This window comes from Hordeum vulgare, chromosome 1H, assembly GCF_904849725.1.
Source record: "Hordeum vulgare subsp. vulgare chromosome 1H, MorexV3_pseudomolecules_assembly, whole genome shotgun sequence".
NCBI classification, from domain to species: domain Eukaryota; kingdom Viridiplantae; phylum Streptophyta; class Magnoliopsida; order Poales; family Poaceae; genus Hordeum; species Hordeum vulgare.
In genome coordinates this window covers 285,978,420-286,050,508 of record NC_058518.1, presented here as the reverse complement: position 1 = coordinate 286,050,508, position 72,089 = coordinate 285,978,420, and positions in this window count along the sequence as shown.

Below are 72,089 nucleotides of genomic sequence, written 5' to 3'. Positions count from 1 at the left end.
TACGCAAGTTCCGTCAACTAGCCGGCCGAAGCAAGAATCGCGTAGACACGCCTCTATAGCTGCATACGCACGTTCAAAAGCCAACAATTGGTATCAGAGCCTCGACGATCTACGATCTACGATGACGGACAGCGACGTTGAGTCGGTCAAGTCCGGCAAGGGCGGTGCCAAGGCGAACTAGAACGGCGACAAGGTGAAGAAGGGCGTCAAGTCAGCAACCAGTGGTGGAGGAACGAGCAGTGCCAACGTCCAGGCGCATCGCAACATCCCCATCCAGTACCCGATGCTCACCGACGCCAACTACGGCATGAGGGCAGTGAAGATGAATATTATTCTCCGAACCCTCCGAGTGTGGCAGGCAATCACGGACGACGACATCGATGACGAGTCCGATGAAGGTGCCATGGCCGCCATAGCCCAGTCCATGCCGGATTCCGTGCTAATGACATTGGCGGAGTTCGAGGCAGCAAGAGAGGCATGGAACGCACTCAAGGAGATGAGGATCGGAGAAGATCGCGTCACCAAGGCTCGGGCACAAGTGCTGAAGCGCCAATTTCACAAGTTGCAGATGGAGGAAACTGAATCGGTGAACGACTATGCCATGCGTCTTACTACTTTGGTGGGAGAGATCCGCGCACTTGGTACAAAGCTCGATGAGACCGAGATTGTGGAGAAATTTTTCAGTTCGGTGACTGATAAATTCACTACATCATCGGCACGCTCGAGCAGCTTTACGACATCGATGACATGACCATAACGGAGGCAATCGGACGTTTGCGGACATGGGAAGAGAATGCTCGTGGTTGTCGGAAAGGCAAAGGAGGAGGTAGCGACCAACTCATGTACTCGCGCGTAGATTGGGATGCCCCAAGTAGCAAAGGAAGGCGTGATGGTGGTGAAGGCTCAAGCAACGTGAAGCGCGACGGACAAACCGGAAAAGGCAAGCCACAAGGTCGTGGTAAGGCGGACCAATCTAAAGGGCGGAAGCCACGGAACTTGGATTTATCCGAGGTTAACTGCTATAACTGCAACGAAATGGGTCACTTTGCAAAGGATTGTCCGAAGCCTAACAAGCGGGAGATCAAGGCAAATTTGGCAAAGCAGGAAGACGAAGGTCCAGGTCTTCTGATGGCCGAAGTTTGTGATCTCGCTGAAACGGTGGTTGTGAAACCAACCCGGAAGGTGCTACTTCATGAGAAGAATGTGACACCTAAGTTATCCGGGGATCACAATGTGTCGTGATATTTCGACACGGGTGCCAGTAACCACATGACGGGATGCAAGGAGAAATTTCTCGAGCTGGAATATGATGTTCAAGGCTCGGTCAAGTTCGGTGATGGTTCAGCTGTGGAGATTTGCGGGCAAGGATCTGTCCTCTTCGAGGGTCTCACAGGCGAACATCGCATACTCACCGGAGTGTACTACATCCCACGGCTTCGCAACAACATTATCTCTATTGGGAAGCTTGACGAGAATCGATGCAAGGTGAATATCGAGAACGGAGTGATGACGATCTTCGAAAACCTCCGAAACGTGCTAGCTCGTGTTAATTGCACACGGAATAGGCTCTATATCCTCAACCTTGATCTATCTCAACCGGAGTGTTGGCTCGCCAAGAGTGATGATGATTCGTGGTTATGGCATGCTAGATTTGGATACGTTAACTTCTACGCCTTGAAGAAGATGTCAAAGATGGAGATGGTATCCGGGATGCCATTTATCGACCATGTCGATCCAGTATGTGATGGGTGCTTGGTTGGAAAACAGCACCGCAGGCCATTCCCTGCTCAGTCTACCTATCGTGCAAGTGATTCACTCGAGCTGCTCCATGGTGATCTATGTGGCCCTATCACCCCGACAACTCACGCTGGAAAGAAGTATTTCTTCCTTGTGTAGACGACTACTCGAGATATATGTGGGTCGTTCTCCTACGTTCTAAAGATGAGGCGTTTGAAGCGTTCAAGAAGCTGAAGGCTGCAACGGAGATGGAACACAAGCTGAAGGTTCGCGCTCTATGGACAGATCACGGCGGAGAGTTTACGTTGAATGAGTTCAACGACTACTGCGAGAAGATTGGCATAAAGAGGTTCCTCACGACACCTTACACGCCGCAGCAGAATGGGGTTGTTGAAAGGCGAAATCGAACCGTCGTTGACATGGCAAGGAGTTTACTCAAGAGCAAGAACCTACCGGGGATTTTGTGGGGAGAAGCTGTCTCGATGGAGGTCTATCTACTCAACTGGGCTCCAACGAAGGCGGTGATCGGCAAAACTCTGTATGAAGCAATTTACGGACATAAGCCGAACGTGTCTCATCCACGGACGTTTGGGTGCGTGGCACATGTGAAGACGGCGGATCCGCACCTCTCAAAGCTTGCCGATCGTAGCACCAAGATGGTGTTCATCGGATACGAGAGGAGTTCCGGCACCAAGGCATACCGCTTCTACGATCCACAAACCAAGCGTCTACGGATTTCACGCGACGTCGTGTTTGAAGAAAACCAAGCATGGAATTGGAGCGCCGCAGCCGACGATGTTCCAAACAGTAACATATTCACGGTTGAATTTCCAACTGATGATAATGTAGGGGAGGATGTCCAAATGGTTGATAAGACGCCCAACCAAGGTGACCACAATGGTAGTGATCATCATGGTGCCGACACCGACGATGACGTGAATAGGTCGCAAGGAGATAGCGACAACGAAGCACACGACACGGGTGGAGATCTCGACGACAACATCGACAACAAGGCGCATAGTGACGATGACAATCAAGATGATGATCATGATCACGATGACTACACCGACGACGCGGATGTCGATGACACGCCCAAGACTCAGCCATCTTCCTCAAGTGCATCAACATCGACACAATTTGTGTCACCTCCTTCGCAAGCCACAATGGATTCCTCAGGGCCTCGTCGCTACAAGACCCTTAAGAAAGTATACAAGTACACAAAGCCAGTTACGCTCGAATACTCCAGACTATGTCTTTTTGGAGTTGACGAGCCGGCGAACTTCGTATAGGCGAGCAATAGTCCTAGCTGGACGCATGCCATGGATGAGGAGATGAAGGCGATAGATAGCAATGGCACGTGGACTTTGGTAACCCGTCCTCTAAACCAAAAGGCGATAGGTTTGAAGTGGGTTTACAAGTTAAAGAAGGACACACAAGGTGCCATTGTGAAGTACAAGGCAAGACTCATTGCAAAGGGCTACGTACAACGTCAAGGAGTTGACTATGATGAGGTGTTTGCACCAGTTGCTCGAATCGAGACGGTGAGAGTGCTCCTAGCTTTGGCAGCACAAGAGGATTGGAAGGTTCATCATATGGATGTTAAATCCACTTTCCTCAATGGCGATCTCACAGAAGAAGTGTACGTGGAACAACCCCTCGGCTACGAGAAGAAAGGTGAAGAAGGGAAAGTTTACAAGCTCAAGAAGGCACTTTACGGGTTGAAGCAAGCGCCAAGAGCTTGGAACTCAAAGTTAGACCGGAGTTTGGTCTCGCTCGGGTTCAAGAGATGTCCCCTCGAGCACGCAGTCTATACAAAGAACTCCAAAGGCTCAAACCTGCTAGTTGGAGTTTATGTTGACGATCTGATTATCACCGGAGATAGCGTACAAATGTTTCAAGGCACAAATGAAGAACAAGTTTAGCATGAGCGATCTGGGATTACTCAGCTATTACTTGTGCATCGGAGTGAAGCAAAGCTCCGGAGGGATTTCCCTATGTCAATCGGCTTATGCGGTCAAGTTATTGGAAAAGTGTGGCATGTCAGATTGCTACGAGACACAAGTTCCAATGGACCAACGTCACAAGTTGAGCAAGCGTAGCTCAAATCCGCCGGTGGACACCACAATGTATCGAAGCGTTGTGGGCAGCCTAAGATATTTGGTGCATACTCGACCTGACTTGGCTTATTCAGTCGGGATCGTGAGTCGTTTCATGGAGAATCCGACAACCGAGCAGATGAGCGCGGTCAATCAAATCTTGCTCTATGTGAAAGGCACCATTAATCTTGGTTGCACGTACAGAAAGGGAAAGGAAGGATTGATCCTTCGTGGATATTCAGATAGGGACATGGCAGGTGATGTTGATGACCGAAAGAGCACAACGGGCATGGTTTTCTACCTTGGCCCGAATCCGATTAGCCGGAATTCTCAGAAGCAAAAGGTGGTGGCACTGTCTTCATGCGAGGCAGAATACATAGCGGCAAGCACGGCGGCTTGTCAAGCAGTGTGGCTGAGAAGACTCCTAGCTATTCTTGCAAAGCGGGAGGTGCAGAAGGTGTCATTGAAGATTGACAACCAAGCTGCAATCTCCTTGTGCAAAAATCCGGTTCATCACGAAAGGAGCAAGCACATAGATACCCGGTTCCACCATATTCGGGAGTGCATTGAAGAAGGGTTGATCGAGGTTCAACATGTGAACACGAAAAACCAACTTGCCGATATTTTCACCAAGTCCCTCGGTCGACAGAAGTTCATCGAGATGAGGAGGAAAGTCGGAGTGCAAGAAGTGAAGTCAAGCAACAAGATTAAGGAGGTGAATGTAGAAGTTAATCATGTTGTTTCTTTAGGATTAGGAAAGAAAGCCAAACCGAGTCCTAGTAGTATTAGGATTCCTAGTCCTAGTCTATTTCCATAGTCCCTTGTGGACATGTATAAAAGACACCCTAGGGGTGTTGATTGTAACACCAGAAAAACGAAAAGCAATACAAAGCAAAGGCTCGACACGGGCCTTTAGCCATCAAATCCATCGATCAGTTTTATTCGTGTCGCTAGTTACGCAAGTTCCGTCAAGTAGCCGGCAGAAGCAAGAATCGCGTAGGCACACCTGTATAGTTGCATACGCACGTTCAAAAGCCAACACGCGTCACCATGGAGAACTTCGTCCCGAGCTCGTCGCCTCCGTAGGGCCGCGACTCCATATTCCCCGACTTTGCCAGGAGCAAGAGGACGCGGCGGGCGTTCCATTTTCACGAAGATCGGCGCCAGGAGCTTCATCCCCAACGTCCACGATAGCGATCTTCTTCCTCAAGCTCCAGTGATCTTCTTCCGCACCAGCGCGTCACGTTCCGACCTCTCCTACGCCACATCTCTTGCGGTGAGCCCTCGGTGAGCCGCAGCACCGTTCTCATCCGCTCCCCTCTTTGTTAGCACGTCGCAGCCAGCGAGCCCGAGGCCTGTCGGAGTTGCACCGGCAGGTGAGCCTCGCGTTGTTGCTGCTTATGCATGCGTACTGTGCATGGGCTGCAGTCTCTGCATCGTGGCGTGGTTCTCCTGCGCGCGTAGTATAGCATAGCGTAGTTCTCAGCATAGCACCGACGTGTGTGTGTGTTTCTCCGGTGTGCGTCGTCGTCGGCGTTCTCTGCTAAGCAGAGTAAAGCCCCCTTTTCCTTTATACCTAGGCTAGCTCCCGTATTAGAGGAGAACCACCCACCCAGCCCAGTTGGCTTGCACCCTGCGCAGTGATCGAGAGGTCGAGGGATCGAATCCCGTGCACGCCCCTTTTAATTCGTGGTTTTTCTTCGGTGATACCAGCTATGAAGTCTGCATATATTGATTTTTGTCCATGTTCTAGCAAGTGCACGATGCTACCGCAGTGTCAATCGAGTTGAGCAGCGCCTGTGGGTCGAGGGTTCGAGTCCCTCGCGTGGACCCCTTTTTATTTGGGGATTTTCCCCTTCTTTTGCGCTTGTAAGTAGTGGTAGTAAATGGGGTTTAGCTCCCATGTTAGTTCAGCTGCCCGAGCATAGCCAAGTGGTTGTAGAACGTGTGAGTTAGTAGGAGCTGGAGGGTTCGAGTCACCCTCTCACCTCTTTTATTTCTCTCTACAACCGTGTGGTGTGTGTGCCACTGACAAGTGGGCCCACGGCCTACCTATGACCAGTGGACCCCTGTCTGATTAGGTTTAGTTGATTTTTTTATTATTCTGTTTGATGTGATGATTCCATTTGTGGAATAGTCTAGAAATAGAATTTGCCTATTCTAGCATATGCCAAATTTGGCAGGCTCACGAACAGCTCATGTTCTTGACATTAGTATAGTTTGATTCTGAGTAGTTTTTCTTTTGCTATTTGTGGTATTTTTCTGCATGCAAATATGGTAGTGTGATATATGGATTTGGGGTAGAAAATCCAAAGGAATCCAATGGTGGTACTGGAATTCAGTTTTGAACAGTTTTGTAAAACAATTCACTTTGTGATGAGGTGGCACTTGTTTATGTGTGTAGGATTGTTTATGTGCATGTTAGAGGTCGTGCATGCATGCATCATTTTGTCTGTTGCATCATCATTTCTGGTGTTTATTAGTTGTTTGTTTCTTTTGGGTAACTACTGGAGCCGGAAACGAGTTCGAGGAGTCCCGTGAGTTCGTGCAGGAAGATCAGGAACAGTTCCACTGAAGAAATCACAGGCAAGATGATAGTGACCTTGACACCGTTTCTAGCTTTGTTATGCTTAGTGATCCGTTTCTATTGTTACATCTCCGCTGCCTACCACATGATATATAGGCCATCAAACATTGCCATGAAACCTCAAAAACCTCCCCTCCTAAGAAATATTGTTTGGCTAAGTTAGGCTTGCTCAACCGCTAATTTATTAGCGTTGCTAGTTGCAGGTATCAGTTGGTCCATGTGATAGCATGGGCATTTGATATCATCCTATTTTAATTTCTATCTAATTAATGCACCTATATACCTGGTAAATAGTGGAAGGCCTAGCCTTTTGCCGGGTGATTTGTTCCGTTATTGCCTCCTTAATTTCGGCAACCGGTATTTTATTCCATAACTGAGCGCTCCTAACACGTGCGGGGTTGTTATGCGGACCCCCTTGATAAATTGTTTAGTGTTAAGGCTTGTCTGGCAGGACCCAACTTTGATGTTAATTTGCTAGCAACTTAATAAAAAAATCATAGGGAATAGCTACCCCAAGGAATTAATCAACAACCCGGGCCAGTGCTTCTCATGAGTGTTGGTCCAAAACAAGCAGATAGTGGGGCCATCGCGGGGAACTCGAGGTTTGGTTTAACTCGTAATGTGACTCATCCGGCGTGTCCTGAGACTGAGATACGCGGCTCTTATCAGGTTCGTCGTCACGTCGGGAGGTCTTGCTGGACTTGTCTTACCTTAGCGATAGATCTTGTGCATTGGGATTCCGGTGAGACTTTGGGTCTTCTCAAAGTTGAGGTTTTCCTCTAAGGAATCCTGCGAGACCGCGAGTTCTGTGGTTGAGGACTACTATGCGGCATGTGGTAATTTGTGATGGACTAGTTGGAGCACCCCTACAGGATTAAATCTTTCAAAAGTCATGCGCGTGGTTTCGTGGAAAACATGGATATTTTGTTAACATTCGGTTCTAGTTAACTTAAAGTAACTTAAATAAAACCTGCCAACTGTGTGCGTAACCATGATGTTTCTTTCAAAGCTCCTCCTCTGATCGAGAACACAGTGGGGTTATGAATAACGTAAGTAGTTGTTCAGGATCACTTAGTGATCATTCTTAGATCTTGACCGTCTTATGTAGACCACCATAACTTAATTTTGTTCTTTGTAAGTTAGTTACCATATATGCTTAGGATGGTGCAAACTCTAACACTTAACCCTACCTCACCTATTAACTTAGTTAGACTCGTTACCAAGGTCATGAGATTGTTGAGTCCTCGTAGCTCACACCTTACTACAACCACCCACAGGTACATGTACTCCAGATGCAGACGTCCCCGAGGTTACGCAGCTGACGTGGGAGTTCGACCAAGACAGTGGTAGACTGTATGTGGCGTATCCTGAGGATTAGAGGCGCTTGGTCGTGATCGTGGGCCTAGCAAGGCGGGATAGCATTATTTTGCCGTTTATCTTGTCCGTATTCGGACCCTGTCTTATTTATGAATGATGAATGCTTGTGTGGATTGTAATCTAGCATGTGGCAAGTGTGAGCCGAATCTTATACTCATCTCTCTAGTTATGTAATGCAATGTTATCCTGCTTGCGATACGCTTAGATGCGACTCTTTCCCATTTTGAGGCCTCGCCCCCAAATAAGGAAAGTGTCGCAACTTAGTCGTTACAAGTTGGTAGTCAGAGCCTTACGACCATAGGAGCCTTTGATTGATCGAACTTGGCCGAGTCGAGTCTAGCAAAAACTATTTTGAGTCTTAGTTATATCGGAGAGTAGGTTTCTTTTTTCTCCTCTTCTATGCTCTGGTGAGGTTCATGACTTAGGAAATTTTAATTCTACTCCTCTTCTCGCTCAAAAAAATTTAGGATCACGCAGATATTCTTGAATCTATATGATACCAATGTGACGAAGTTCTGTCTTGGTGCCTCTTGTTGTGTTGATTTTATTCCGGGAGTTGAGCTCCAGGGGATTCTTGAGCACATCGTTATCATTCAGATTTCTTAGTATCTTACGATGGAGGATGTTCGAAATTGCTTCAATACTAGTAGTGGCGAGAGAAGTGTGGCTTCCCCACTACTGGTGCAGATAGGTCCGTATGTATCGCCATATTTAGTATCGTTGTGATTACGAGGATGTGAGATAGATGAAGTTCCGAGATTATGGTTATGTGTTGATGGATGTGATACACTGGACGCGTTAGTATAGGAGTTGAGTGATATATTACTCCTTGTATCCGTGGACCAGATTGCATGACTAGAAATTTCGGGAGTTCTTAGGTGGGAATTCAAGTAGTTACTTATAGGACAATCTTCCAACAGATGCATGATATGAGGTTTGGGTTCGACATTTAATGGATTCGTTTGTTCATGGTCATCTTATAGCGGTTCTCGTGTGTCTTAAAGAGTCCTTGTAGCTTGCTACGACTCGGGGACGCTTCGTATGTCATGTGCACTGCCTTGTATATGATGGCTACTGTAGGATAGAGCCCGTGTGATCCTATCCACAAAAATATCGGATGGAAACTTTGTCATACATTTGTTGCGAGCAATCCTAGCTCATACTTGATTTACAAGTGGTTTTGAATTAGATGTTGTCGGCACTTATTTTAAGGAAGCATTCTTACTAATTATAGTTCGAGAGCAATTGCTAAGTATTCTTGTTCAGATATTTTTGTCTATTGAATTAGCTTAATCTTTGAATTTTCATCTCTGGTCTAACGTTGTTGTCCGTCTCCAGGATGGCTCCACCAACTCGCCAGAATTCGAGTCGTGAGAGTGCTGACCCTCCACCGCCCCTCCGCCACCACCTCCTCCTCCAGAGGCATGGCAAGTTGCGATGGCGACAACCAATGCAAACACTTAGATGTTGCTTCAGTTGTTGCAAGAGAGGAACCAGTAGCATCAGGGCAATTTCAACAATGGTGGACAACAGTTTGCAACTCTAAATAAATTCCTCGCAAACCAGCCAAAGTCCTTCACTTCTTGTGACCATCCATTCGATGCAGATGACTGGATTCGTGACATGAACAAGCACTTCGAGTGCAGTAATGTGCGACCAGAGGACTCTGTCAAGTTTGCAACTTTTCAACTCAAAGGGTAGGCAGCAGAATGGTGGCAACAATTGAAAGATTCCAGAGGCAACAGAATGATTAGCTATGATGATTTCTGCAGGGATTTCAAGGCTCACTATATTCCAGCAAGTTTCATGGAAGAGATGCGTGAGAAATTCACGCGCTTGAAACAAGGAGGTTCGTCTGTGTACAAGTACAATGTGGAGTTCCACGAGCTGGCCCGTTATGCTAAACAGGACATCCCAGATCACAAGATAAAGATTTATTAGTTCAGAGGTGGTCTGAAGGAAGACTTGTAGCTGGCCCTTACCTTGCATGAGCCTCTCGAGTTCGATCAGTTTTACAATTTGGCTCTCAGGGCTGCAACGGCTTTTCTCAAAGTGGAGAACTCAAGAAAACGTTTCAAACATTCCAGTTCCTTGTCCTCTACTCAGGTGGTTGAGAAGCAATAGAAATATTGGGTGTCTCCTCCTCCTCAGCAGTTTCAGCAGTTCAAGCAGTCTGGTGGTCGTGGTTTTTCCCACCCACCCAACCCAGCTTTCCAGCAGAGATTTCAGCAGCAGAATCAAGGGAATCCTCAAGTGCAATTTCGTCCGCTGTCATAGGTGACTTGTCACAAGTGTGTGCGGAAGGGTCATTACTCCAACAAGTGCACCAACCAGAAGCGTCTTCTGCCTCCTCCTCCAGTCAAGCCTCCAAGCAATGCTATGGTGAAGTTCAACCCCAAGTCTGGAGGGGTAAACATGTTGAATGTAGCTGAAGCAGAGAACTCCTCAGACGTGATCATGGGTAATCTCCCAGTTTATGATATTCTTGCAAAGGTCTTGTTTGATTCTGGTGCATCACATTCTTTCATATTATATCCTTTTGCGGTAAAGCATGATTTTCATCATGGATATATGCCAAATGCTTTAGATGTTCTTTCTCCGGGGAAGCTCATGAGTTCTCATTGGTTTGTTCCTGATGTCCCTGTCAAGATGGGAAGCTATTCTTTTCTGGCTTCTCCAATTGTCCTTGGCAAGTCTGACATGGATCTGATCCTTGGGATGGATTGGCTGGCGATGAACAAGGCGTATATTGATTGTGAAGCAAAAGAGGTCAAGTTGACTCATCCTTTGGAGGACGTGATTATCTTCGCTGCTCGCGATGACACGATCCGTCGGTTTTCCCTCACTGAGAAGGGTGGGATCTCTCCCATTTCTCAAGTTCCAGTGGTCTGTGAGTACGAAGATGTATTTCTAGAAGAACTGCCAGGAATGCCTCCGCACCGGCCAGTTGAGTTCGTAATTGAGCTTGAACCTGGAACTGACTCAGTCTGCAAGCGACCGTATAAAATTGGCGTCGAGGAGCTGAAAGAGTTGAAGAAGTAGCTTGATGAGCAAGAGTGTCTGGGTCTGAATAGACCAAGTTCATCTCCTTGGGGTTGTGGTGTTCTCTTTGTCAAGAAGAAGGATGACACAGACCAACTCTGTGTCGATTACCGTCCATTGAATAAGAAGACAATCAGAAACAAGTATCCACTTCCCAACATCAATGAATTGTTCGAGGAATTGAAAGGGGCCAAGATTTTCTCTAAGCTTGATCTCCGGATGGGCTATCATCAGATCCGCATTCGCGAAGAAGACATTCCTAAGACTGCTTCAAGACATGCTTTGGCTCTTATGAGTACACAGTTATGTCTTTTGGTCTCGCCAATGCTCCTCCGACCTTTTCTCGGATGATGAATTATATCTTCTCCCCATTCAAGAATGAATTTGTCTTGCTGTATCTTGATGGCATTCTGGTCTTTTCTGAAACTGAGGAAGAGCGAGAACATCTCCGGCTTGTGCTTGATAAGCTAAGAGAGCATAAGTTATATGCTAACTTTTCCAAATGTGAATTCTGATTGAAGCAAGTTGTGTACCTTGGGCACATCGTCTCTGCCGAGGGCATCAAAGTTAATCCTACAAAGGTGCACGGCATTGTTGAGTGGGAACCTCCTCAGAATGTGAAGTAGCTTCAAAGCTTTCTCGGGCTTGCAAGCTATTGCAGAAGGTTCGTTGAGAACTTCTCCAAGATTGCTAAGCCTCTGTCCAACCTTCTCCAGAAGAGTGTGAAGTTTGTATGGTCTCCAGAGTGTCACTTGGCCTTCGACACACTCAAAGAGAAGATCACTTCAACTCCAGTCTTGACTCCTCCTGATGACTCCAAGCCTTATCAAGTGTTCTGTGATGCCTCTCTTCAAGGACTTGGTGCAGTTCTGATGCAAGAGAAGAAAGTGGTAGCTTATACCTCGAGGTAGTTGAAGCCAAGTGAGAAGAACTATCCCACTCATGATCTTGAGTTGGCAGCACTGGTCCATGCTTTGATGACTTGGAGACACCTCTTGTTGGGCGGACAGGGTTGAAGTCTACACCAATCACAAGAGTCTCAAATACATCTTCACCCAACCTAGTCTCAATCTTCGACAAACTCGTTGGGTGGAAATGATCCAAGACTATAATCTGAGCATTGACTTCACTCTAGGAAAAGCAAATGTCATTGCAGATGCTTTGAGCAGAAAGGCTTACTGTAACAGTCTCATTCTAAAGCCTCTCCAGCCTGATCTTTGTGAATATTTCAGGAAGCTCAACCTTCAGATAGCACCTTAGTGATTTCTTGCCAATCTCTAGATTTATCCTACCTTGGAAGACCAAGTCCGACAAGCTCAACTTCTTCATGCGATGGTGAAGAAAGTTAAGGTTGGCTTGGCAATGAGCATTCTAAAATACAAGTGCTTCCGTGTTGATGACAGAGATACCTTGTTCTTTGAGAGTCACCTTGTCGTTTCAAAAGGAGAGCTCGGGAAAGTTATCATGGATGACGCCCATAATTCCCTCCTCTTGATACATCCAGGAAGCTCCAAAATGTATCAGGATTTGAAGCAGACCTTCTGGTGGACTCGCATGAAACGTGATATTTCTCAGTTTGTGAACGAGTCTGATGTGTGTCCTAGAGTGAAGGTGGAGGATAAACGTCCAACAGGCCTCCTTCATCCCTTGCCTATACCCAAGTGGAAATTCGATCATGTGGAAATGGATTTTTTCACTGGGTTTCCAAAGTCCAAGAGAGGCAACGATGCCATCTTCATCGTCATCGACAAGTTGACAAAAGTTGCTCATTTCCTACCGGTCAAAGAGTTTATCTCGGCAGCTCAGCTTGCAGAGTTGTATACGTCAAGGATAGTCTCGTTGCACGGTGTTCATATGCTCATTTCTTCAGATCGTGGAAACATCTTTACTTCCAAGTTATGGGATTCCTTTCAGACTGCGATGGGTACTAAGATCCGTTTTAGTACAACTTTCCATCCTCACACAAGTGGTCAAGTTGAGAGAGTCAATCAGATCCTTGAAGATATGCTCAGAGCTTGTGTGATTTCTTTTGGCATGAAGTGGGAAGATTGCCTACAGGCCGAGTTCTCATACAAGAACAACTTTCAAGCAAGCTCAGGCAAGGCTCCATTCGAGATTCTATATGGCAGGAAGTGTCATACCCTCCTCAATTGGTCAAAGACTGGTGAGCGTCAGATTCTTGGGAATGACATGATTGCTGAAGCAGAAGAAATGTGTCGTGTCATTCAGGATAATCTCAAAGCAGCTTAGTCCCGTTAGAAGAGCTACTACGATAGCAAGCATCGTGACATGACTTCTTCAGCTCGATGATCTTGTATATCTCAAAGTGTCTCCCGTGAAGGGCACTCAGCGCTTCGGCATCAAAGGAAAGCTCGCTCATCTCTTTGTTGGTCCTTTCAAAATTGTTGGCAAGAGAGGCGATCTTGCATATCAGTTAGAGCTTCCATCCAACTTTTCCAATGTGCATGATGTGTTCCACGTCTCTCAGCTCCGGAGATGCTTCAAGACTCCCGAGTGCACAGTTGATTTCCAGGATATCGATATCCAGCCATGAGCATCCAGTAGCAATACTTGAAGAGACTGAGTGCAAGAACCGCAATAAGTCAATCAAGTTCCTCAAAGTGCAATGGTTACATCATTCCGACAAACAAGCCACTTGGGAGCGCGAGGACCACATCCGTTCCGAGTACCCGGAGTTCTTCCAGTCATAGATCTTGGGTCGAGATCCTCTTGTAGTGTGGGAGAGTTGTGACAGCCCCAATGCAATTCTTCCCTCCTCTTGTAATCTTTCCCTGCATGGCAACCTTGGCATGTTAATTATGTGGTGTGATCCCATCTTTGTGTCATCATTTTATGTGCATCATGTCATCATGCATAATATCTCCTATCTTTTGTCATGTTGTTTTGTGTTGCACCTTTGGTGATTGATGTGTGAGTGCATGTGTGGATGTGGTTAGGCTTGTGCAATATGAGTGGGTGCAACAAGAGTTCCTTCGAACCCTCTTGTTGCACCATGGTTTAAAAAAAATCTCCCTTCCAATTATTTGTGGTGGTTTTAAAAGTTCTAGTTTTGCCTCTATAAAAATGTTCATCTTTTCCTAAAACTATTATTATTAAATATGGGGGAACCCCTCTGGTTTTCTTTTTATTTTCCTTTTGATTTTATTTTTTAAAAATAGAGCCTATTTTAAATAAAAGGGTTTTATTTGAACTCCTTCAAAATTGCGCAATTTATTTTTATAAATTGGAGCATGATTTTAGAAGCCGAATATATTTTTATTTTTGTTTTTCTCCTTTTCTTTTAGCCGCTGGGTTATTCCAAAACTTTAGATTACTTTTATTTTCAAAGAGTGCCACACAAAGAGACAATGGCCCAGTTGTTGTTACCTTCGGCCCAAGGCCTGGCTCGTGACTCTTCTTCCTCCTCGTTGTCGCCATCCGTGTACGACCAGCGCTCCACCACCAGATCGTCTCCCTCCTCCATCACACGGCCACCAGTGCTGCTTCGAGCCATATAACCGCACCAGCAGCTCCTCCTTCCCATATCCTAACCCTAACGCTCGCCTTCTCCCTCATGTCTCCCTCCTCGCGTCGTTAGGGCACCGCGTCGCCATGGAGAGCTTCGGCCCGAGCTCGTCGCCGTCGTAGGGCCGCGACTCCCTCCTCCCCGACCCTGCCAGGAGCAAGAGGACGCAGCGGGCATTCCATTTTCGCGAAGATCGGCGCTAGGAGCTTCCTCCCCGATGCCACAACGGTGATCTTCTTCCGCACGAGCGCGTCATGTTTCGACCTCTCCTACGCCAGATCTCCTGCGGTGAGCCCTCGATGAGCTGCAGCCCTGATCTCGTCTTCTCCCCCTCTCTGTTACCATGTCGCAGCCAGCGAGCCCGAGGCCTGCCGGAGTTCCACCGGTAGGTGAGTCTCGCGATGTTGATGCTTATGCATGCGTACTGTGCATGGGCTACAACCTCTATATCCTGGTGTGGTTCTCCTACGCGCGTAGTATAGCATAGCGTAGTTCAGTTGCCCGAGCATATCCCAGTGGTTGTTGAACGTGCCAGTTAGTAAAAGGTGGTGGGTTCGAGTCCCCGCTCCCCCTTTTAATTCTCTCTACAATTGTGTGGTATGTGTGCCACTGACAAGTGGGCCCACGACCCACATGTCGTGCACTAGGGACCCTCGTACCTATGACTAGTGGGCCCGTGTCTGATTAAGTTTAGTTAATTTTATTTCTTTTATTTATTCTATTTGATGTGATGATCCCATTTTGGGAATAGTCCATAAATGGAATTTCCCTATTCTGGCATATGCCAAATTTGGCATGCTCAAGAAGAGCTCCTATTCTTGACATTAGTATAGTTTGATTCTGAGTAGTTTTCATTTTGCTGTTTGTGGTGTTTTGTCTGCATAAAAATATGGCAGTATGATATATGGATTTGCGCTAGAAAATCCCAAGGAATCCAATGGTGGTACTGGACTTCAGTTTTGAGCATTTTCGTAAAAAAAGTGACTTTGTGGTGATGTGGCACTTGTTTATTTCTGTAGGATTGTTTATGTGCATGTTAAAGGTTGTGCGTGCGTGCATGCATCATTTTGTTTGTTTCATCCTCACTTGCTGGTGTTTATTTGTTCTTTGTTTCTTTTGGGTAGCTACTGGAGCCGGAAACGAGTTCGAGGAGTTTAGTGAGTCCGTGCAGGAAGATCAGGAACAATTCCACTCTGAAGAAATCACACGCAAGATGATCGTGACCTTGACACCGTTTCTAGCTTTGTTATGCTTAGTGATGTGTTTCTATCGTTACATCTCTGCTGCCTACCACATGATATATAGGCCATTAAACATTGCCATGAAACCTCAAACACCTCCCCTCCTAGCAAATATTGTTTGGCTAACTTAGGCTTGCTCAACCACTAATTTATTAGCGTTGCTAGTTGTAGGTGCCAGTTGGTCCATGTGATAGCATGGGCATTTGATATCATCCTATTTTAATTGCTATCTAATTAATGCACCTATATACTTGGTAAATAGCGGAAGGCCTAGCATTTTGCCGGGTGATTTGTTCCGCTCTTGCCGCCTTAGTTTCGGCTATCGGTGTTTTATTCCATAACTAAGCGCTCCTAACACGTTCGGGGTTGTTATGGGGACCCCCTTGATAAATCATTTAGTATTAAGGCTTGTTTGGCAGGACCCAACTTTGGTTTTAATTTGCTAACAACTTAAGAGAAAAAGCGTAGGGAATAGCTACCCCGAGGAATTAATCAACAACCCGGGCCAGTGCTCCTCATGAGTATTGCTCCAAAACAAGCAGACTGTGGGGCCACCACGGGGCAACCCGAGGTTTGGTTTAACTCGTAGTATGACTCATCTTTCGTGTCCTGAGACCGAGATACGCGGGTCTTATTGGGTTCATCGACACGTGGGAGGTCTTCCTAGACTTGTCTTACCTTAGCGATATATCTTGTGCATTGAGATTTTGATGAGACTTTGGGTCTTCTTAGAGTTGAGGTTTTCCTCTAAGGAATCCTGCGAGACTATGAGTTTCGTGGTTGAGGACTACTATGCGGCATGTGGTAATTTGTGATGGACTAGTTGGAGCACCCCTGCAGGGTTAAATCTTTCGGAAAGCCATGCGCGCAGTTATGTGGCAAACTTGGATATTTTGTTAACATCTGGTTCTAGATAACTTAAAGTAACTTAAATAAAACCTATCCAACTGTGTACGTAACCGTGGTTGTTTCTTTCAGAACTCCTCCTCTGATCGAGAACTCGGTGGGGTTATGAATGACGTAAGTAGGTGTTCAGGATCACTTAGTGATCATTCTTAGATCTCGACCGTCTTACGTACACCACCATAACTTAATTATGTTCTTCGTAAGTTAGTCATCATATATGCGTAGGATGCTGCAAACTCTAACACTTAACCCTACCTCACCTGTTAACTTAGTTAGGCTTGTTAGCAAGGTCATGAGATTGCTGAGTCCTCGTGGCTCACAGTTTACTACAACCACCCACAGGTACAGGTACTCCATATGCAGATGTCACCGAGGATACCAAGCTGAGGTGGGAGTTCGACGAAGACAGTGGCGGACTGTATGTGACGTATCCGGGGATTAGAGGCGCTTGTTCGGGATCGTGGGCCTAGCAAGGCGGGGTAGCATTATTTTGTGTTTATCTTGTTAGTAGTCGGACCCTGTCTTATGTATGAATGATGAATGCTTGTGTGGATTGTAATATAGCATGTGGTGACTGTAAGCCGAATCTTATACTCATCTCACTATTTATGTAATGTCAATGTTATCCTGCTTGTGATATGCTTAGATGCGACCCCTTCCCCTTTTGAGCCCTCGCCCCTAAATAAGGAAAGTGCCGCATCTTAGTCGTTACAACATCGTTGTGATGGTGCTCGCACCCTCTTGCCTGGATGAATGAAAAAACAACGTGTCAGCAGAGCAAATCATGTAGAGGCTTCTGTTTCTCTGCGAATACACAGACTGTATTTTAAATGCTTGACATGACAATAACCAGAAGATGAAAGCAATGGTAGTGCTACTCCGTTTTGCATATTTGCAGCAGTTAATTGGCACATTAGAGAATTTAAGTACTCCCAGCCGGTGAGATCATGTACACATTAGAGAATTGAAGTACTCATAACCCGGTGGGCACATTAGAGAATTTAAGTACACCCCATGACATGTTATAGCAAGTACATTTCTAGTAAGATGCAAGCTATAATCGGAAGCATGTTTCAGATGGAGAAATGTGAAAAGTAGCCATTGAATCTACTAATTATGATATAGTTGCAGTGATACCTAATGTCTTGGTCTTGCGTTAACCTAGCTTAGCTAGCTAGTTTGCCACAACAGCAGCATTGCAGATTCATCATCTATGGGCAGAAACAGCAGCAGCAAATTCAATGCCAAGAATAAGGTTCTACCAAACGAACAGATCTCAGCTGAAACAGTCGAGTTTTTCGCCAACGTGTTGAGTGGAACGGAGCAAGGCTCCCACGCCGGAAACCAAGACCAACTCGTGCGTGGAAAGCACGAGGCTAGAGCTAGCCTAGCGCTAGCTGAACTGCGTCGGTCAAACCGCAGCGGAAAGCTCTAATCTTGGACGAGCGAGGAGAGGATAAGAAGAGTCCACGACAGATCGAAACCGAATAGCTCCCCCATTTCGGCGGCTCACAAGCTCGGGCAGAGAGAGGCCAAATCTCATTGGCGCACGGCGGCGCGACGAATTATCCATCCATCTATGAAGGGAGCGGAGCGGAGCCGAGGGAATGGGCAAACTAAAGAATGGACTGGACAGGTGGGAGGGAGTACCCACTTGCAAGTCAACGGGGCGGCGAGGTAGTGTTGAATAATTAGGCACAATTTCCATGATTAATTCCAAAATATAAAGCATGACGATACCAGCTACTAACATGTGAAACTCTAACATACTAGATGCAGCAGACAACATGAATAGCAGCAAGACCGCATAGCAAAACATGTATGCATCTAACATGTTCATCAGGCTAACGGGAACACGACGCATATACCGAACGTTAGTAGAGGAAGCAGATGTGTTCGGTGCAGCTACGTTGTTGACGATGACGTTGGCGATGACAGGACGAAGTAGACGACGCTTGAGGCGGCGGTACGCAGCACCGCCCGACTTGCTTGGTAGATGACCCGTTGTGGAAGCAGCGAGCAGTCGCGCAAAGCGCTTCCCAAAAACCTAATTCGCCTTCTGCCTTTACAGGATCGCAAAGGCGACTGGTTCCGGAGACCTGCTCTCCCGTTCGCCGTTGGACCTCGACGCTCGGGATGAGGTAGACTACAATGGCGGTGCAAGTTGTGAGACGAGGCAAAACCCTAGATGGTTTTCGGTGTGTCTTTGGCCGACCCCGATAAACTGTATATATAGGAGGACCAAGGTCGGTTCCGTATCGCGACCACGTCTCAAACCGACTTGGTTTCCAAGTCGTATACTTACCGGAAAAAGGTAGCCGCGCCCCCGCAAGGCATCAGATCGGAATTTGGCGGACCATTCACGCGCATGTTGCACGTACGCCCCGCCCCGCCTGGCCAGGCCAGGCAAGCGAGCGCGCGCGTGTGGTTCTCTCCTTTCCGTTCTCAACACACACTCAGAGTAGTGGGGAGAACTCACTATATAAAGAGGTCCAACACTTCCTCCACTAGCGGTATGGGACTAAACTTTAGCACCACCACTTGCCATTTTATTCATGGGCTCAATCTGAGATTTCAGAATTTTGTAGATGGGCCAAGCCCATTTAATTCTAACAATCCCACACCAGATCTCAAATACCCATTTAGAGATTTGCCTTGTCTCTCCACTTGTTTAATATACGAGTGTTTCAGCAGAGACTGTTAAGTTGAACTTCTGCCTAGAACTTTAAACTACAACCATCCACAACTTGACGATGGACTATGTCTTGAATTCCTAGTTTTGTGTGAACAGGTTTCACTCAAAGTCTTGACCAGCACCTGGCTGCCAGTAGGCTACCCCGCGGTTTGGAGCATATACGTCATACTCCCTGGTCTCTTCGTGAGCTTACTAGAGATTACCAAAATCTCCTAGATTGCCACGTTTTACAATCGGAGCTCATATAGGTGTGTTCTTTCAAGATTGTTCTGTAGGATAACATCTTTGCTATAATAGCCAATAGATTCACATTAAGGCATGTTGCCAACCTGCCTAATAGTACTTAAGCCTTACAGCTCTGAGAGTTTTGCATCTTCACTTAGAGACGGTCACTTATTACTCTCCTCTGTTAACCAATAGCTTGTTCTTGCCAGGTCCTAATTCACGGGATCTCCGATCACAAAGGTTGGGTTACTACTATGGTGTAACGTCTGTGGGTCTCATACCCATCTCCCTAGATGCACTATCTATCACATTGCGTGATAGTCCCTTTGTAAAAGGATCTGCCAGGTTTTTGTGTGTTTGAATATACGTAACCGTTATTACTCCGGAGTTTCTCAACTTCCTGACAGATTTTAAATGTCTCTTCACGTGTCTTGATGACTTCTCGTTATCCTTAGAATTATTCACTTTAGCGATAACTGTTTGGTTGTCACAATTCATAAGAATAGCCGGTACAGATTTTTCAACCACACGCAAGTCCATCAAGATTTCACACAGTCATTGTGCCTCTACAGTGGCTGTGTCTAACGCAGTTAGTTCTGCTTCCATAGTTGACCTTGTCAATATGGTTTGCTTGCAAGACCTCCATGACACTGCACCACCTCCATGAGTAAATACATACCCACTTGTAGCATAGAGTACAACATCATCAGAAATCCAATTTGAATCACTATATCCTTCTAGCACAGCGGGGTGCCCTGAATAGTGAATTCCATAACTCATAGTACCTCTCAGATAGTGCAAGACCCTTTCTAGTGCATGCCAATGACCATTACCCGGGTTGGACATGAACCTACTCAGTTTGCTCACAGTAAAAGAGATGTCTGGTCTTGTAGCGCTAGCTAGGTACATGAGTGAACCAACAATTTGAGAGTATCTTAATTGCTCTCTCGTTTCTTTCTTGTTCTTTCTAAGTATCACGCTGGGATCATAAGGTGTTGGAGAAGGCTTGCTATCCATAAAGCCAAAACGGCTCAAGACCTTCTCAACATAGTGAGATTGCGTTAGAGTAATCCCACTCTCATCCTTAATAAGTTTGATGTTTAGGATCACATCGGCTTCTCCCAATTCTTTCATGTCAAAACTCTTTGATAGGAAAGTCTTGACCTCATTGATCACAACAATGTTTGTACCAAAGATCAATATGTCATCCACATACAAACATAATATGACACTATTGCCTCCACCATGGCGATAGTAGACACACCTATCAGCCACATTAATGACAAATCCCGCATGAGTCAAAGTTCTTTCAAACTTCTCATGCCATTGCTTAGGTGCTTGTTTCAGACCATACAAAGATTTTAGCAACTTGCACACCTTTTTCTCTTCTCCTTTTACCACAAACCCATCAGGCTGATCCATATAAATTTCCTCTTCCAACACTCCATTTAGGAAAGTTGTCTTTACATCCATTTGATGAATGATCAGACCATAAGAGGCAGCCAGGGAAAGTAGCACCCGAATGGTGGTTATTCTAGCAACATGTGCATAGGTGTCAAAGTAATCTTTGCCTTCTTTCTGAGTGTAGCCCTTGGCCACAAGTCGCGCCTTGTACTTATCAATAGTACCATCAGGCCTTAACTTCTTTTTGAACACCCATTTACAACCCACAGGTTTACAACCATAAGGTTGTTGAGTTAACTCCCAAGTTCCATTAGAAAGAATTGACTCCATCTCATTATGAACAGCTTCTTTCCAATCATCTACATATGGAGATGCACATGCCTCTTCAATAGTCTTGGGAGTATCGTCCACAAGGTATACAATGAAATCATCACCAACGGATTTTGCAACCCTTTATCTCTTGCTCCTTACAGGAGCTTCATTGTTATCATTCTCATGGACTTCCTCGGGTGTTTGTTCAATATAATCATCAAGTGTAGTACATTTAGAATTTAACTCAGAAGAAAATCTAGCAATGCTATGCATATCTTTCATAGGAAACATATTCTCAAAAAATGTTGCATCACGAGATTCCATTACAGTATCTACATGCATATCAGGAACCTCAGATTTAACTACTAAAAATCTATAAGCAATGCTCCGCTGAGCATAACCCAGAAAAACACAATCCACTGTCTTTGGTCCAAGTTTGCGTTTCTTGGGGATTGGAATATTGACCTTTGCCAAACATCCCCAAGTGCGCAAATAAGAAAGTGATGGTTTTCTCCCAACCCACTCTTCATAAGAGGTTTTCTCTTTATTTTTGTTAGGAACTCTATTCAGGACATGACATACAGTCAACAAAGCCTCCCCCACCATGCCTTAGATAAACCAGCAGTATCTATCATGGCGTTCACCAAGTGAGTCAACATGCGGTTTTTCCTCTTGGCAATCCCGTTTGATTGGGGAGAATAGGGAGACGTCCTCTCATGAATAATACCATGTTCCTCACAAAATTCATCAAAAACTTTGGAAAAATATTCTCCACCACGATCCGACCTAAGACGCTTGATCTTTCTCTCTAGTTGATTTTCAACTTCAGCTTCATAGATCTTAAAGTAATTGAGAGCTTCATCTTTAGTTTGCAACAAACAAACACAGCAAAATCTAGTCGCATCATCAATCAAAGTCATGAAATATTTCTTTCCACCTTTTGTCAACACACCATTCATCTCACATAGATCAGAATGTATGAGTTCTAGAGGTGCCACATTTCTCTCTTCGGCAGCCGTGTGAGGCTTTCGAGGTTGCTTCGATTGCACACAACTATGGCACTTAGAACCTTTGGCAAGTGTGAAATTAGGAATTAAACTCATACTGGATAGTCGAGACATTAAACCAAAATTAATATGACACAAACGAGAATGCCAAACACTTGTATCATCATCAATACTAGCACAATTTTGGTTTACTGACTTATTGCAAAAATCTGACAGGGAAAAGCAGAACAAGCCTCCATACTCATAGCCTTTACCTATAAATTGTCCAAATCTCATCACGATTACTTTATTTGACTCTAAAACTACCTTCAACCCATCTCGACATACAAGGGAGCCGCTAACTAGATTCTTGTTCATAGTAGGGACATGTTGCACGTTCCTTAGTTGCACAATCTTTCCCAAAGTAAACTTCAGATCCACCGTGCCAATGCCATGAACAGAAGCATGCGACCCATTCCCCATTAGGATAGAAGAATCCCTTGCGACCTGATAAGAAGTAAACAAAGAGACGTCAGCAAACACATGAACATTAGCTCCTGAATCAATCCACCATGAAGATGATTGAAATACTGAAAGCACAATAGGTAAATTACCATACCCATCAGTATTGCTAGCGGTCACCATGTTGACTGTCTTGGAGCTGGTTTTCCCTCTGCGGTCTACGCGTTCTGGGCATTCCTTGGAAAAGTGTCCGAGCTTCCCGCAGGCGTAGCACTCTAGCTCAGCCTTGTCGAACTTCTTCTTCTTGAAGGTAGTAGTCTTTATAGGCTTGTTGAAAACAGGTTGTTCTTTCCTTTGTTCTTGTTCTGTGGGAACCTTTGTACCATGTTGGCAGTAGGTTGAACTTCACCTCCTTTATCAGTAGTGTCTTTATCCCGAGCTTTCTCTTCAACATCAAGATATGCAATCAGATTTTCAACTGATATCTCATGTCTCTTATGTTTCAGAGAAGTGGCAAAGTTCCTCCATGAAGAAGGCAACTTTGCAATAATGCACCCAGCCACAAATTTATCGGGTAGATCACACTTAAGGAGTTCCTGTTCCTTCACAATACACTGTATCTCATGAGCTTGTTCAACCACAGATCGCTTAATCACCATCTTGTAGTCGTGGAAATTCTCCATGGTGTACAATTCACTGCCTGCATCTGTAGCACCGAATTTAGCCTTCAGGGAATCCCACAGTGTCTTTCCATCTTGTATGTGCGTGTACACATCACACAGACGGTCAGCAAGAACACTCAAAATGCATCCCACAAACATAGTGTTGGCTTCCTAGAACTTCATGTGTTCTTCATCAGAAGCTCCCCGTGGCATGCAAACACTAACATGGAAAACTTTCAGAGCAGTAAGCCAGAGCGTGGGTCTCACTTCCCACCTCTTAAAGTGCACACCGGAAACTTATCCGGCCTCAGTGCATCAGAAAATCCAGCCATAGTTAACTCAGGAAATTGCCTACACTTAGGTTTTTGGATTGTTGAATAATTAGGCACAATTTCCATGATTAATTCTAGAATATAAAGCATGACGATACCAGCTACTAACATGTGAAACTCTATAATACTAGATGCAGCAGACAACATGAATAGCAGCAAGACCGCATAGCAAAACATGTATGCATCTAACATGTTCATCGGGCTAACGGGAACACGACACACGTACCGAACGTTTGTAGAGGAAGCAGATGTGTTCGGTGCATCTACGTTGTTGACAACGACTATGGCGATGACGGGACGAAGTAGATGATGCTTGAGGCGGCGGTACGCAGCACCGCCTGACTTGCTTGGTAGATGACCCGTTGTGGAAGCAGCGAGCAGTCACACAAAGTGCTTCCCAAAAACCTAATTCGCCTTCTCCGGTACAGGATCGCAAAAGTGACTGGTTCCGGAGACCTACTCTCGTGTTCGCCGTTGGACGTCGGCGCTTGGGATGAGGTAGACTACAATGACGGCGCAGGTTGTGAGACGAGGCAAAACCCTAGATGGTTTTTGGTGTGTCTTTGGCTGACCCCGATAAGCTGTATATATAGGAGGACGAAGGTCGGTTCCGTGTCACGACCATGTCTCAAACCGACTTGCTTTCCAAGTCGTATACTTACCGGACAAGAAATTAACTTGTCTGCCAAGACATAAAAAATAAAATGGCATGTGGTTATCTCCTTTCTCTTCTCAACACACACTTAGAGTAGTGGAGAGAACTCACTATATAAAGAGGTCCAACACTTCCTCCACTAGCGGTATGGGACTAAACTTTAGCACCACCACACCACCACTTGCCATTTTATTCATGGGCTCAATTTGAGATTTCAGAATTTTGTAGATGGGCCAAGCCCATTTAATTCTAACAGGTAGTAGATGCAGTCGATGCTCCGGCGGTGCCGTACCTCCTCCTTGGCGGCTAGAGGCGATGGAGGCGGAATCCATTGCTTGGAGGCCGTAGGGATGGGCGAGCGGAAAGATTGATAGGAAAGAATTGTTTGTTGGACGAGAGAAATTAGCGAGATAAACATCTCGTCAATGTGATTTGGGTGGAATAGGTCCGCAATTCTGGGTGCTGTGCGTGGGGTCGTAGGAATCGGCGGACGCAGAGCGGTAGGGTGATTAGCAGACCATGCCGACTGCTGGCAGAACATTTGATCCGAGCCATTGATATTAGTGACAGATCACGAATGTAATATGGATGGTAGGATGCATTTAAGTTTGTTTGATCAAAGGGTTCTGGTCATCTCGTGTACAATTTCTTATGTGGTCTTAGGGGAATTTATGTTTGCTTTTTTAAATTTTAATGGATATATATAGTGTACTAGCCGCATGAACTTCGAACACTTCACAATATATATCATGAAAACATTAAAATTAAAACATGCATAACATGACCGTCATAACTTATAGTTTCATCATCATAAATTTCAAACAAAAACATGCATAGTTCACTCAAATGCCATCACTTTAAACACAATGTTTGATCCAAAATCACCACAAACATAGCATGCATATGTTGTGTATCGAGCTAACCAATGACATGCACGGACTCAAACGACATGCTCGGCGAATAAAACGTCATCGCCATCACCACCACGGCCATAGAATGAATGGTGCTCCAATGATGCCCAAGAGAACCTTGTGTAAAGCAGAAATGGTTGTAATGGTTTGTAATTCTGTTCCAAAACATTGTCTTGGTTTGTTCTGTTCCAATCACTGCTTCCATGGAGATGTTCATCCAAGCATCGCAAGGAGCAGCATCGCCTTTGTGATTGTAGTTGGCAGTACGTGACCTTGATGGCCACGTGCTTGCTTCGGTCACCTCCACAGCCTCCTCTTCATCATCCAGCTCATCATCGTACACCACCTCCTTGGCCTCCTCCTCTTCCTCTGACACCTCCTCCTCTTCGGTCACATCCTCTTGCTCGATGTCGTGGGCCGCCTCCGAATGATGTCAAATGGAGTCATAGTCGAGCTCATCAAGACCCATCGTGATCGATGTTTCCAAACATGCTAAGAATTTGGCCTTGTTCATCTCCACACGATGATAATAAATCAAACAAACTACACCATCATAGGCCACCAACAATCACTATCAGTTGAAATGTGAACAATTTTGATTTACCTTGTCGCGATTTCATCAAGCACTTGGCGGTCACGACCCTTATTGTTTCCTACGACCGTCGTCCATGTCCAAGCAGTGGTCGTAGGGGCCGCCGAAGTAGCTGCATTAGGAGACGGCCTTGGACGGGATGCCATTGTGGCCTTCTTCATCTTCTTCGCGACCGCCTCGACGAGGGTCATCGCTGCCGTTGTCGGTTTTATTTCCCGTTCGGCTCCGATGGGAGCGGCGGGAGGGAGGTAGGTGCTTGTTGGAGAGGCGGTCGCCACCCCATAGGTCATTTCCATGGTTGGAGGTGGAGTTTGAACCCGATGCTTTTTTATCCAGAAACTTCTATTCGGCGCGAGCGGCAGCACATGGGTGGTTTTCATCGGCAATAAGCGAGCGACAATAGGCGTGCAAGGGTTCGGGCTATCCATTCCGGACAGAGGGATGGCCATTTGTGGCGACGGGGTGTGAGGTGGCTGCCATGGAGGAGGAAAAGGCGTTGTGAGGGTGGGAGAAAGAGAGGCGCCAGTTTTACCCCGCCTCAGCGGGAGTGATGATACATAGGGAGATTGGGAGGGATTTTCGATGAGGGAGGATAATTTTTACTCCACTATTCAGTTTAGGGGTTCGGTTAGGTGCGTCGTAAGGGAAGAAAACTGAATTTATCCTTCCTTATGGTCGGATAAGGGATCGATTAGAAATGCCCTTAGCAAATTCTTAAATTCATACAACCACATATACATTGTAAACTACATCTATGTAAATCCCACACGTAGTGTTAGCCTACTTCATTGATACAAACCACCGGATTACCAAAAATTTCATGCTCTACTACATCAATACAAGTCATCGGACTATGAGAAATTGTCATGTCCTATACATTAAGCTATGGAGGAAAAATAATCCACGGCTTCTCGGGCCCTTGTTATATTCCTTGTGGTCTTTGTAGTAAAAGTAGCGCTCAAAGACACAAAATGGATTCTGCTCATCGTTGGAGTTGTCAGACTTGTTGTTGTCCTTCTTCCACTCTTTCGGGCGAGCAATCTGGCCATGGCATGGACCATCCAGCTTTGGTCTTGGAGGAGGGGACGCATGCCCTTTTTCTACTTTTGGACGAAGCATGCACGGAGAGCTTTCTCGTTCAAAAAAGCATGGGGCACCACCGCCACCATGTTGGCAGTGAGGTGGGACTCCGCCTCCCATGCCCTTTGTCTCGCAAAACGATCACACTGGTCCACATAACCCTCGTACAGGTCCGACGATGCAGATCTATGCACCATTTTGCACTGATGCAATGGATTCCCGTCGGATTAACTCTGACCTAGATCGGTCACACTCCTCCCGGAAGTAGCGGAGGGCCATACAAACGATCATCGACTCCTCACACCGAAAAAGGCTGAAGATCGCCACAAGGAGGCTTGGGGCGGAGTGGAGTGGAGTTGAGTAGATCAGAACGGCTAGGGTTTGGTACGGGATGCGAATGAAGATGAATATATGTGTGGAAGGGGTGATCTAGCAGGGACTGGTTCCAACATGGCGGATGCATCCGAACGTGTCTGAGCCTCCCAATATCCACCCCGGATTTGGGTTGTATATGAGGTGTGTTGGTCACCTCGCACGTATGGGTGGATTTGAGGCACCCAATTGTGTCAAGTTTTTGTGACCGAACCCTCCGCCCACACATACAGGGGTGAGGACGAGTATACATGCTCCAACACCTATTCTTTGGGTTTGTTATCTCATATGGGTATTTATTTATTGGCCAGCTGATGTCATGGATTTTTTTTGCCACATATGCATTTACTAGCAGAATTAAATCATGAGGAAATCACATTTAGTGAAATGTTGGATTAAAGCTTGCTTTTACACACTACATCAATAGATGATGTTGTGTGCTATAAATCTAAAATGTAAGTGTTCTACGTAAAAGTAACACCAATAGTTGATGGTTTGTGTAGTTCCCTCTCCTCGACAATATGCTAGGGTTTCATAAAAAAACTACTCAGGAATCAAGAGAAACAATTCCTTTATTTATTATTATAAAGCTTTGTTTGGTTCATAAGAAAAGTATGTAGATATATTTTTTCAATATCATTATTCATTTGTTTGGTTCAAAAAATAAAGCGAAGAAAAGGTGAAGAAAGTTTTCATTTGGTCTCATTATCAAAGGAATAACGGTGAAATTTGAGAATCTACTTGGATCTCCTCTTAGAACTCTGATGCACGAAAGTTTAAATACATGCCCTTTTAGGAACATAATGACATATTAATATATATTTTTATTGAGTTTGACATTAATTTACCATTCTAGTAAGGTTTTTGTGTGTTTCTCTTCTTGTGAGCTAAACACACACTCCCTCCTTCCTCGTTCAAAAAACCCATGCATATCTCTAGAAGGACATCATGAACAATATAATAGGTATTACATGTCACAAAATTTATACCATTATTGTTGAGGAAAACATTAACGGGTAGCTGTTAGGTTGGCTCACGAGTAGGGGACCAATAGGCTAATTGGCAAGTTGATCTGCAAGTTAATCCATTGATCGGAAGATTTGTTAGTTTATTGGCTAGTCGTTGACCGTGTGAATAGGGATTAATTGATAAGTTTTTCACCTTGAAACCATAGAACAATAGTTCTACTATTTTATAAAATTATAACAAAGTGATATAAAAAATAGTAGGGTCAAAATGATCCCAAGGAAACAGAAAACAATTAATCAATGGTTGATCGTGGAAACATAGAAAATATTCAGAGTTTACTATCTAGCCATTGTTCAAAGCTTTGGGAATGTTTGCTCTTCGGTTTATATGACACAAGCTTGAGATCATGCTTGAGATGAAATCTCCAAGATTGTATTGTGTGTTGAACTCCTCTAATGTTTTTCCCATTTCCCTTATTCCAAATATTGCAGCATCCCAGAATAATTACTACTATGGCAAATTGTTTTGGAAGTTGTTCTGTTGCGAACAATGTCTCATCATAAAGTGAGGTCCATCTTTTATTATTAGGAATCAAAGTGTTCCGACACTTCTGGGAAAATTTAGAGTCCAAATCACATGAAGATCTATTTCTTCAACATTCTGATTGCAAAGAGGGTAGTAAGGATTTTTCTAGTTACATACCTTTCCTGTGAAGGAGTGATCTAGTGTTTATTCTACAATGTGCTACTAACCAGAAAAAAAAATTATGTTTGAATTTGTTGGACGATTGAAGAATATTTGTTTGTAATGACATTGCAAATTCATTTATCCTTACCCTCATGATTAAGAGTGGGGATTATATATCCCAATCTTGAAAACTAATTGTAGGCTTCGGTGGACAAGGGCATGTGAAAATGTTCAATCCAATTTTTAGAGAGACTGAATTATTGTACAAACACTGAGTCATGAGTAGCAAAAGAATGAAGTTCTAGGAATTTGTGCTCCAATGTTTCTTCTACCGAGTTGTCCTTCCATAAGAGAATTGTTTGTCCTCAGGAAATTGAGCAAGCACTAGCAGCTTTGAATTGAGGTATTAGCTTCAGATGTGACCTCCGCCAAAAGGATCCTTCCAGTTTCTCCAAGGAAATATTGTTGTGATAGTATTTCTCCCATATGAGCTTCACCCAAGGTATTTCCTCTTTGTTGAGGAATTTAGATATATTCTGCATCGGGAGGTATTTATTATGAGTCAAAATATCTATAATTCCAAGCCCTTCGTGCAATTTGAGCCTACAAACTTTGGACCAAGCTATGAGCCCAGTTCTGAAAGTGCGTTATATTGACTAGAGGGGATGAATAGGTGATTATTATTTATTCGTCACTGAGGAATTTCCCTGTGAGGAAATTGCTCGGTCACGAAGAGCATGGAGCAGAATAAGTATTCAGGTGTAAGCGGAACATAGCGAAAGCATAGTCATCATGATGAAATGAAACATACACTAAGCGTGACTAGCATGATCAGGATACGCATGTGATGAACAAGTGAAGTGAAGAATGTGAGATGAGGAAATTGAGAAAGTCTTCAGTCAAATTCTTCAAACAGTAACGATCAATTTCATCAACATGTAAATGAGGAAATAGAAGGGTTGAGGAAATAGAACCAGGTACTCGGTGAGGACAATGATTTGATGACCTAGTTCCAACTGTTATGACGGTCGTACGTCTAGTTTGGAGCGGCTTGGTATTTAAACCAAAGGACACACAGTCCTAGGACAGTTAGACCTTACAGTATTCTCCTTGAGCTAAGGACACACAGTCCTCGCCCAACACTCATGGTAAGTCTTCACAGCAGACTTCCAAACCCTCACAAACTCGGTCACCCGACAATCCACAATTTACTGCTGGATGCTCTAGACCATGACGCCTAACCTTCTGGAGGATACACAGTCCTCAAACGTAAAAAGTGTCGGTTCCACACAGGAACAATCTCTTTAGTGATGCTCAATCAGTTTTGGTTTTGGGTTTTGGTTTGTGTGTTTGTGGTATTTTCTCACTGATGATTTTCTCTCAAAGTTTTCGAGGAATGGGTTGCTCTCAAATGACAAGTCTTAGTTTATCTCTCGGAGCAGCCGACATGATTTGACATAAATGTCCCAATGATATGACCGTTATGTGGATAAGGTTTGGGGACAACTCGCGTGCGGCGCAGCAACGGTCGGAACTTTAAACTTTAAAGTCCTCATGTCTCTCATATTCCTCACTTGTAGGCAATTCGCACTAGCGAAATGCTAACTCCTCAGTTAGAGAAATTTCCTTAGAGACCAGAAGATCTTCGTCTTTATCACTAGAGAAATTGACCAAACTGTAAAATATTTCCAAAGGCCTCACTCGGAGGATTGGGTATGTGTAGGCTTTGAGATAAGCATCACTTGGAAACTTTTCCTTAGTTTTACCTCTACCCCCTTTAACAGTACATTGTTCATATGAGTCAAGAAAAATGAAATGAAACTACCAGAACAAAATTCTTCACGCTTCAAAGTCCTTGCATTAATATCTTCAAGGACACACTAAGTTCCTCGCTTTCAAAGTCTTTGAGGAATTACCAAAGTCTTCAACCGAAGACATTCATTTTTAGGGGTCAATATTCCTTGAATAACTCAAACTCCTCAGCAACTTATAGAGCCCGTATACACTCACAATCACATTAGTCTCTTAACCTATAAGTCTTCAATACACCAAAATCACTAAGTGGCACTAGATGCACTTACAATCTCACCCTTTTTGGTGATTGATGACAAATAGGTTAAGTTTTCAATGGGGATAAATATATGAAGTGTAAGTGCGGAGTTTGAGGAATTTAATTGCAAGATATAGATAAACTCCCCCTAAAGATGTGCATAATTGAGGAATTTTCTTTGGACTGCAAATGCACGTTGTAGGTTTATACATGGAGATCTCCCCCTATATCTTGTATTCCATGCAAGCATTTAACATATATCTTGAGGAAATAGAAATGCATGATGGAAAGTGGTGTCTGGAGAATTTCAGCATGCATGCTTTAATCAACATAGGAATAAGCATGCGAAGAAAACGGTTCAAAAATGTGAGACCACCACCGGGCATAAGTTTACAACTCATACAACCAAACACTTCAGAAGAACGAGAGTTGCAACTTATTAAAAAACATAGCCCATAAGGTAGACCTGCTTGAAGACTAACTCAGATTTATCCCCTTTGTCATCAACTGATGAGAAGGGACGAAACTGAGGACTAACGCCCCTGAAGAATTTCAACTTATTGGTGGAGGAGGAGCGCCAGCGTTATCAGGGTCGTTTGTCATTGTCGGGCCGGCAGCAGTGTCTTCAAGATCCTCTGCTTCATGAGTGCGGCGCAATGAAGAAAATGAATTAGTCACCGGGAGAGGAACTTTAACTTTCATGAATTTCTTCTTGGCCGTCCACGACCAATCAAAGTCATGCTGAAATTCCATGTCCTTGAGTTCTTCGGAGTCTTGAGGTCAGACAGAATGGCCCATGTGTGGTTGAGGATTTCGTGAAGAAGGTAGTGATTCTTCCTCATGGCATTATGCGTCGCGGTCATATCACGCACAATGGAACCAAACTGGCGCTTTACCCACTTGTGATTGCGACCGACCTTATGATGAAGACTTAGCAGAAGTTCACGGTCAGTCATCATGCGCGGGGAAGACTCACGAGGAATTTGAGCAATGGCTTTGGCAGCAGAGTCATGTGAAGCAGTTGTCACATCCCTAGCTTTGTTATGCATTAGGGTTCATGGTTGAGTTTCATCATGTTTAAATTTACTTTAAACCTGACATGGGGATGATCAAAACCCTAGCACTATTTGAATTCAAGTAGGTTCACATAAAATGATTTTTAATGAACCAAAATGGCTCTCCAAAAATGTTCCACATCTCTGAAAATATGTGGAAACATCAACCAGTGATGAAGCATATTTTCTCATGCCATTTTTGTTTATTGAATTAACCCAATAAGTATTTGAATTGGAGTTATAAAATGCTATAAATACTTCTATAGCTCCAATAATCCTTGAACTTTTTAGGTGGCTCTGGACTTTTTATATATGCCCACATAATTACTAAAGCATAAAATTACTGCAAATAGTAGAAAACAAAAGAAACAACAGAAATAGGAAGGAGAAGCTACCTGGGCCAACTTACGTGGGTAAGCACAACTGGACCAGCCAAGTCCCGTCGTCTTCAACCTCCTGCCTGTAGGGAGGAGGGCGTGTCCTCGTGGCGTGTACGCATGCGCTCGACCACCTCCTGCTTGCCAGTGTCGCTGGAGGCTGCTAAGAGCGCCACGAGGACACAGAAGCCGCCCCGTTTCATCCCGCTCCCCAGCTCACCTTCTCCCTCTCTCTCCCTTGCTCTCTACTCCTTGATCGAGAGCGCCATGGCTGCACCGCCATCATTGCATAGCCCTGGCCACCTCTAGTCACAATCGTCATGTTCCACCCGGATCGCCTCAGCGCCGTCTTCCTCTCCTCCAAGCCTTGGAAGCTCGGACGCCCCGTGGAGCCACCACCGCGTCATTGTCTACCTCGGACCTCTTCGGACGTCTCTGGTCAATTTGCCGGTCACATCGCGCCCCCGTCCTCGTTGCCAGCGCTAAGAGCTTTGTGATGAGCTACTTCTCCGCTCCCCATGTCCTCTATGTCGCTCCCGTGCCCTAGCTAGGAACCTCCGCCATGCCCGAGGAACCACCGCCGCCGGCCATGTTGACGCTGTTGTTCTTCTTAGCGTATGTCTCCCTTGAGCCTGCAAACAAGCTCACCAAGGTGTTAGGAGCCCGTAGCAAGTCTCGCCTTGAGCCTCCTCCACAACAGCGTCGCGCCTGCCCATGCCAAGCTCCGGTTTCCGCAAGCGAGCTCACCGACGTCAGCTCCGGTCACTCCTCGCCTCCCCACGAGTCCCACGCGATGCGGGCGAGCTGGGGCTTCACCCCGGTAGATCCAGTCTCCGCTCCCATGGTCGGTAGCACAGACACCGCCGCGACAAGTGGTCGTCGGCAATGAGCCATCGCCTCAGCTACTAGCTGGTGGGTCTCACTTGCGAGGAGTTTAATTAGGCGCTAATGACCATGTTAGAGAAGCCTTGCCATGGACCAGTGGGCCCATGCCCTATTAAACTATAGTTAAGTTTAAACTAACCTTATTTTAAAAATGAGTTAGTGAAAGGTGGGGCCTAGCCACCAGGTTTGACCTGGGCTGGCGCCGTTGACGAGGTGACATCATTGTGACATCACACTAACGCAGTAATTGCATTTATGGGTTTTAAATAATTCCAGAAATTGATAAAACTTGTAAAATTCATAGAACTTCAACTGTAACTCCAAAAGAAATAAATTATATATGAAAAATGATCAAAAAAATCCAAAGAATCCATATGTACTATTTTCATGCATGACAGAGCAACCTAAGTAGGAGAAATTGTACATTTTTTTTCAAATACAATATGAAACTTCACATATGGAGTTGAATTTGAACCTTGGGTTCAAACCTATTTCATTTAACTATGTTGCTATATGCATTAGGCCAAACCACATCATATTGCCATGTCATATTCATGCATCATATTTTTACATTTGATGTGTATTAATTTGTTCTCCCCCTTTGATGGTTGTTCTTTGTGTTAGGTCATGTTCCGTAGGGTACAATCGAGTATCCATCTAAGGAGGAGCAACGTGTCGATGTTTTATCAGGAAAGAAAAGCCCCTTGAACATTCTAATACAATCTCACTCTCTCGCTCTTGCTCTCATTTATTGCATTAGAAAGATACACTTCAACTGTTTTTGTTTCGGTAGTTCAACCCATTCCTCTGCATGACCTGTCACTGTCATAGTAAATAGTTGAACCAAGCAACCTAGCATACCTGGTAGATGCTTGAGCCATGTTGTGCCATTACCTACTATGCTTAGACTCGTGTCAGTATTAATCCATCTGGGTGATGGTTTGGAATGAATGTCATCATGTCCTAATGATGAAAGCTAAGTGTGTGAACCCAATTTGGTAAAGGTGGCGATGAGAGGCCATGTAGGAGTACATGGGGGGTTGTTTGTCTCATTGAGACCATCCTTAAGAATTGATTCCTATGTATGTTATCCTAGTCTAGCTACTACCACACATTGGTATCCTTCATTGACTCTCTCGACTTATTAATCGCCTTGACCTCTGTCCAAGAGTTGCAACTAGTTTCTGGTGTTTGTAAGTCATGTTTGTAGTCTACCGAGTGGCACCCCATACAGGTGGGCTTGGGACACACAAGGCACCATGGCCTGGTGTACCAAGCATATTAACATCCGTCAAGGTGGGCTTGGTAATCCTATACATATCGTTTGGGTCCATAGAAGAAACTTCAGCTGGACTTCCTTGCGGGTTCAGTCTCAAATAGGTGATAAACATGGACTAGAGTCTTGTGTGGTTAGTCAGATCGTGGTCGACGCCCATGCCAGTGCTTCCGCGTGAAGGTTGTCGTGATGCATGACGTGCATATGTTGATAAGTGTTGAGAGTGTGTGTGAAGAAGTACACCCTTGGAGGGTAATCATCCACTAGAATAGCCGCATTCGCGGATATGGACTACTTGGAGACTTATATGGTCATAGACAACTTGAAGTGGGTACTGTAAAATGCGCAAGATAATCATGAGTGCTATGGATGGCCTTATCGTAGGGAGATGTGAGTGGATCCATAGTGGTGTATTGTTGTGGTGACTAGCTAGTGGACTCGTGTGGGCTTTCTCACATTATTAAACTACTGTAGTCGTAGTACAGTAGCCAGTGAGTCAAAGTTGGCTTGCTGCATTAAACCCCATAACCTCTTTGATGATACTGATGCATATGTAGTTAGTTCTGATGTAAGTCTTGCTGAGTACTTCTATACTCACTATTGCTTAATTTATGTTTTTTGTAGAGGAAACTCCAGTCTCACTAGTGGTTTCTATGATAAGATCGATGTTGACCGAGTAGCTTGGGAATCCCAGATAGAGGTGTGTAGGATCGAAAGTAATTCTAGAGGGGGGGTGATTAGACTACTTGACAATATAATTTATTGCCTTTTTCCCAATTTCAGTTGAGAGGCGGCTATGGCAGTTATAGAAAGTCAACTACACCCTAAACATGCATTTCTAAGAGTGTAGTAGCGGAAAGTAAAACATGCAAGTGTAACGTAAAGGAATAAGGTAGGAGATCAAACGCATGAGGTTGACACGGTGATTTTTGGCATGGTTCCGATAGGTGGCGCTACCGTACGTCCATGTTAGTGGAGACTTCAACACATGGAGGGTAACGGCTGTGAGAGTCCACAGAGGGCTTCACCCATGAAGGGTCCACAAAGAAGCGGCCTTGTCTATTCCACCACGACTTCCATCCACGGAGGACTAGCCTTACTCACGATAGATCTTCATGAAGTAGGCGATCTCCTTGCCCTTACAAACATCTTGGTTCAACTCCACAACACGAAGTAAGAGGTTCCCAAGTGACAACTAACCAATCCAGGAGGCACCACCCTCCAAAAGGTAATAGATATTGTAGATCAATGAACTCCTTGCTCTTGTGCTTCTAAAGATAGTCTCCTCAACACAAAATCACTCTCTCACACAATATGAATGGGTAGGAGAGGTTGATTTGGTGGAAAGCAGTTTGGGGAGGTTAGAGATCAAGATTCAAATGATTTGAGTGGAATATCTTGGTCTCAACACATGAGTAGGTGGTTCTCTCTCAGAAACGGATTTGGATGTGAAGTGTGTGTTCTCAGTGCTTCTCCCACGAATGAGAGGTGTGTGAAGGGTTATATATATGCAGCAGCCAAAATTCAACCATTACACACAAAGTGGAAAACTCGGTGACACCGAAGTTGAAAACTCGGTGACACCGAAGTTGAAAACTCGGTGGTACCGATTATCACAAAGGTGTGAAGTTTTGAATCTCGGTGAGACTAGTATATGAAACTCGGTGGCACCGAAAAGGTGGCTAACGGTCAGATGGCCAAACTCGGTGGCACCGATACTCAAACTCGGAAATTCTGATTTTGTGTATCGAGGCACCCGACAGTTGGTCACCCAAACTCGGTAGCACCGATATGGATTTGGTTGCACCGATTTGGTGGGAATGGCTAGGGTTTATGTCTGAGGTCAAACTCGGTGGGTCTGAAATATGAAAGTTGGTAACACCAATTTTGAAAGAATGGTTTTGTGGGAAAATGACTTAGTATTGTTGGTGGCTAACTTAGAGCACTTTGAGAAATCAGTTCATTTTACTACCTGACCCCCTTTTAGTAGTATTGGCTTTCCTATGGACTCAAAAGTGATTTCTCACAAATAGAAAATGAAGAGTCTTCTAGCTTGAAGCTTGAGCCAATATTATTACTTTCTTGCATCAAGGGGAAGCTCCACATAAACCTTTAGCCATAGCATATTTTGAACTTTCCTGAAATATACTTGGAAAATGTATTAGTACAATGATGCATATGTTGTGATCAATTATCAAAACCACCCTAGGGAGCAATTGTGCTTTCAATCTCCCCCTTTTCAATAAATGATGACAACATATAGATCAAAGCTTCGAGAAAAGATGTAATCTATGATTAGCATCGACGCTTTGAGAAGTATGTGAAAAACAAGAGCTCCCCCTAAATTTGTGCATTATTTAAAGTTTGCGTTTGAATGCAAATGCACAATCAATTAGGATCATGGTCACTCTTCCATGTCACATACATCTTGGTGGTGCGTAAACAAGATAAGAATGAATTGTAAGCACATGACACCAACAAGATAAGTGAATGATCATCACAAGGATAGCTAAAAGATAGTAATGTAGCATCACACAAGATAAAGCGTATGATCGCACAAAAGATAAAGTCATACAAGAGATCAAAGTTTTGAAACCAAATAAGATCAAATAAATCAAAATCTCGCTCTCACGCGAAGTCTATGATCTATACATTTCTCCCCCTTTGGCAACAAGTTACCAAAAAGTTCAAAAGGTATAGAACTACTCGTCTCTTTGGGCAGCTGATGATGGGGTTGACAGAAGGGCATCCGTGAAGTCTTCTACAAAATGTCCTACAGCTGGAGGGGTGGATACTGGAGGTGCGTGACTTGATGCTGGAGGTGGATTTGAAGGTGCAGATGCTTGAGCTGGTGAAGTCTATCGTGTCTCCCGAGCAGGTACAACAGTTGATCTGGGCTTGGTGCTGAAATGAGTGGTAGTGCAAGGAGGTGACTCTTCATCATCACCATCACTGTCAACATCGTTGACATCATCATCTCAGGGAGGAATCTTCATAGAGTCAACTTCATGTTGAAGTTATTTGACTATAGTGTTCAATTCCTTGACCTTATCATCCATGTCATGAAATTTTGTCTCCACAACTCTCTCAAGGCTCTTTTGGTTTTGCAGAATCTCCTGAATGTTCTTCTCCATGCCCTGGACAGAGCTAACTAGAAATGCCATTTTCTTAGCTTGAGTCCTAAGCTGTGGAACTGGTGGTGGCCTGTTTCTAGTAGCCTTAGCTTCTGCTGCCTCAGCTGCCATCCTGGCTGCAGTAGAACTGGGATCATTGTCATCCATCACCACTTCATTATCTTCAAACTCTGGTTGAAGAGCTAGATGGGGACGATCAAGTAGATATACATGCTTGCCTAGCTTGGCATTGATAAGTATATGAATGTATGGGGCATATCCACATGATCTCTTTTGATCAGCAGCAGTCCTTCGGATAGTCTCTACTATCAAATCCATCACGTTGAATCTGGTGTGAGTGTCCAAGTGGTGCAGCAAGTTAATGGAGTGTCCTCTGATCATCTTCTCCTCACCTGATTTAGGCATCAAGGTATATCTCAGAATAGTGTTAGTTGTGGGTATTCCTGTTTGCAAGAAGTAAACTGAGCCCATCTTGTGACTAGCCAAATAATCATGAGGAATTGTCTTGTACATATTGGCCATGGAGTTGTGACTCTTCTTTCCTTCAGAATACACATCAACATCACTCTCTTTTTGCTTAGGGGCACCAATGATAATGGCCCACTCATCAATTGTATCTTCATACTTGTGACCATTGGTCTTCCACACCAAAGAACAATCTCCATAGAAATGAACAGTTGCATAAAATTGCATGATCAGCTCATCATTCCATGGGGTCATCTCTTTTCCAACAAACTTCTCAATGTCCACTAGCATGAAATTTTCTTGGACATGGGGAAAGAAATTCTCATTCTCCTTGATATATGCCCAGTCAACATACCTCATATCACTGACAGCTGGACTCTTGTCAAACATGACAGTCTCATAAAAATCTTGTTGTTCCTTGGTGTGAAACCTTTGATCAACGACAGTTCTTCTTCTGACAGCATATGGGTCAATGGCTCTCCACTTACTTAGACCTACATCCTTTCTCTTCTTCATATCTTTAGCTATAGGATGAGCATCATTATGAATAGGCAGATGTGGTCTGAGCTTCCTGAGAATGGCTGCATCATCATCATCCTCTTCCTCTGCAGTAGGGGCACGAGAAGCTGGGCCTTTCTTCTTAGCAGCTACAAGACTGTCCTTTGCAGTCTTCCGGTGAGCTAAAGACTTTCTGTCCTTAGGAGGCTTTGGAGCAGAATTCATAGCATCACCATGAGATTCTTCTTGGGAGGCGCTGGAATCTCATGTTCTTCAGCAGCTTCTTCAGGGTCCTCAAACATGGAGGTTTGTCTTCTGACAACACGAACTACCCTCTTTCTTGATCTCTTTGAAAGTGCGTTATATCGACTAGAGGGGGGTGAATAGGAGATTTTTAGAATTTCATCACTGAGGAAATTCCTTTTGAGGAAATTCCTCACTGATGACTAACTTACAGCGGAAACAGTAAAGGATCAGACGTGCAAACGTTCACAACAGCAGTATTTCAGAGTGAAGAATGTGAAAACAGATTGCACAATAAGCAGGCACGCATAATACAGATGATGATTAACTATTGTGAAGAATTTAGGGTTGAGGAAATTCAGAGAAAGTCTTCAGCAAATCCTTCAAACAGTCACAGTGAAAGTCATCAACACATAATACAGGGAAAGAAAAGAGTTGAGGAATTAGAACCCGTTTCTCAGTGAAGAGAATCGTTGATGACCCAGTTCCAACTGTTGTGACAGTTGTACATCTAGTTTGGAGCGGCTTGGTATTGAAACCAAAAGACACCCAGTCCCGGGACACACAATCCCTACCGTATTCCCCTTGAGCTAAGGACACACAGTCCTCGCCCAACACTCGTGGTAAGTCTTCAGGGCAGACTTCCAAACCCTCACAAACTTGGTCACCCGGCGATCCACAATTGACTGCTGGAATGCTCTAGACCATGACGCCTACCCGTCTGGAGGATGAACAGTCCTCAAAGGTAAAAGGCTTCAGTCCCACACACGAACAACTTCTTCAGTGATGCTCAATCACTAGGTTTGGTTTGTGGTTTCGGTGGGTGGTGTATTTCCTCACTAATGAATTACTCTCGAAGACTCTGAGGAATTTGGGTTGCTCTGATGGCAAGTGTCAGTTTCTAATGGAGCAGCCAACCAGCTAGTGGTGGTGGGGGTAGCTATTTATATCCTGGGAGCATCCCAACATGATTTGACACGAATGCCCTTAAATAATATGTCCATTGGAGTGGATAAGACCAGTGACTTGGCGTGGTTACCGAAACGGTCGGAACCCTCAATTGTGAGAGTCCTCATGTCACTGATATTCCTCACTTGAGGCTTTTGATAGGATTAGGCTTGGGTTGAGCATCATGAGGAAATTCATTCCATAGTGTAACTTCGACCCCCTTTAACAGTACGGTGTTCCTATTACTCAAATGCGAAGAAAGTAAAACAGAAAGTGTAAATCTTCATGCTTCAAATTCTTCAAAATGATTTTCTTCAGGAACCACCGGTCTTCTCAATATCAGTACCTTCATGAGGAATATCAATTTCATCGCAGATTCCTCGCGATTCATTTCTTCAGCTTCAGACCAATTTCTTCAACTGAAGACATATAATTTTAGGGGTCGATATTCTTCAAATATCTCAAACTCTTCAATGACTTATAGATCCTGGGTACACTCAAAAACACATTAGATACTTAACATATAAGTCTTCAAACCACCAAAATCACTAAGGGGCACTAGATGCACTTACAATCTCCCCCTTTTTGGTGGTTGATGACAATTAGGTTAAGTCTTCAACATGGATTAAAATATGAAGTGTAAATACTCATTTGAGGAATTTGAAACCAAGATTCAGAGAGACTCCCCCTGAAGATGTGCATATCTTGAGGATTTTGCTTTTCACAGCAAATGCACATTGATGATTTATATCATGGAGATCTCCCCCTGAGTCTTGTAAATCATGCATACATATAACATATCATATGAAGAAAATGAAGATGCATGATGGCAAATGGTATCTGACGAATTCCAGCATGCGTGCATTAAAACTTGAGGAACAAGCATGCGAAGAAAAACGTTCAAAAGCGTCAGAGTACCATCGGGCTTAAGTTACAACTCATTACATAAAAACTTCAGAAGAGCCAAGAGTTTGTAACTTAAATATAGTTTATAAGCCCCAAAAATATCACGTTTGAAGACTAACTCTCGAGTTTCTCCCCCTTTGTCATCAAGTGACAAAAAGGGACAAACTAAGGACTAACGCCCGTGAAGACTTCATTTCTTGGCGGTTGAGGAAGAGTCGTGATGCTTCTTGGGAGTAGTCTTCTTCCTTGGGCCGGTTGCAGTGTCGAGCTGTTCTTCATCAGATTCAGCAGTGCGGAATGAAGAAAAGGAGCTGTCTTCAAGGTCTGGCACTGGAATGGGCCTGAACTTCTTCTTGGGAGGCCACGACCAGTCAAAGTCTCGCTCAAAGTCCATTTCTTCAAGCTCAGTCTGAGTCTTCAGATGTGCAAGTGTAGCCCAGGTGCGATCGAAAACCTCATGCAGATAGTGATGGTTAATCTTCACAGAGTTCTGTGTTTCAGTGAGGGTTTTCACAATGGCACCAAACTGGCATTTGACCCATTTGTGGTTGCGATCCACCTTCTAGTGAAGACTGAGGAGGAGCTCTCTGGTATTCAGCACGCGAGGAGGAACGGGGCTTGCTGGACGAGTCTCAGTATCGTCCCATGAAGAATATGCTTCTCGCTCTTTGAACTGGCCATCAAGGGGCCTGCTGCCTTCTTCAATCACAGATTTTCCTTTTCCTTCAATGGGCTCGAAAGTCTTCTTGTTGACCCGGATAGGAGGCATATAACCCATGTGGTTTTGGAAATCAGCGTGGAAGTTGATGCCTGTCCTTGTCCTGATGAATCTCATAATCCACGGGGCATATATCTTGTGATCAAAGGGGCACATGGCATTGTCGGCCAAAGTCCTCAAGAAGAAATCATGGATATTGATAGGAATACAGTGAATGATGTTGAAGAGGATATTCTTCATGAGGCCTACAACATCTTCTTCATCGTCATGGCCTTTGATCGGTGCGAGCACACTGCAGAGGATTCTGTAGACAGACCGGGTGTGTGCTTGAGCTAGTGGACGAGGAAGGTTGTTCTTGAAGATTTGCCTACAACCAAAGGCTTCATGAGGACTTCCATCATTCCCTTTGGCAGCTCACGCTCACCATAAAGCTTCACAGCCCCATCTGAGGGAATTGGTACGGGCAGTTCTCTGAGGAGTTCAGAAGCAGGAGCCTTGTAGTGAGTGTTTTGTGAAATCCAGTCAAACAACCAAGTGTTGATGTCTTCAGGGTTGCCAGATATGTGAAGAGTGGCATAGAACTGAAGAATAAGCTCGCTGTTCTAGTCTGATATATCTGAGCACATTGGGAGCAAACCTGCATCGTGGAGTACACTGAGGACTGGCTCCAGGCAAGGTATTGCTTCAAGCTCAACATGAGGAATATGCCTGTGCTGGAATATCTTGTTTCGTCCACAGAGCACAGAGGCATAGTAGTTCATCTGAGTCCTTGTCCAAAACTTCAGATGCCTCATTTGAGGCTTGTCATAAGGGTTCTCTCCGATGAAGTACATGCGTTCTTCAAAGAAATTTTCTTTCTGAAACTTTGGACGCTTGGAGAATGGCTGACGCTGAACTCGCTGAAGATTTTGCTGAGGAATAGGGGGGAGACAACCATAGCAGTCTCTGGGTTAAGCACAATGAATGCATTGTCTTGGGCGGGTGCATTTTCTTCAGCATTTTCTTCATGGTGAGGAATTTCAGCAGCTGGTACTTCAGGCTGATCTTGAGGGTGAGGAGATGGTGCTTTCTGTGGCTGAGCTTCAGGCTGAGGAATTTCTGCTTCTTTCTCAGTTGAATGAGTTGGATCAGGCTGTTCCTCATCTTGAGGAGTCTGCTCAGAGTGTTGAATTTCATCAGCTTGAGGATTTTCAGCTTGTTTTTCCTCACCTGGCTTTGTGGCAGAGGCAGTTTCATCAGCTGATGCTTGAACATTTTCTGTCTGAGGAATGAGAGGTTGAGGACTGTCGTCTATCTGAATTTCCTCGTCGGTGTGTTCCTCAGGGGCGACATCCTTCATTTCCTCATCTGCCTTCGTAGCTGGGTCATCAACGACGACCATCTCATAGGAAGGGGCGACATTGAGAGGCACCGGGTCCAGAGGTGCAGTTTCTTCAATTTCTTTGAGGCGCTTTGCCTCTGTTTCTTCTACTGCTGAGGAGGCTTTTCTCTTCTTGGCTTCTTTTCAGCAGCCCTTGTTTTCTTCACGTCTGATGCAGACGGAATTATCTTCTTCACCTTTGAAGCTTTTAGTGAAGGTGTTCTCTCTACAGTTTCTTCAGCTGGTATTGAGGAACCAGCTGGAACAGAATCATCAGCCTGCTTTGATGAAGCAGCTGGATCAGGAGGAGTCTCATCAGCGGCAGCAATTTCATCAGTTGGAGTTTCCATGATGATTTCTTCAATGGCCGGTTCATCAACACGGCGCTCTTGGTGTACTTCCTTAGCTTGAGGAGTTTCCTCCTCCTGGGGAGATTCATCTGCTGGCTCCTCAACCAAGGGCTGAGGAGTTGGTGCTGGGGGTGCGGTTCTCTTGTTGTAGTCATCAACGGCACTAGTGGCCAGCTTGATGAAATTTCTCTTGAGGTTTTTGCGATCTCACAGCTTGGCGTACTTGTCAGTCAATGAGAGGTTGAGGAGATTCTGCCTGAGAAATTTCTCCTTTTTGATCTTTGCAACTTTGGCCTGCCTAGCCTGCTGTTCTTTCCACTTGGCTTCATTGATGAAAGTGGTCACCATGTGACTGATGCCAGGCGGAAACTTCAAGTCATCAATAGGAGAGTTTGGGTCCTCATACCATATATTGATGTAGTTAAGGAGGACTTTGAGGTCCATGGCCAGAGGAATAGCACTGTATGATGCTTGAGCTACTCTTTCTTGCTTGTTTCTGATGACGGCTTGTAGGGTTTCATCATCATATTCATCACTTCCCTCTGATGCAGACGGGACTGTGATGATTTTGCTGGGGCTGGGCAGAGGTGGACGTTCAGCAGTTGCCAAAGTCTTCACAGGAGGTGTTGAAGACTTTGTATGTGAGTTGGTTCCAGCTGGGAGTGAGGAGCTTGAGCTGGCGGTCGTAGGCTTCACGACATGCTTCTGTACTGGTCTCTCTTGAGGCTTTGGAGGTGGAGCTGAGGATTTTGGTGCTGAGGAGATTGGTACTGAGGGTTTTGGCGCTGATGGTTTTGGTGTTGAAGGTTTTGGTAGTGAGGGTTTTGGTGCTGAGGGTTTTGTGACAGAAGCCTGAGCAGACTTCTCTTGAGGCTTTGGAGCCCTTCGCTTTGACGGCACAGACTACATTTGAGGAATTTCTGAGCCTGAGGTTTTTGCAGCTCAGGAATTAGCAGCACCAGAGGCACGAGCTGAGGATTCGTTAAATTTCCTCACTGCAGCTCCTTCCTGCTTCTTGAGCTTGGCCAGATGCTTTCCTTTCTCATCTGCATAGTCATCAATTGTCATGAGGCTTGAGGGATGTGCTACTTGATGATCCTCAAGTGGGGCCGTTCTGCCAGGAGGCTTCAAAGCGAATTTGTTCGCATATTTGGGAGTCACAAACCTGTACTCCTTCCATTCCTTTGCCCATCGGCGTTCAATCTTCTGCAGCCGTATCTTTCTCTTGGCCATTGTCTCATTTTCATCACGCGTGCAATAGTCCAAGTAAATGTCCTCAGGGATATCAGCAGATGTGTTTTGCTCAAGTTTCTTTCGTCCCTTCTGTTTTCTGTCTCCCTCCATTTTCCTCAGTTGAGGATTTTGCTGATGATTTTGAACTCTTGAGGATTCTGATGAGCCTTGAAGAGTTTCTTCCAGAAACGCTGCAAATGAGTTAATGTGATGAGAACCGAGAGATTCATCAGCTGACATGTGTGTACCTGTGAACAGAGTATAGTTGCGAGGAATTTGGAGAGGTCATATGCGTTCTCAGATTTGAAGAAAATGAAAAAGTTTGACAGTTTGAGGAATATAACCAGTAGTTGAGGAATTTGCCTAAGCATACTGTTCTTGGGTTCCAGAATTGTACAGATCCGAAAATTCGCACAATTGAGGAATCTCATGAAAATCTTAGATGATTAGCATAGTTCATCAATGATTGTGGTGATAGGTAGTGTTTGAGGAATCAAGTGTGCATCGTATCTTGAGGAAAAACAGATTTCACATAGAAGATGTAAAATTTTTGATCTAATCTTGCTGTAAAAATGGGATATATTTACCCTGGAAGGTGCGCACGAAGAACACAGAAAGTTGTGTGTTGGAGAGGCTCTTCGTTCGAGTGTCCAATGCATCCTAACTCGGCGACAGAGGACGTCTACGGCGGCGGCGGACGAAGATGGTCCGACTCCGCTGTGGTTCCGGCGGCGAAGAAGTCGAGGCAGTGAAGCTCTTCCTCACCAGCGACGAGACTACCAGCGATGGCGCTAGGGTTCGGTGGAGTGTGCTGTGGCAGGAGAGCGATGAGGCGAAGAAGAGGATGCCGAGGGGGATAAGGACATATTTATAGCCAAAAGTTACTGTTGGCGCGAGAATGTCGGACCAAATAGCCCCTGCCTCTACGTCTCCGCAGGACACGTGTAGCTCCCGTACGATGCGGTGGAGATAGTGGAGATCGTGGTTATCCGATCGTGGGAAGTGGGGGTTCAGTTACTGTGTCTTTAAAGAAACAATTTTTGAAGATTTGAGGATCTTCGTTACAAAATCATCAGCTGACAAGGACGCAGTGAGGATTTTGAACAAAGTTTCAAGTAGAACACATATGAAGAATTGAGAAGATTGGATAAGTATAGCATAGAGGGAAAGTAGGGTCCGATCATATTCACTTAGCAGAAACATCAACTTGAAGAAATAGCAATAAGTGAATGTTGTTGAGGACTAGAAATCACAGTCTATCTAGTCAAAAGAAAGTCATCAAGTGTTTTTGAAGATTTTGTAATAAATCATCACAATGAAGAACAGCTGTTTTGAAGAAAAACACATTGTGAGGAAATTGATCATTTGAAGAAAATCAACTTGAGGAATTTCACATTGGGCGGTGGCGTTACCCACCATATAAGAATGTTGATTACAGACGCCGCGTACAATTGTCGTAGGGCCCTGAGAATCAATTTCTTCGTTAATTTCTTCACATTCAGAGTGACATTCTTCATTAGTTGAAGAAAATCGATTCATCATGTGTTGCACATCTAAGTCATCAACTTTGCATAAGTGTTAGGATGTGTGCATGTTTTTACAAAACATTTGAAGATTCTAAGATATTTAGCTCACATCGCAACTTGCAAAACCTTTTCTCATCCAAGGGCTTAGTGAAGATATCTGCCAGTTGATCATCAGTCTTCACATGGTCGATGAGGATATTGCCCTTGAGGACATGGTCCCGAAGAAAATGATGACGAATCTGGATGTGCTTGGTCTTCGTGTGTTGTACTGGGTTGTATGCAATCTTGATAGCACTCTCATTATCACAGTAGAGAGGTACATTCTTCATGTTGATGTCGTAGTCCTTGAGGGTTTGCTTCATCCATAGCAATTGAGCACAGCAAAAACCAACAGCAATGTACTCAGCTTCAGCAGTGGAGAGTGATACTCAGTTCTGCTTCTTTGAGGACCAGCAAACTAGTGATCTTCCGAGGAAATGGCATGTGCCAGAAGTTGACTTGCAATCCACACGGTCACCAGCATAGTCTGAATCAGAATACCCTACCAGATGAAGATTGGAGCCCTTGGGATACCATAATCCTAGTGTTGGTGTGTGAGCTAAGTATCGAAGAATATGTTTCACAGCCTTATGGTGTGATTCCTTTGGTTTTGCTTGAAAACATGCACACATGCAAACACTAAGCATTATATCTGGCCTAGATTCACATAGATACAATAAGGAGCCAATCATAGAACGGTATACCTGCTAATCGAAATCTTTACCATTTTCATCAGTGCCGAGGTGGCCGTTGGTAGGCATCGGAGTCTTGGCACCTTTGCATTCGTGCATGTCGAATTTCCTCAGAACATCCTTGAGGTATTTCTCATGTGATATGAAGATTCCATTGCTTTGTTCACGAATTTGAAGACCTAAGAAGAATTTCAGCTCCCCCATCATGGACATCTGATATTCTTCACTCATCATGTAGGTAAATTCATCAATGTATCTTTTGTCAGTACAGCCAAATATGATATCATCGACATATATTTGACATACAAACAGCTCATTATCATAGGATTTTGTGAAAAGAGTTGGATCGAGTGAACCAGGTGAACCAGGTTTGAAGCCTTTCTTCATGAGGAATTCCTTCAATGTATCATACCATGCCCGAGGGGCTTGCTTAAGGCCATACAGAGCCTTTTTGAGTCAGAAGACTTTGTCTGGATTCTTTGGATCCTCAAAACCTGGAGGCTGAGCAACATATACTTCTTCCTCAAGCTTACCATTGAGGAATGCACTTTTCACATCCATTTGATATAAGGTTATGTTATGATGATTAGCATAAGCAAGTAATATTCGAATAGCTTCAAGTCTAGCAACAGGTGCAAAAGTTTCATCGAAATCTATTCCTTCAACCTGGGTGTAGCCTTGGGCTACAAGTCGTGCCTTGTTCCTCACCACTTGACCGTCCTCATCTTGCTTGTTTCGAAAAATCCACTTGGTGCCGATGATGTTGTGCTTGCGAGGATCTGGTCGTTTGACGAGCTCCCATACGTCATTCAGCTTGAATTGAAGAAGTTCGTCTTGCATAGCTTGGATCCACTCCGGTTCCAGAAAAGCCTCAGCAACTTTTGAGGGTTCTGTGATGGATACAAAGGAAAAGTTCCCACAAAAGTTAACTAAGTGTGAAGCTTTTGAGCGAGTGAGAGGACCTGGCGCGTTGATGTCGTTGAGGATTTTGTCAAGTTCTACTTCGTTTGCAATCCTCGGATGAGCTGGTTGAGGATTTTGTCTGGGCTGAGGAAGTGGTGCTGGTGCAATTTCCTCAGGAGCATCTTCTTGGTTTTTATCAGCGATGGGGATCGTTTCTTCACCAATTTCCTCAGTGGGAACAATGTCTTCAGTAGGCTTAAGGTTTATTGCTTCCTCAGGAGACATCTTATCTGGATCAGAAGGCAATTGCTCTCTTTGCGAGCCATTAGTTTCATCGAACCGCACATCTACAGTCTCAACAACTTTGTTGTGATAGTTGTTGAAGACTCTGTAAGTGTGCGAGTCCTTTCCATAACTGAGCATAAAACCTTCATGTGCCTTAGGTGCAAATTTTGAGCTACGGTGAGGATCTCTAATCCAGCATTTTGCACCGAAGACTTTGAAATAACTTACATTGGGTTTCTTGTCAGTGAGGAGTTCATAAGAGGTTTTCTTGAGGAATTTGTGAAGATATACCCTGTTGATGATATGACATGCAGTGTTGATTGCTTCAGGTCAAAAGCGATGAGGAGTCTGATATTCTTCAAGCATAGTTCTAGCCATTTCAACCAGAGTCCTATTCTTCCTTTCGACGACACCATTCTGCTGAGGAGTATAAGGAGCAGACAATTCGTGAGTAATACCAAGTTCATCAAGATAAGCATCAAGACCAGTCTTTTTGAACTCGGTTCCATTATCACTCCTGATATATTTGATCTTGATGCCAAAGTTCGTCGAGGCCCTTGTAGAAAATCGTTTGAAGATTTCCTGCACTTCAGTTTTATACACTATGATATGCACCCAAGTATATCTGGAATAATCATCAACTATGACGAAGCCATATAAAGATGCTGCATTGGTTAGTGTGGCATAGTGAGTAGGTCCAAATAAATCCATATGACCGAATGGACGTGTAGTGGTCATGATGGTTTTAGAGGGATGCTTGGATCTGGTCATTTTCCCAGATTCACAAGCACCGCAGAGATGATCCTTGAGGAATTTTACTGATTCGATTCCGATGACATGCTTCTTCTTCGCGAGCGTGTGCAAATTCCTCAGGCCTGCATGACCTAGTCTTCGGTGCCACAGCCATCCTTCTGAGGTTTTTCCTAGTAAGCAAGTGGCTGGTTGAGGACCTGTAGAGAAATCAACAATGTACAAATCCCCTCTTCTTACACCTTCGAAGACTTTGGATCTGTCAGATTCCATGATGACTACACATCTATATCTACCAAAGATGACAATCATATCAAGATCACAAAGCATCGAGACTGACATGAGGTTAAAACCAAGGGATTCAACAAGCATTACTTTGTCCATATGCCTATCCTTGGAAATAGCCACTTTGCCAAGTCCCAATACCTTGCTTTTACCTTTGTCAGCATATGTGATTTGCTTGAGAGGTGATGGAGTTAGTGGCATATTCATCAGTAAGCTTTTATCACCAGTCATGTGATGTGTGCAGCCACTACCAAGAACCCACTCAGTATTCTTGGGTTTGTCATCCTGTAGATGAATTAGTACAGCTTACCATCTCATATGCTTCAAATTTGAAGAATATGATACTAATTTCATCAGATCAGTAATTTCATCATAACAGAAATGTAAGGACGTGTGAAATATTTCTATTTCATCAATCATTAGCTTGCGTCCTATCAAGCATTTCTTCAGGTCTCCAGCAAATTCTTCAGATGATGATTTTCATCTGGAGACCTGACCTGCAGAAGTGATTAGTTTGATTTCTTCACCACCCACATCTGAAGGGGTGGCAAAGCGTTCATCATCCTGCGAGCACCATATGAGAAAGGTGGCATTGAAGCTAATGCACTTCTCTTAACAGTAGGGGATTAAAGTACTCATATGAATATGCAGAGAACTGGTTTGAGGATTTATGAACATAATGATTTGAGGAGTAACGCTCATATTCATATTCCTTGTAGTTTCCCTGCATGTTAGACGCATAAGCATGGGTACGAGCATAGTTTTGACCAGTTGAGGATTTTGATCCTCTTGAAGACTTTGGTCCTCCTGAGGAATTTGATCTGGGGTTCAGATTCTTCAGTGGTGGTGTCATGAGGACATTCACCTGAAGATTTTCAAGACAGCTTTTGGGAACCCAGATTTTCCTCAGAGGAGGGCCATTCCTGCAGTTAGTTCCAACATATCGAGCAAATACTTTACCAGATTGATTTTTGAACAGTTTATAGTTGGAATCAAATGACTCATCCGAGGAATAGGATAATTCACATGAAAAACCAGTTAGATTAGATGGATCAAAAGGAGGCCCACTAGCAGCAACCCATGAGGTTTTGGGATACTGCTCAGGTTTCCAATAAGATCCATCAGCATTTAATTTCCTCTCAAAGGCAATTCCTTCTTTCCTCGGGTTCCTGTTCAAGATCTGCTTTTTGAGCACATCACAAAGGATTTGATGTCCTTTGAGGCTTTTGTACATGCCTGTGACGTACAATTCCTTCAACCCTGCATTTTCATCAGTAACATTTGTGTTTTCCTCAAGTGAGGAAATAGACACAACAGATGCAGTTGAAGAATTTGTAGCAATGGTAACATTTGATGATTCTGGTGAGGAATTAGCAGTTTCACGTTCAATGCATTTAAGACATGGAGGAATAAATTCAACTTGACTAGCGTTGATCTGTCGAGCTAGTAATGAATCATTTTCCATACGAAGATCATCATGAGACATCCTCAGCTTCTCAAGATCAAGCTTCCTTTGAAGAAATTCATAGGAAAGCTTCTCATGATCAGTGAGGAGTGTATCATAATGATCCTGAAGATTATCAAATCTAGACTGAAGACTTTTCATGTCATCAGTGAGGATTTGGGTAAGGTTCATTTCGTCATTCAACAGATCACCACTTTTGTCTAGTAGTTTCTGAAGCTTTTCCACAGCAGTTTGTTGTTTAGTGGCAATGATAGCAAGTTTACTGTAACTAGGTTTCTTATAATCATTAGGTTCACAGTCACTTGAATCAGAGGAGGAGGCATTATTTGGTACCTTCGAACCCTTTGCCATGAAGCAATAGGTTGGAGCGAAATCATCAGCATAGTCATCAGTATGGATGGTGCAATCATTTTCTTCAAGATTGAAGATTGACTTGCTGACGAAAGTGGTTGCTAGTGCAAGACTAGCCTGTCCAGATTCCGAGTCTTCTTCAGAACCTTCTTCTTCATCACCTTCCTCTGATTCTGCCTCGGAGTCCATTTCCTTGCCAATAAGTGCCCGAGCCTTTCTGAAACTAGTCTTCTTGTGTGATGAGGGCTTTGAGGATGAGGATTTTGAAGATTTCTTCTTCTTCTTCGAGTCATCAGAACTGTCATCCTTGTATTTCTTCTTCTTTGATTCCTTTCCCCAACGGGGACAATCAGCAATGTAATGACCTGATTTCTTGCACTTGTGACTGGTTCGTTTCTTGTAGTCCTCAGATGAAGATTCTTATTTCCTCATGTCTCTTCTTGAAGATTTACCGAACTGGCCACGTCGTGTAAATCTCTGGAATTTCCTCACGACCATTGCAAGCTCCTGTCCAAATTCTTCAGGGTCACAAATGTTGTCATATGTGTCTTCTTCTTCAGATGAGGAAATTGCTCTTGCCTTCAGTGCACATGGTCTGGAATAGCTTTGTCCATATAGATCTCTCTTTTCTTCTAGCTGGAATTCATGAGTATTTAGCCTTTCGAGTATATCAGCTGGATCCAGCATCTTGTAGTCTGGTCTTTCTTGAATCATCAGAACTAAAGTGTCAAATGAAGAATCCAAAGATCTCAGCAGTTTCTTCACAACTTCATGATCAGTGATGTCTCGAGCTCCCAGTGCTTGCAGTTCATTTGATATGTCAGTGCGGCGATCAAAGGTGTCTTGGCAGCTTTCATTGTCATGTCTCTTGAAGCAATTGAAGAGATTGCGAAGAATATCAACACGAGAGTCACGCTGGGTTGATACTCCTTCATTTACCTTGCACAGTCTCTCCCAGATTAGTGTTGTAGAGCCCAAAGCACTTACTCTTCCAAACTGGCCTGGGCTCAGATGGCCACAGATGATGTTCTTCACTTGAGAATCGAGTTGCTTGAATTTCTTCACATCAGCTGCAGTGACACTGGCAGAGATGATGGGGACACCATTTTCCACAATATACCAGAGATCATTATCACTAGCTTGTAGATGCATTTGCATTTTGTTCTTCCAGAAGGGAAAGTTCTTTCCTTCATAGGTAGGACATGTTGCAGTCACCTTAAACATGCCTGCAGTCGACATAACTAAAACTCCACGTGGTTAAACCAAAATCACACAGAACAAGGGAGTACCTTGCTCTGATACCAATTGAAAGTGCGTTATATCGACTAGAGGGGGGTGAATAGGAGATTTTTAGAATTTCATCACTGAGGAAATTCCTTTTGAGGAAATTCCTCACTGATGACTAACTTACAGCGGAAACAGTAAAGGATCAGACGTGCAAACGTTCACAACAGCAGTATTTCAGAGTGAAGAATGTGAAAATAGATTGCACAGTAAGCAGGCACGCATAATACAGATGATGATTAACTATTGTGAAGAATTTAGGGTTGAGGAAATTCAGAGAAAGTCTTCAGCAAATCCTTCAAACAGTCACAGTGAAAGTCATCAACACATAATACAGGGAAAGAAAAGAGTTGAGGAATTAGAACCCGTTTCTCAGTGAAGACAGTCGTTGATGACCCAGTTCCAACTGTTGTGACAGTTGTACATCTGGTTTGGAGCGGCTTGGTATTGAAACCAAAGGACACCCAGTCCCGGGACACACAATCCCTACCGTATTCCCCTTGAGCTAAGGACACACAGTCCTCGCCCAACACTCGTGGTAAGTCTTCAGGGCAGACTTCCAAACCCTCACAAACTTGGTCACCCGGCGATCCACAATTGACTGCTGGAATGCTCTAGACCATGACGCCTACCCGTCTGGAGGATGAACAGTCCTCAAAGGTAAAAGGCTTCAGTCCCACACACGAACAACTTCTTCAGTGATGCTCAATCACTAGGTTTGGTTTGTGGTTTCGGTGGGTGGTGTATTTCCTCACTGATGAATTACTCTCGAAGACTCTGAGGAATTTGGGTTGCTCTTATGGCAAGTGTCAGTTTCTAATGGAGCAGCCAACCAGCTAGTGGTGGTGGGGGTAGCTATTTATAGCCTGGGAGCATCCCAACATGATTTGACACGAATGCCCTTAAATAATATGACCATTGGAGTGGATAAGACCAGTGACTTGGCGTGGTTACCGAAACGGTCGGAACCCTCAATTGTGAGAGTCCTCATGTCACTCATATTCCTCACTTGAGGCTTTTGATAGGATTAGGCCTGGGTTGAGCATCATGAGGAGATTCATTCCATAGTGTAACTTCGACCCCCTTTAACAGTACGGTGTTCCTATTACTCAAATGCGAAGAAAGTAAAACAGAAAGTGTAAATTTTCATGCTTCAAATTCTTCAAAATGATTTTCTTCAGGAACCACCGGTCTTCTCAATATCAGTACCTTCATGAGGAATATCAATTTCATCGCAGATTCCTCGCGATTCATTTCTTCAGCTTCAGACCAATTTCTTCAACTGAAGACATATAATTTTAGGGGTCGATATTCTTCAAATATCTCAAACTCCTCAATGACTTATAGATCCTGGGTACACTCACAAACACATTAGATACTTAACCTATAAGTCTTCAAACCACCAAAATCACTAAGGGGCACTAGATGCACTTACACTCTTAATACCAGCCTTCTTAGTGGCATCATTAATGGAAGGTGTTGTGTTTTTCCTCACATAGTGAGGTGCTCTCAGATTAGTAGCACTAGCAGATATCTTCCTGACAGCTTTCTTTGGATGTGCCTTAGGAGGAGCTGGGTAAAATTTGGAGATGAAAATTCTAAAATTTTCCAAGCCAAAGCAACCATAAAGTATAGGCAGAACTATATTCATGTGCTCCTGGATGATCATGGAAATGGACACATAATAATTCTCCAAAGGTGCTATTTTATGGAAAGTACCCAAAGAAAGACTTGGACAAACCTCTCAAAGTAGCAACTTATTGCAATTTACCTCCCCCATTCATAGAATTAATGGTTTAGAAGAGGTGGAAACTCCTTTCACAAAGCATGAGATTGATGAGGTTGTTAAAAATCTCCCTCCTCACAAGCCCCTCGACCAGATGGACTTAATTGAGCCTTTGTGAAAACTTGCTAGGAAATCGTTACCCCAAACTTCTATAAATTAATCCAAGACTTTCAGGAAGGATTAATAACTCTACAAAGCGACTCTTTTATCACTGTGATTCCTAAGAGAGACAACCCTTAGATTGCTAATGATTTTAGACCCATCTCTTTGCTGAATTTCTCTATGAAGATCATCACAAAGTTTCTTGCTACTAGGCTCCAAAATGTGATCCTCAAGATAGTGCATGAAAACTATTATGGATTCCTCAAACAAAGGTCCATCCAAGACTATCTTGCTTTGGATTTTGAATATTTTCATCAGTGTCATCAATCAAAACATCCCATTGTGATTCTGAAGTTATACTTCGAGAAAGCTTTTTATATGATTGACCATAAAGGAATTATTGATATTCTAAGAGCTAGAGGATTTGGGGGAAAATGGTTAACATGGACTCAAATGATCATGTCCTCTGGTACCTTTTTTTTACTCCGTGGTGTTCATGGGAACATAATCACTGCAAAAAAGGAGTTAGACAAGGAGATCCTCTATCCCCACTCCTCTGTGTCCTTGCTGCAAATCTGTTACAGACCACACTTAATGAAGCTATGCAACACAATTTGATCTGCCCCCAATTAATAGCATAACATGCCCTATTTCTCAGTGATTAAATATGCACATGACACCATTGTAGTCCTCCCAGCATGTCCCTCTAAGCTGATGCATATTAAAAACTTGTTGCTACATTATTCTCATTGCACTGGTTTGAAAGTGAGTTAAAGAAAATCTATCATTGTGCCAATCAATCTCTGTGAGGTTCATATGTATCCCTTGTTAGTGGTGTTGAATTGCAAACAAGGAACATTTCCTTTCACTTACCTGGGGCTTCCAATGATCACCTCGAGACTAAAAATTGAAGATTTCAACCCGATCATGCAAATAATAGAAAGAAGGCTCTCTCAATGTTCCACAATGTTTTCATATGACCACATGTTCAACTCATCAAGTCAGTTTTTCCCTCCTTGCTAATCTTCTTCATGTGCACCCTAGCTCTTCCATTTGGGGTGGAAGAACAAATCAATAAATATCTCACGAATTTGTTCTCAAGAAAATTTGTAATGGTTGATAAGGGAACTTGTAAGTGCATCTAGTGCCCCTTAGTGGTTTTGGTGTATTAAAGACTTATAGGTTAAGAGACTAATGTGTTTGTGAGTGTACACAAGCTCTATAAGTCGTTGAGGAGTTTGAGTTATTCTAACAATATCGACCCCTAAAAATGAATGTCTTCGGCTAAAGACTTCGGTAATTCATCGAAGACTTTGGAAGCGAGGAAATTGGTGTGTCGTTGAAGATATTGATGCAAGGACTTTGAATCGTGGAGACTTTTGTTCTCGCAATATCATTTCCTTTCTTTTGAGTCATCGAAACACCATACCTTTAAAGGGGCCTGAGGTGAAATTAAGAAAAAGTTTCCAAGTGATGCTCATCTCAAAGCCTACACATATTCAATCCTTTGAGTGAAGCCTTTGGAAATCTTTTACAGTTTAGTTAATTTCTTCAGCGACAGAGACGAAGATCTTCTGATTTCTGAGGAAATTGCTCTAAGTCAGGAGTTAGGATTTCGCAAGTGCGAATTTCCTACAAGTGGGGAATATGAGATACATCAGGACTTTCACAATTTGAAAGTTTAGACCGTTGCTGCGCCGCGCGCCAGCTGTCCCCAAACCTTATCCAAATAACGGCCATATCATTGGAGCATTTATATCAAATCATGTCAGGATTGCTCCCAGGCTTTAAATAGCCGCCCACATAACCACTAGCTGGTAGGATGCTCCGAGAGAGAAACTGACACTTGTCATTTGAGAGCAACCTATTCCTCAAAGACTTTGAGAGAAAATCATCAGTGAGGAAATACCCCAAACACCCAAACCAAAACGCAAAACCCAAAGTGATTGAGCATCACTGAAGAGATTGTTCCTGTGTGGAACCGATGCTTGTTACCTTTGAGGACTATGCATCCTCCAGACGGTTGGGCATCATTGTCTAGAGCATCCAACAGTAAATTGTGGATTGTCGGGTGACCGAGTTTGCGAGGGTTTGGAAGTCTACCCTGAAGACTTACCACGAGTGTTTCGCGAGGATTGTGTGTCCTTAGCTCAAGGAGAATACGGTAAGGACTAAGTGTCCCAATGTGTCCTTTGGTTTAAATACTAAGCCGCTCCAAACCAGACGTACGACTGTCACATCAGTTGGAACTGGGTCATCAAATCATTGTCTTCATCGAGTACCTGGTTCTATTTCCTCATTTACTTGTTGATGAAATTGATCGTTACTGTTTGAAGAATTTGACTCAAGACTTTCTCGAATTCTTCATCTCAAATTCCTCACTTCACTTGTTCATCACTTGCGTATCCTGATCATGCTACTCACGCTTAGTGTATGTTTCATTTCATCATGATGACTATGATTTTGTTGTGTTCTGCTTACGCGTGAGTACTTATTCCGCTGCACATTGTTCGTGACTAAGCAATTTCCTCACAGGGAAATTCTTGAGTGAGGAATTCATAAAAAGCGCCTATTAACCCCCTCTAGTCGATACAACGTGCTTTCAATTAGTATAAGAGCAAGGTACTCCCTTGCTCTGTGTGATTTTGGTTTAACCACCTAGAGTTTTAGTTATGTCGATCGCATGTATGATCAAGGTCACTCGGTCTGTCCTACCTTTGAAGGGACGACTACCCCTACGGGAAGAACAAGATGTGCATGCATCTTGAAGCAATTGACAATGATCCCTAGTATGTTGTGCCAAGACATGTTCCCACTATGTGTGAAACTATCAACCTTGCTCATGTGAAGAGATTCAAGCAACTAGACTCTCAAGCGAAGAATATCATTTGTGTCCATCTCAGCAAAGGTCAGTATGGCAGAGTGAGTGCTTTGGGAACTCCAAAGCTCATCTCGGAGAGGTTGTCCAAGGTCAACGAAGGAGTATCTACTCAACGTGACTCTCGTATTGATGTTCTTCTCAATCTCTTCAACTGCTTCAAAAGACTCGATAATGAGGCTTGTCAGCAAACCTTCGATTGCCTCACTGATATGTCCAATGAGCTAGAGGCTCTTGGGGCAAATGACATCACCGACCATGAGGTGGTGAAGAAATTGTTGAGATCTCTTGATTCTTCATTCGATACACTTGCGTAGAGACTACAAGCTACTAGAACCTGCTGATATTCTTGAGATACTCAATACTCATGAATTCCAACAAGCTGAGAAAAGAGACCTCTATGGACCAAGCTATGGAAGACCTCGTGCGCTCAAGGCAAAGGCTGCTTCCTCATCCGAAGAAGAAGAATCTGATTGCAGTCTTGGTGATCCTGAAGAACTTGGTGAGGAACTTTCTATGCTTGTGAGGGAATCCCAGAAGTTCTCAAGATGAGGTCAGTTCGAAAAATCTTCAAGAAGAGATGTGAGGAAATCGAATCTTCATCTGAGGACTACAAGAAAAGAACCTACCATAAATGCAAGAAATGTGTTCACTGCACTGTTGATTGTCCTCACTTGGTAAAGGAATCAAAGAAGAAGAAGTACAAGGATGAAAATTCTGATGACTCAAAGAAAAATAATAAATATTTAAAATCCTCATCATCAAATTCCTCGTCGCACAAGAAGAGGAGTTTCAGAAAGGCTCGGTCTCTTATTGGCAAGGAAATGGATTCCGAGGAAGAATCTGAAGAATGTTATGAAGAGGAAGGATCTGAAGAGGATTGATAGTCTGGTATGGAAAGTCTAGCTCTTTCTACCACATTCATCACCAAGTACATCTTCGACCATGAAGAAAATGACAATGTCAACAACACTGATGACTGCGACGACGACTTTGATCCTGCCTATTCCTTCATGGAAAAAGGTGCCAAGGTACCCAAACACACTTCCTCTTCTGACTCAAATGACAATGAACCTGATGATTATCATAAACCAAGTTACTACAAACTTGCTAATATTGCCACTAAGCAACAAAATGCTCTTGAAAAGCTTCAGAAATTGCTAGAAAAAAGCAACGACATGTTGAAGGAGGAAATGGATCATACTCAAACCTTCACTTATGATGTTCAAAGGCTTCAGTCTCGATTTGATAGTCTTTAGGAACGTCATGACACTCTCTTGGCTGATCATGAGAAGCTTTCTTATGAATTTCTTCAAAGAAAGCAAGACCTTGAGAAATTAAGAGCCTCTCATGATGATATTCGAAGTGAAAATGATTCTTTGTTCGCTCAACAAATCAGTACCGCACATGAAGAATTTATTCTGCCATGCATGAAATGCATTGAATGTGCATCTACTAACTCTTCACTTGAAAATTCAAATGCTTCTATTGCTACAAATTATTCAACTCAATTTGTGGTTACAAATTCCTCGCCAGAGGAATCCACAAATGTCACTAACTAAAATGTGGGGTTGAAGGAATTGTATGTGACAGGCATATACAAAAGCCTCAAAGGGCATCAAAACCTTTGTGATGGGCTCAAAAAGCAGATTCTATACAGAAACCCTAGGAAATAGGGTATTGCATTTGAGAGGAAATCGAATGCTGATGGATCTTACTAGAATCCTCAGTAGTATCTGAAAACCTCATGTGTTGCTGCAAAAGGACCTCCAATTTTATCCCAAAACCTAGGCTTTGCATGTGAACCTTCATATTCCTCTGCTGAGTCATTTGACTCAAACTATAAACTGTTCAAAACTCAGAATGGTGAAGTATTTTCTAGATATGTTGGAACTATATGCAAGAATGGACCATCCTTGAGCAAAATCTGGGTTCCCAAAAGCATCTTGGAAAGTCTTTAGGTGGATGCCCTCATGACTCCACCCATGAAGAACAGGAACCCTAGATCAAATTCCTCAAGTGGACCAAAGTATTCACGAGGATCAAATTCCTCATATGGTCAAAATTCTAGTCATATTTTTACTAATGCTTTTGGTATGCAGGGAAACTATATGGGTCATGAATATGGGCATTATTCATCAAATCATTATGTTCGTAAGTCCTCGGAGAATTTCTCTACATATGCATTCGAGTACACTAACCCCCTCATGTGAAACAAAGTGGATTAGCTTTGATGCCAAATTCTCGTATGGTGCTTGCAGGATGATGAACTCTTTGCCACCACTTCAGATGTGGGTGGTGAAGAAATTGAACTAATCTCTTACGCAGGCCAGGTCTCCACATGAACTTGATCATCTGAAGAATTTGCTGGAGAGCTGAGGAAATGCTTGAAAGGACGCAAGCTAATCATGATGAAATGATTATCATTTCACACGTACTCATATTATCTTAAGTCTATACTATGTGGTGAAATTCAAGTCTGATGAATTTGATATCATATTCTTCATTCTGAAGCATATGAGATGGTAAGCAGTACTAATTCATCCGCAGGATGAGAACCCCAAAACCACTAAGTGGGTTCTTGACAGTGGTCGTACAAATCACATGACTGGTGACAAAAGTCTATTGATGAACATTCCATTGAATCCATCACCACTGAAGCATATCACCCACGCAGACAAAGGAAAAAAGCAAGGTATTGGGTCTTCGTAAGGTGGCTATGTCCAAGGACCGACACATGGACAAAGTCATGCTGGTCGAATCCCTTGGGCTAGACCTGATGTCAGTCTCAATGCTTTGTGGTCTTGATATGATTGTAATCTTTGGCAAATATCATTTCATAGTCATCATGGAATCTGACAAATCCAAAGTCATCAAAGGCTTTAGGAGAGGAAACTTGTATATTGTTGATTTCTCTAGAGGTCCACTGCCGACCACATGACTACTTGCAAAAGTCTCAGAGGGCTGGCTATGGCATCGACGACTTGGTCATGCATGCATGAGGAATCTGAATACTCTTGCGAAGAAGAAACATGTCATTGGCATCGAGGGTGTCAAATTCCTCAAGGATCATCTGTGCGGGCTTGTGAGTTTGGAAATAGGACTAGATCCAAGCACCCCTCAAAGACTATCATGACCACCACTCGTCCTTTTGAATTGCTTCCCATGGACCTCTTTGGACCTACTCATTATGCTACACTAACCAATGCAACATCATTATATGGCTTTGTCATTGTTGATGATAATTCAAGTTACACTTGGGTGCATATTATCTGTTACAAAACTGAAGTGTAGGAAGTCTTCAAACGATTTTCCTCAAGGGCCTCAACAAACTTCGGTGTCAATATCAAGCACGCCAGGAGCGATAATGGGATTGAGTTCAAAAACACTGGTCTTGATGACTATCTTGATGAACCTGGTATTACTCATGAGCTATTTGTCACATATACTCCTCAACGGAATGACGATGTGGAGCGCAAGAATAGGATTCTTGTTGAGATGGCTTGCACTATGCTTGAAGAATATCAGACTCCTCGTCACTTCTGGCTTCAAGCAATCAACACTGCCTGCCACATCATCAACATGGTTCAAGGCTACTGAAGATATCATTCCCATTAAAGAACCACTGCTTGTTGAAGAAGGCATCCCAAACAATGAAGCAATTTGGACTGGCGCACCTCAGGAAATTGCTACTGATAAAATTCCTGAACCTGAGCAAAGGCTTAAAACTCGATTCACTTGATCTAACTCTTTTTCACAAAATCCTGTAACAATGAAATATTCGTGTGCCATATATGTAGACTGTTGGGGAACGTCGCATGGGAAACACAAAATTTCCTACGCGCACGAAGACCTATCATGGTGATGTCCATCTACGAGAGGAGATTCGGATCTATGTACCCTTATAGATCGCACAGCAGGAAGCGTTAAGAAACGCGGTTGATGTAGTGGAACATCCTCACGTCCCTCGATCTGCCACGCGAACCGTCCCACGAACCGTCCCGCAATCCGTCCCACGATCCGCTCCGATCTAGTGCCGAACGGACGACACCTCCGCGTTTAGCACACGTACGGCTCGACGATGATCTTGGCCTTCTTGATCCAGCAAGCAAGACGGAGAAGTAGATGGGTTCTCCCGCAACATGACGATGCTCCGGTGGTGGTGAAGGATCTACTCCTGCAGGGCTCCGCCCGAGCTCCGCAGAAATACGATCTAGAGGTAAAACAATGGTGTCTAGATCTGAGTTGCACGTGGAAAAATTTGTCTCATATCAGCCCTAAATCACCAGTATATATAGGAGGGAGGGGTAGGGACTTGCCTTGAGGTCCAAGCCCCCAAGGTGCACCGGCCAAGAGGAGGAGGAGGAGTCCTACTCCAGTCCTAGTCCAACTAGGATTGGAAAGTGGAGTCCTTCCCTTCCTTCCCACCTTTTTTTCTTTCTTTGGTTTTTTCTCTATGGCGCATAGGCCTCATTGGGCTGTCCCACCAGCCCACTAAGGGCTGGTGCGCCACCCATAAGTCCTTTGGGCTTCCTCCAGGAGGGTTGCCCCCCTCCCGGTGAACTTCCGGAACCCATTCGTCACTCCCGGTACATTCCCGATAATGCCCGAAAACTTTTCGGTAACCAAATGAAGTCATCCTATATATCAATCTTTGTCTCCAGACCATTCCAGAAACCTTCGTGACGTCCGTAATCTCATCCGGGACTCCGAACAACATTCGGTAACCACACATATAACTCAACTATACTAAAACATCGCCGAACCTTAAGTGTCCAGACCCTGCGAGTTCGAGAACTATGTAGACATGCCCAAGGTACTCCTCGGTCAATATCCAATAGCGGGACCTAGATGCCCATATTGGATCGTACATATTCTCCGAAGATCTTATCGGTTGAACCTCAGTGTCGAGGATTCATATAATCCCGTATGTCATTCCCTTTGTCCTTCGGTATGTTACTTGCCCGAGATTCGATCGTTAGTATCTGCATACCTATTTCAATCTCGTTACCGGAAAGTCTCTTTACTCGTTCTGTAATACAAGATCCCGTGACTTACACTTAGTCACATTGCTTGCAAGGCTTGTGTGTGATGTTGTATTACCGAGTGGGCACCGAGATACCTCTCCGTCACACGGAGTGACAAATCTCAGTCTTGATCCATACTAACTCACAGGACACCGTAGGAGATACCTGTAGAGCACCTTTATAGTCACCCAGTTACGTTGTGACGTTTGATGCACACAAGGCATTCCTCCGGTGCTAGTGAGTTATATGATCTCATGGTCATAGGAATAAATACTTGAGACGCAGAAAACAATAGCAATAAAATGACATGATCAATATGTTATGTATATAATTTGGGTCTTGTCCATCACATGATTCACCTAATGATGTGATCCCATTATCAAGTGACAACACTTGCCTATGGCCAGGAAACCTTGACCATCTTTGATCAACGAACTAGTCAACTAGAGGCTCACTAGGGACAGTGTGTTGTCTTTGTATCCACACATGTATTTGAGTTTCGAATAAATACAATTCTAGCATGGATAATAAACGATTATTATGAACAAGGAAATATAATAATAACTAATTTATTATTCCCTCTAGGGCATATTTTCAACAGTCTCCCACTTGCACTAGAGTCAATAATCTATTTCACATCACCATGTGATTCTAACGAATCCAACACCCATATAGTTCTGGGGTCTGATCACGTCTTGCTCGTGAGAGAGGTTTTAGTCAACGGTTCTGAATCTTTCAAATCCGTGTGTGCTTTACAAATCTTTATGTCATCTTATAGATGCTGCTACTACGTGCTATTCGGAAATACTCCAAATATCTACTCTACTATACGAATCCGTTTTACTACTCATAGTTATTCGGATTAGTGTCCAATCTTGCATCAACGTAACCCTTTACGACGAACTCTTTAACCACCTCCATAGTCGGGAAAAGTTCCTTAGTCCATTAGTTACTAAGGATAACTTTGACCACTGTTCAGTGATTCAATCCTGGATCATTCTCTGTACCTCTTAACAGACTTGTGGCAAGGCACACATCAGGTGCGGTACACAACATGGCATATTGTAGAGTCTACGGCTAAGGCATAGGGGACAACCTTCGTCCTTTCTCTTTCTTCTGTCATGGTCGGGCTTTTGAGTCTTACTCAAATTCACACCTTACAACACAACCAAGAACTCTTTCTTTGCTAATCTATTTTGAACTCCTTCAAAAACTTGTCAAGGCATGCATTTTCATTTGAAAGTTCAGTTTAGCATTCCAATCTATCTCCATAGGTCTTGATGCTCAATGTGCAAGTAGCTCTATCCAGGTCTTCCTTTGAAAAAACCCTTTCAAACAACCTTTATGCTTTACAGAAATTCTACATTACTTCTGATCAACAATATGTCAACCACATATACTCTATCGAAAATACTATAGTGCTCCTACTCACTTCTCTGGAAATACAAGTTTCTCATAAACCTTGAACAAACCCAAAAGCTTTGATCATATCATCAAAGCGTATATTCCAATTCCGAGATGCTTGCACCAGTCCATAAAAGGATCGCTGGAGCTTGCATACTTGTTAGTATCCTTAGGATCGACAAAACCTTCTGGTTGTTTCACATACAACCTTTCCTCAAGGAAACCGTCAAGGAAACAATGTTTTGACATCCTATGCAACATTTCATAAATAATGCAGCAACTACTAACATAATTCCAACAGACTTTTAGCATTGCTATAAGTGAGAAAGTCTCATCATAGTCAACTCTTTGAACTTGTCGGAAACATCTTTGTGATAAGTCAAGCTTTTCTTAATGGTGAATAGTCACCATCATCATCTGTCTTCCTTCTAAAGATCCATCTTTACCTAATAGTCTTACTACCATCAAGTAGTTCTTCCAAAGTCTACACTTTGTCTTCATACATGGATCCTCTCTCGGATTTCATGGCCTCTAGCCATTTGTCGGGATCCGAGCCCACCATTGCTTCTCCATAACTCTTAGGTTCATTGTTGTTCAACAACATGACCTCCAAGAGAGGGTTATCGTACCACTCTATAGTAGTACGCGACCTTGTCGACCTACGAGGTTTGTAGTAACTTGATCCGAAGCTCAATGATCACCATCATTAGTATCCACTTCAATTGGTGTAGGCGCCACAGGAACAACTTCATGCGCCCTTCTACACACTGTTTGAAGTGATGGTTCACTAACGTCATCAAGTTGCACCACCCTCCCACTCAATTCTTCCGAGAGAAACCTTTCCTCGAGAAAGGACCCATTTCTAGAAACAAACACTTTGCTTCCGGATCTGAGATAGGAGATGTATCCAACTGTTTTGGATATCGTATGAAGAAGCATTTATCCGCTTTGGGTTCGAGCTTATCAGACTGAAACTTTTTCACATAAGCATCGCAGCCCCAAACATTCAAGAAACGACAACTTAGGTTTCTTCAAACCATAGTCTATACCGTGTCATCTCAACGGAAATACTCGGTGCCCTATTTAAAGTGAATGCGGTTGTCTGTAATGCATAACCCATAAACGATAGTGGTAATTCGATAAGAGACATCATAGTATGCACCATATCAAATAGGGCATGGCTATGACGTTCAGACACATCATCACACTATGGTGTTCCAGGTGGCATGAACTACAAAACAATTTTCACATTGTCTTAACTGTGTACCAAAAACTCGTAACTCAGATATTCATCTCTATGATCATATCATAGACAGTTTATCCTCTTGTGACGACGATCTTCACTCTGAAATAGCTTTGAACTTTTCAATATTTCAGACTTGTCATTCATCAAGTAAATACTCCTGTATCTACTCAAATCGTCGGTGAAGTAAGAACATAACGATATCCACTGCGTGCCTAAGCACTCATTGGACTACACACATCAAAAAATGTATTACTCCCAACAAGTTACTCTCTTGTTTCATGTGGCATGATCTGCATGTCTCAAGTGATTCAAAATCAAGTGAGTCCAAACGATCCATCCGCATGGAGCTTCTTAATACATTTTACACCAACATGACTCAAGTGACAGTGCCACAACTAAGTGGTACTATCGTTATTACTTTGTATCTTTTGGCACCAATATTATGAACATGTGTAACACTATGACCGAGATCCAATAAACCATTGAGGGTAATTTATTCAAGCAAATAGAATAATTATTATTCTCTTTAAATGAATAATCGTATTGCAATAAACACGATCCAATCATGTTCATGCTCAACGCAAACACCAAACAACAATTATTTAGGTTTTACCACCAATCCCGATGATAGAGGGAGCGTGCGATGTTTGATCACATCAACCTTGGAAACACTTCCAACATGTATCGTCACCTCGCCTTTAGCCAGTCTTCGTTTATTCCGTATCTTTCATTTTGAGTTACTAATCACGTAGCAACCGAACCGGTATCCAATACCCTCGTGCTACTAGGATTACTAGTAAAGCACACATTAATATCATGTATATCAAATATACTTCTATCAACTTTGCCAACCTTCTTATCTACCAAGTATCTAGGGTAGCTCCGCCTCAGTGACCGTTACCCTCATAACATAAGCACTTAGTCTTGGGTTTGGATTTAATCTTGGGTTTCTTCATTAGAGCAGCAACTGGTTTGCCGTTCCATGAAGTATCCCTTCTAGCCCTTGCCCTTCTTGAAACTAGTGGTTTTACTAACCATCAACAATTGATGCTCCTTCTTGATTTCTACTTTCCCAGTGTCAAAGTTGCGAATCACTCAAGTATCATCATATCTATCCTTGATATGTTATAGTTCATCACAAAGCTCTAGCAGCTTAGTGGTAGTGACTTTGGAGAACCATCACTATCTTATCTGGAAGATTAACTCCCACTTGATTCAAGCGATTGTTGTACTCAAACAATCTGAGAACATGCTCAATGATTTGAGCTTTTCTCCTTTACTTTGTAGGCAAAGAATCTTGTCGGGGGTCTTATACCTCTTAACAAGGGCACGAGCATGAAATCTCAATTTCATCTCTTAGAACATCTCTTATGTTCCGCGACGTTTTCAAAACACCTTCGGTGCCTTGCTTCTAAGCCTTTAAGTATTGCGTATTGAACTATCACGTAGTCATCAAAAACGTGTATGTCAGATGTTCGCAACATCCACAGACGACGCTCGAGGTACAGCACACCGAGTGGTGCGTTAAGGACATAAGCCTTCTGCGCAGCAATGAGGACAATCCTCAGTTTTACGGACTGAGTCCGCAAAGTTTCTACTATCAACTTTCAACTAAATTTTCTCTAGGAACATATAAAAACAGTAGAGCTATAGCGCAAGCTACATCGTAATTCGCAAAGACCATTAGACTATGTTCATGATAATTAGTTCAGTTAATCATATTACTTAAGAACTCCCACTCAAAAAGTACATATCTCTAGTCATTTGAGTCGTACATGATCCAAATCCACTATCTCAAGTCCGATCATCACGTGAGTCGAGAATAGTTTCAGTGGTAAGCATCTCTATGCTAATCATATCAACTATACGATTCATGCTCGACCTTTCGGTCTCTTGTGTTCCGAGTCCATGTCTGCACATGCTAGGCTCGTCAAGTTTAACCCGAGTGTTCCGCGTGTGCAATTGTTTTGCCCCCGTTGTATGTGAACGTTGAGTCTACCACACCCGATCATCACGTGGTGTCTCGAAACGATGAACTGTCGCAATGGTGCATAGTCGGGGAGAACACAATTTCGTCTTGAAATTTTAGTGAGAGATCACCTCATAATGCTACCGTCGTTCTAAGCAAAATAAGGTGCATAAAAGGATTAACATCACATGCAATTCATAAGTGACATGATATGGCCATCATCATGTGCTTCTTGATCTCCATCACCAAAGCACCGGCACGATGTTCTTGTCACCGGCGCCACACCATGATCTCCATCATCATGATCTCCATCAACGTGTCACCATCGAGGTTGTCGTGCTACTTATGCTATTACTACTAAAGCTACGTCCTAGAAATATAGTAAACGCATCTGCAAACACAAACGTTAGTTTAAAGACAACCCTATGGCTCCTGCCGGTTGCCGCACCATCGACGTGCAAGTCGATATTAACTATTACAACATGATCATCTCATACATCCAATATACCACATCACGTCACTGGCCATATCATATCACAAGCATACCCTGCAAAAACAAGTTAGACGTCATCTAATTGTTGCTGCATGTTTTACGTGGCTTCTATGGGTATCTAGTAGATCGCATCTTACTTACGCAGAAACCACAACGGAGATGTGCAAATTGCTATTTAACCTCTCCAAGGACCGCCTTGGTCAAAACCAATTCAAGTAAAGTTGAAGAAACCGACACCCGCCAGTCATCTTTATGCAACGAGGTTGCATGTCAAGCGATGAAACTAGTCTTTCGTAAGCGTACGAATAGTGTCGGTCCGGGCCGCTTCAATCCAGCAATGCCGCCGAATCTAGAAAAGACTAAGGAGGGCAGCAAATCAAATATCACCATCCATAAAACCCTTTGTGTTCTACTTGAGATAACATCTACGCATGAACCTAGCTCATGATGCCACTGTTGGGGAACGTCGCATGGGAAACAAAAAATTTCCTACGAGCACGAAGACCTATCATGGTGATGTCCATCTACGAGAGGAGATTTGGATCTACGTACCCTTGTAGATCGCACAACAGGAAGCGTTAAGAAACGTGGTTGATGTAGTGGAGCGTCCTCACGTCCCTCGATCGGCCCCGCGAACAGTCTCACGAACCGTCCCGCGATCCGTCCCACGATCCGCTCCCATCTAGTGCCGAACGGACGACACCTCCGCGTTCAACACATGTACGGCTCGACGATGATCTCAGCCTTCTTGATCCAGCAAACAAGACGGAGAAGTAGATGTGTTCTCCTACAGCGTGATGATGCTTCGGTGGTGGTGAAGGATCTACTCCTGCAGGGCTCCGCCCGAGCTCCGCAGAAATACGATCTAGAGGTAAAACTATGGTGTCTAGATCTGAGTTGCACGTGGAAAAAGTTGTCAGAAATCAGCCCTAAATCACCAGTATATATAGGAGGGAGGGGGAGGGACTTGCTTTGAGGGCCAAGCCCCCAAGGTGCGCCGGCCAAGAGGAGGAGGAGGAGTCCTACTCCAATCCTAGTCCAACTAGGATTGGAAAGTGGAGTCCTTCCCTTCCTTCCCATCTTTTTTTCTTTGTTTGTTTTTTCACTATGGCGCATAGGCCTCATTGGGCTGTCCCACCATCCCACTAAGGGCTGGTGCGCCACCCATAAGTCCTTTGGGCTTCCTCCGGGAGGAATGCCCCCCTCCCGGTGAACTTCCGGAACCCATTCGTCACTCCCGGTACATTCCTCGTAATGCCTGAAAACTTTCCCATAACCAAATGAAGTCATCCTATATATCAATCTTCGTCTCCAGACCATTCTAGACTCCCTCGTGACATCCATGATCTCATCCGGGACTCCGAACAACATTCAGTAACCACACATATAACTCAACTATACTAAATCATCGCCGAACCTTAAGTGTGCAGACTCTGGGGGTTCAAGAACTATGTAGACATGCCCCGAGGTACTCCTCGGTCAATATCCAATAGCGGGACCTCGATGCCCATTTTGGATCCTACATATTCTCCGAAGATCTTATCGGTTGAACCTCGGTGTCAAGGATTCATATAATCCCGTATGTCATTCCCTTTGTCCTTCGGTATGTTACTTGCCCGAGATTCGATCGTCAGTATCCGCATACCTATTTCAATCTCGTTACCAGCAAGTCTCTTTACTCGTTCCGTAATACAAGTTCCCGTTACTTACACTTAGTCACATTGGTTGCAAGGCTTGTGTGTGATGTTGTATTACCGAGTCGGCCCCGAGATACCTCTCCGTCACATGGAGTGACAAATCCCCGTCTTGATCCATACTAACTCAACGGACACCTTCGGAGATACCTGTGGAGCACCTTTATAGTCACCCAGTTACATTGTGACGTTTGATGCACACAAGGAATTCCTCCGGTGCCAGTGAGTTATATGATCTCATGGTCATAGGAATAAATACTTGAGACGCAGAAAACAATAGCAATAAAATGACACGATCAATATGCGACGTATATAATTTGGGTCTTGTCCATCACATGATTCTCCTAATGATGTGATCCCGTTATCAAGTGACAACACTTGCATATGGCCAGGAAACCTTGACCATCTTTGATCAACGAACTAGTCAACTAGAGGCTCACTAGGGGCAGTGTGTTCTCTATGTATCCACACATGTATTTGAGTTTCCAATCAATACAATTCTAGCATGGATAATAAACGATTATTATGAACAAGGAAATATAATAATAACTAATTTATTATTGCCTCTAGGGCATATTTCCAACATAGACAACATAATCTTTGGTTGTACTAACAAACGTTACAGTGACAAATTTGCCTACATGAAGGGTGAAGAATATCAAATGACCACGATGGGGGAGTTGAAATTCTTCCTAGGTCTTCAAATTCGTCAACAACGCAATGGCATCTTCATCTCTCAAGAAAAATATCTCAAGGGTGTCCTGAAAAAATTCAGCATGCAAGATTGCAAAGGCATCAAAATTCAATGCCTACCAACAGCCAACTATGCACTAACGAAAATGGTAAAGATTTTGATCAGAAGATATATCACTCCATGATTGGCTCTTTATTGTATCTATGTGCATCTAGGCCAGATATTATGCTTAGTGCTTGCATGTGTGCCCGTTTCCAAGCAACATCGAAGGAATCACACCATAAGGCCGTGAAGCATATTCTTCGATATCTAGCTCACACACCAACGCTTGGATTATGGTATCCCAAGGGCTCAAATCTTCATCTCATTGGATATTCTGACTCTGACTATGCTGGTGACCGTGCGGATCGCAATTCAACATGAGGCACCTGCCATTTCCTCGGACGATCCTTATTCTGTTGGTCCTTGAAGAAATAGAACTACGTGTCACTTTCCACTTTTGAAGCTAAGTATCTTGTTGCCGGTTCGTGTTGTGCTCAACTACTGTGGATGAAGGAAACCCTCAAAGATTACATCATCAATACGAAGAATGTGCCACTCTATTGCGACAATGAGAGTGCCATCAAGATTGCATACAATCCAGTACAACACTCGAAGACCAAGCACATCCAGGTTCGTCATAATTTTCTTCATGATAATGTACTCAAGGGGAACATCTTCCTCGACTACGTGAAGACTAAAGAACAACTCGCACATATCTTCACTAATTCATTGGATGACAAGAGATTTTGCAATTTACAGTGTGAGCTAAATATCTTACAATCTTTCAATGTTGTGTGAAAGGACACACATCCTAACACTTATGCAAAATTGATGACTTAGATGTGCAACACACGAAGTAACATTTTTCTTCAATCAATGAAGACTAACCTCCTAAGTGTGAAGAAATTAATGAAGAATCTGATTCTCATGACCCTACGACAATTGTACGCGTGTCTCAAATCATCATTCTTACACGGTGGGTTACGCCACCAAGCAAAGTTGAAATTCTTCCAAGTTAAGGTTTTCGCAAATTCTTCAAATCTTCAAAATTTTCAACTTTTCAAATTCCTGAAATTTGCAAATTCCTCAAAGGTTAAAATTCTTCAAAATTTTCAACACATGTTCAACATATATATATATACCTTTTAAACATATGTTCAATATATATATATATATATATATATATATATATATATATATATAGAAACTCTATTCATCAACCAGGGTGCAGAATAGTTTATTCTTCACCCGAGATAATCTTACGATCAATTTACAAATAAATTACATTTGAAATACAAATATTTACATTTATATTGAATCAGTACGTAAAATTTGACAAAAGAAAAACAAAAATATAGGTCACAAGACCAAAACAAATTAAGTTTATTGTATTTTTGCACTATTTTTGTATGGTCGTAATTTTACGTGACATAAAATATTTATACATTGATTATATTTTTTAGGTTTCTTTTTACGTATAAAGTAAGACAAAATTTACGAAACGTAAAATTACGATGTATTGATGTTAAAATAGAGGGGGTGAAGAATAACTATTCCTCACCGAGGGTGACGAATAGCGCGACCCTATATATATTTTTGTATGTAAAAAAACATACACAAAATATGATACATACCAGCAAAAAAATAGTATATATACTACCTAAACATTATTATATACTACATACTATTCGTACATACTCTCCGATTTGATAGATACTACATACAACATACAAAACTCAAGTGGTGATAACTACCACTGGTGGTAGATAAAATTTGTCTTATATATATATCCTACCACCCAGGGATAGTTATCCCACATGTTCCATATACTATCATGCGGTAGTATATATATATTGGGGCACCTAGGTGCCTAGGCTCCTTACCTAGATGATGTTGGATCATACTTGATTTCGCTGTTAAGATTGGCTTAGATTTTGCATGCATGTCTGTATTATTACTTTCTTATTTTTTGCATGCCTAATTAATACGTGTCATTAATTGTCCTTTCATACTTGTTGCCATGGTAGGTGCAAGATAATTTACTAGGAAAACATCACGTAACATTTTTAGCACTTACACCGACGCGTACATATTTTGTTTGGATATAACACTAATGTATACATCTTTTTATTGTGTACAACACCAACACATATATATTTTCATTAGATATAATAATCACTAACTTGTATCACAGTCTATGAAAATATACGCGTGGTATCTCAGATACATGCATGTACCATTTATTCAAAGGTGTGTCATTTATAGGTATATGTTAAAATAAAATTCACATCAAGGTATTTATATTTATGTGTATATTTTAATTGGGTATAGCATCAACACGTGCATATTTATTTGTATATGCACATTGAGGTATGTATATTCATGTGTATATATATATATATGTTTTAGCTATTAAAGTCCTCGACAACATTCACTTATTGCTAAGTCTTTAAGTTGGTTTTTCTTCAAAGTGAATATGATTGGACCCGTTCTCCTTCTATGCTAAGCTCAACCCAGTTTGTTATTAAATTTTTCACATGCGTTCTATTTGAAACCCGTTCAAAGTCTTCACTTAGTCCTAGTCAGCTGAAGAATTTGCGAACAAAATCTTCAAAAATCTTATCAAAATTTGCATCTGCTGCCGCACAGACCGCTCCCACTATGCACGTGGGAAATGTGAGATACATGTACACATATACGAAGACATGTGTGAATGTTCACACTATTTTTGTTTTGGAAAGTAATACTTGATCATTTAATATATTAGTACATGCAAATAAAACATGGAAATGTATTATTTTGTTGATTGGATTCCATGCA